The sequence below is a fragment of the Notolabrus celidotus genome, chromosome 2, assembly GCF_009762535.1.
Source record: "Notolabrus celidotus isolate fNotCel1 chromosome 2, fNotCel1.pri, whole genome shotgun sequence".
In the NCBI taxonomy this organism is placed as follows: domain Eukaryota; kingdom Metazoa; phylum Chordata; class Actinopteri; order Labriformes; family Labridae; genus Notolabrus; species Notolabrus celidotus.
The window spans coordinates 10,313,727-10,378,726 of NC_048273.1; the positions used below are offsets into that span (position 1 = coordinate 10,313,727).

The following is a 65,000-nucleotide window of genomic DNA, read 5'->3' on the forward strand; positions in this document are numbered from 1 at the left end:
TGCCATAACGCTCTGCTGCCATAACAACGTTTTGCAGCTCTACTACCTGGATGTAAAGGAGCACAGGTGATGATGTCATCTGGTAGCACAGCGTGGTTTGTCAGTATGTTGATCTAGTAAATGGAGATAAAGTTGTTTGTAGGCTGTGTCTGGTTAAAGTGACAGCATACTGACAATCACCTGTTTAGGAGACACTGGATTTGATACACAGCTGTGATGTTTTATGATCTGAGGTCATGTTGTCAGTGTTGCATCACATGAGGTCTGTTTAACTGTACAAACTAATAGAAACTAATCTCTCTGACATGAACAGTTAGTTGTGCAGCCCTGGTCTGTGGTTTGAGGTAGAGTTGATTGTTTTTGTTTCTTCATCACTTCCTGTAGCCTCTCCCTCTCTGACCCATCAGTCTGACCCTAGCGTCCTGTTTTAGAGTCTTACCTGTTAAACTCTTTCAGGTGTGTCTCATGTTGCTCTCCATGTTTTGATCGCCCTCCCTCCTGTCCTCTCTCTCTTTCTCTCCCTGCAGAAAAAACGCTGCAAGACAAAATCTTTGGACAAAGTTGAGCTTCTGAAGTCCGAGCTGCTTCTCCCGCTCACAAACGGGGGCCCAAAGTGCAACGGCTTCCAGCCCTGCCTCCCTGAACCTCCACCTGCACCTCCCCCTCCTCCTGCTCCTCCTCTTCCTCCCCCTTCTGTGATCCCCCTGCCTCCCCCTCCCTCTGTAGAGGAGGTGCCGTACCTGCCTCTGTCAGAGACCAGCAGCTGCAGCTCGTCCACTCACTCTGAGGAGTCCTTCACGAGCCGCCTCCCCCCTCCCTCCCCCAGCTTCCCCTCCGCCGGCCTCTTCAACGGCCACGCCCTCCCTTTCCCCCTCAACAAGTCCCGTCAGGAGAAGCGTTCGATGAAGAGGAGGAAGTCTCGGCAGACAGAGCTGCAGTTCCCCTTGGTGCCGGGCGGGGGTGTGGGGTCTCTGCCCAGCCTGCAGCAGCTGATGAAGGGAAACAAGGAGATCAACGTGGGGACCATCGGGGTGACCGCCGTCACCGGACACGTTTAGACACAGACTTTCTGTCCACACACACACACTCACAAACTCACACACACTATGGTAGCAGACTTGTGTAGGAAGGAGATGAGGTTTAACTGCATCCCAAAGAACCACATTTCCCATGAGCACCCAGATGCACCCCGGAGCTGCAGCTCAGCCCCGCCCCCCGTCAGAGACCTGTTTACGGTTACGTGCCTTTTAAAGCTGAACTCATGAATCACCTGATGATGAGGAGGTGATGATGACGGACAGAGACTCCAGGTGTTAGTCAGACCCTTACAGTCCATGTTTTTCTACCGGAGAAGCACATTTTCCCCGACAGGTGAGCGTCAGTGAGCATTAGCCCCTCCCCCTCCGAGCACAGAAAGCAGAGGCCCCGCCCTCAGCGCTCCGTTCTGCTCCTGCAGGAACATCATGAAGTATTCTGCTGCTCTGTGGATGATGATGCACAGAGCGTGTTCTCTCTCCTTCATCTCCTCTGTCTGACTCCACTGCAGGCGTTTGTTTGGGACCAGAGTGTTTAACCTTCCTCGTGCTTCAGCCTCTCTCTCTCTCTCTCTCTCTCTGTCAGTCTGAGTCAAACCGAGCGACGAGCTGAATGAAGAATAGTCTGCTTGTGTGTGAACGTGAGTCCTTTAGTTTCCTGTTTAACCTCAAAGCACAAACTCAGACACAGCAGTTTGGAGATCCTCAGAGTTCAGGTCAGTGTGGGCTGGGCCCGCAGAGCTCACACACACACACACACACACACACACACACACACACACACACACACACACACACACACACACACACACACACACGGACGCATTAAGAGAAACTGGTACAGGCGGGAGGGTGACGGTGTGACGAAGGTGAATCAGGCTGCAGGTAAACATCATGTCTCCTATTTTTAATATTTCTTCTTGTTGTCCAGCGTGGAGTCAAAGCTTCCTGATCAGGGTTCTCTGTACTGTAGGGGCATGTTAGTTGGCAGAGCTGAATGTTTACACAGACACACACACACACTCTCACACACTCTCACACACACACACACACACAGTTACACGTAGACTTCTGGGACCCTGCAGCCAGGTGAGACCCGTTTTATTTATCTATTTATTTATTTAAAGCTGACAGATTTTGTATGTGAGGCTCCGGTCCGCCGGCCTGCAGAGTCTTAGTAAGTCAGTGTGTTGCACAGAACATTACAGAGCGTAAGCACATGCTAGAGTCTCCTCTCACTCTCTTGAGCATGAGTTATCCTCGGCCTGACGTCACACGGGGGTTCACCGTCCCTCTTCCTGCAGCAGCACTTTCAAACCAGAGACCTGATCCAGAGGACTCGTGAGGATCCTCTCTCCGCTGTGTTTGAGTCTGTTCAGAGCTGCTAGTGGAAACGCCTCGCTGAGTCTTGTCTCGTTCATGTAAGGTCGCCCTGCTGATGATCACGTGTCTCGCCTGCGTTCAGAGGACTGTTTGAACCCTGCAGGGAGTCTCAGACGTGACATCAGGGCTCAGTTTTAGATTTTAATAGACGTCATGTTTCTGTATGCGGTGTCTGAGCGGCTCCATTCGCTCGGTTTCGGTTTAGTCTGACAGAGACAGAACTCTTCATCCTCACCTCTCTGAGCAGCTCGTCCTCTGACGCCCCCCTCTCTCTCTCTCTCTCTCTCTCTGACTGAACTCTAACACGCTTGCTTCTTTTAACCACTCTCTCACGTGTTCATCTGCAGCCCGAGCTCTCTGTGCACCCCCATGCTCACTCTTTTATCCACGTGTTTTTGCTCTCTGTGCCCCCTCTCTCCCTGACTGATGATTTTAAAGAGAAGGATGTGAACTGTTGATGATGGATAAAGGGAAAGCAGCAGAGACGGATGATTCAAACACTATAAATGTGATTCTGTTTGTTCCACACGCCGAGAGGATCGTCGTTTTTTTACCCTTTGAATGTGTATGATCTCATGTGTGTGTGTACCTGTATGCATGTTGATCTCGTGTGTGTGTGTACCTGTATGCATGTGGATCACGTGTGTGTGTTAATGTGTGTGAGTTGTGAGTAAGACTACTTTGAATCTACTTATCCTGTAACACAGCAAGTAGGGGGAGAAATTCTCAGTGTGCACTTTGTATGACTCCTCATGCCTTTTTGTTTTTCTACCTTATATGTCAAGTGCTTTCTGTTCTCTCTCTCTCTCTCTCTCTCTCTCTCTCTGTTCTCTCTCTCTCTCTCTCTCTCTGTCTCTGTCTCTCTCTCTCTCTCTCTCTCTCTCTCTCTCTCTCTGTTCTCTCTCTCTCTCTCTCTGTCTCTGTTCTCTCTCTCTCTCTCTCTCTCTCTCTCTCTCTCTCTCTGTTCTCTCTCTCTCTCTCTGTTCTCTCTCTCTCTCTCTCTCTCTCTCTCTCTCTCTCTCTCGCTGTTCTCTCTCTCTGTCTGTGGTTACTCTGAAGAGCTGCACAGGACTCTTGAGCAGGAGTGAGTTACTACGATCTGTAGTGCCATTAGAAACTGTGAATTTCTAAATAAAACCTTTTTTTGTTGTCTTTCATTTTGTCTCCTCTTCATCGATGACCTCACACTCGATGGTGAACGTTGTATTAAAGTTTTAATTTATTTTAAAGTTTGGTTGTAATGGTCAGGGTTAGGTATCACCCACAGGAGGTCACTGTCAGCTTTGTTGAGAAGAAAGATCTGTGTTCAGTTCTGGGAATCAGAATCAGAAATACTTTATTTATCCCTGGGAGGTAAATTCGGCCTTTACAGAGCTCTTATAAACAGTATGTAAGAAAGTCAAATATTAATAGAAGACGGAATAAAATAAGATATAAATTTAAATAAAATGAAATAAGATCAAATAAAATAATAAAGTATGTACAAAAGTGCTGGGAATGAAGGTGATCTATACAAGGATGTTAAAGTGGCAGGGATGTTGCAGTGTATTGCACAGTAAAAATAATTAATAATAACTAATTATAATAATTCATTGTTTACATAAAATAATATCAGATGCATTTCATTCACAAGCATATTAAAGGGCTAGGGTTCTCAAAATTATCAGATATTTGGAAATATTAGCCGACTGAAGCTGGTGAAAATATCTGATTCAGTTAAAGTAGGACAAGACTTTAATATTTGTTGTGCAGCTGGTCCAAATAAACGCTCCATCAATAGAAGTGGACTTAAAATAAAACACAACCAACAAGACGAGGAGATATAAACATGTTATAGGATATAAACATATGATCTAAACATGTATCTTTCCACAGATCATGTCTAATGTCATGAGACAGAGGAAGAAAGTATCTTGTTTTAAATTATTATTATTTTTTAAAAATTGTTATTAAATAGATATTTCATATATACATTTTATGATTCCTAAGTCTCAGTAGGAGCCACTGGCCCTGAGGTATTCTGACCACATCATATGTGGCCCTCTCTTTGTAAAAAGTTTGGACACTCCTGCTCTAGAGGAAGCTGACTGGCGTTTGTTTCAGTCATCCTCTCCAGCAGATGTCGCGTCCCCCTCCTTGCACAGCTGATCATTTTCCGTGCAGAGAGAAAGAGGCCAAAAAAACGAGATAAATTGAGCTTTATGCTCGTTTCTTTGGCGAGTCGTGATTTTTATTTCCGTCTCCCTCTTATTGTCGTGGCGGGGGAACCAATGCGCTGGTGTTAGCAAGAATACCACTTCCGGTTTAAAAGGGCGTTTTGTTTAAGAGGATTTTTGAGCCCCGCTGCTCGCCGTACTACCAGGTAACCATAGCAACAGTGGTACGCCGTCAAACCGTCAAACTCGGGGCAACATAAAATGAAGCAGGAGGACGTTTGACCTTACTTTGAGATGGTTTAGTTAAAGAATGACAACTCGAGTTTATGTTAACGTACATGGATGCTTATCAGCGTGTCATTAGCATCGTAACGCTGTTGTAAGAAAGGACAAATGGACTCGTTTATCATGTTTTTGAACTGAAAAATATCTCTAACTGACGTTAAATGATGTTTGCATTTGCCTCTGAAGTCAGAAGTTGAAGACGGAAGTTGCCCAAATTTGTAAATGGCTTCAGGCAGAGGGTTGCACAGAGGAAAGCTGGACACTGCACTCAAACCAAGAGGATCAGAGGTGACCCAGTATAATCAGGTAAATTATTACTTCCTTTCATTGATTTAAGGACGGCGTAGTAGGGTCATTATGAAGAAAAAAAAGTAAAATTTCGAGAAATAAACTTAAAAATTTCGTGTTTATAAAGTCGCAAATCTATGAGAAATCAAACTCAAGCAGCCCTTTGACCATTTCACTGCATCATGGACCTACTTGACAGCCTCATCAAATTGTACTTCCTACTTGGACTCAGCAATAAGGAGATACTTCTGATTCTAGCCCAGAATCATCACATTATTATAAGCATCCGGACTTTGAAAAGACATTGCAGGTGTTGTGCCGAGAAACACCTGCACGCCGAGAATTGCATGCACCTCGCGGGAACGCGCACCGCTCATAGTAGAGCTGTCCACGGCAATGTACAGTTTAAACTCTGTCTCTATACCTGAATACAAGTTGGATGCATATTTCGGCAGACAAGTCAGTATAGCCGAAATATGCATCCACCCTTGAAGTTAGTGACTGATCTTTTGTAGAGTCACAAACTGCTGTCAGCTCATATTTTGGACTTTGTGGATTCATTATTTACAAAATATTGTATATTTATTTTGTTTGTTTTGTTTTATTTCTTGTGTGTTTTTGTGCATTATTCTTATTGTACATGAGGTGTATTGTCTCTGTCATTGTCTTTCTTGTTATTTGGAAAATAAAATAAAATTTAAATATAAAAAAAAATAAAGGTTGAACTGTGAAAATCGGACACAATTTGAAGGCTGTGAAACCCGGCACAGAAGTGGAATAATAATAATAATAAGTAGAAGAGGAAGTAGAAGAACAAAAATAAATGAATAAATAAATAAGAGGATACAACAAAGGTATTTATGTTTATTGATGCTGATTAATCAACCTATTCATCAATCAAACTTTATCTAACTGCAGAGATCATTAAGGAGCAAGCAACCCTCATTAACAATGACTGTTAGAGGCAATTACAGGAAAAAATAGCCAACAAAGTGAGGGGCAGATATATAAAAGATGATAAATAGCCTACGATGTACAATATGAAGTAAGAAAAAGCTTAAGATGTACTAAAATATCCAAGTTTAATGATTACAACTGGGAAAAATAAAATATAATTATGTTGAATAATAACAAATAATGGATGGGAGGTTTAAAATCAAACTTCTGAAATGTCTTAAAGGTAAACGTAGACTGACTTCAGGGAGATGTTGTGTATTATTCCAGGAGTCAAGTCTAAGTTTTTACCTTACTTGAGTTAAAGTCAATCAAAGATGCTTTGCATGGTGTGGTGACAAGTCAAGGAGCTCTAAGGATATAAAGATGGCAGTGAATACCCCATCAGTGAAATACTGTGTGCTTAATGCATAATCTAATCCGTCTATAATCTTAAATTCTTCTCCAACTGAAAAAGAGAAACCTCCTAAAACTGGGTAACTGCTTCAAGACTTGAGACCCCCGGTGGTTTGTAGTAATATGGTTGAAATGAAATACGTTTTGGATCATGAATCAAAAACATTTGACAGTCCTTTATAATTGATATTTACTTTATTGAAATTGTAAATATTTTTTTAAGACACCCTCCATGAATATAAACAAGTCATGTGCAAATTGAGGCTGTTTTTTTAACATGTAAGGGTAGATAACCTGTGCAAAATTTGATACTGCCCCAGTTTCAAGATGATGTAAAATACATTTTTACTTCGTTTAATTATCCTAGACACTGAAACATTAAAGGAATTAAAAGACAGTACAAAAAAGAGTTAAAAGTGTTGGATATTAGAGGGTTAAATGAAAAAGAATAATACATATATAAGGCAGGACATGCTGTGAAGAATGTCTGGATGCTTTCAGAAGGACAGGCTGCTAAGGAGACTCAGAGATGCTGCCATTTATTACTGATGATATGATGCAGGATTTTAATGTCATATCTCTTTCATTTTACATTTCAAATGTAAAGTATTTGTGTTCAAGTCTTTGTCATCATGGAAGAATTATTATAATACAGGAAATAGACTTTGACCTACACTGTCGTTTTTCAACAGGCCTGTGCTAAAAGTCTTGAACTCAGTAAGGTGATTCGTCTCCTTGAAGACCCTTTGACTGTAAGTTCAGCTGGAAGTCAACAGACCTTTAAAGTTGAAAGTTTTGTCATATCTATGAATTCTTTGCGTTGTGTTTTTACTGAAGGCTAACTTGAAGGAGAGGCATCTGTTCGAGCTGAAGAAACTCCTCAAGAGAAGCCAGATTGGTTTTGTATCCTTTCCTCTCTGCTGACGCTAACCTCTGACAAAGCAGAATTTTCTTCCCTGAGTGTCTCCTTTTTCCAAAATTAACTCTCTCAGGTGTCACACACTGCAGCACGTTGTCATTTTTTCCTCATTGTGGTCCCCTGGCACAGTGTTAGAAATAGATTTGCACTCATGCAACCTGCACACAGAGCCAAACCTCAGTCCCAAGGCTCTAATTTTCCACTGCATCTCTGTGTCTGTCAGCATTTCCCCGTTCTGATATAGCCTCAGTTATCACGATGAGTCAGTAACCCATCACTTCAGCCACCTTACAGGTAATTATCTCTGTAAAATCAAACCCCAGCATGTTCAAGCTTCTTAATCTTAATCCAAGCTTTTGAAGGACCTGACAGGTATAACCAAAATATTCAACGTCTGTGCTGAGAAAGCAGAGGATCACCCAGAGTATGTGCCCATGTTGCGTGAGGCGATCAAAATTTGCAGGTGTGAAACTTAAAAGGAAAACTAAGCCCGCACATACTGCTGTTACCATCTCTAACATCACCTGAACATTAACATCTTTCTGTGCTTGAACTCAGTCTTCCCTTCCTGAAAGAGAAAACCTCTGATGAGCTGACCTACGCCCAGGACGTCATAGATTTCCTCTCTCACATGGGTACAGACACTTACACTAATATAAGTCAATACAAGTCAAGTTTACATGATATTGCACATCACAGGCTCTTTGTTACTAAACATTACACCTTCAAACAGCAGTTCACAGTTTTTAAAAGCAAGGGTTAAGCTTTGAGGAAAATTTTGGATCCCGTAGCAGCCACTTATTTTTATTCCTCTAGTACAACTCTAGTTCTGACAAAAAGAGTGTAAGTACAACAGGATTTTGATATGTAAAGATTTGCACATTCATTAACTTACTTATGGCAAAACAAAGACAAGGTACTGAAAGTTAAAACAGAAATGATCTTGGTATCTGATAAATATGCAATTATTCAGAATTCTCTCCACTCCAGCCTTTTTGAGCTTCAAGAACACATCATACAAATGAATTCACAGATACAAAACCTAATAGATAAGACTGTAATTACTCTAAATGTCCTTCTAAGACAGAAAAATATTCAGTTTCTCTAAATTTTACAATTTTCATACCCCATCTGCGCACAAGCCACTGTCCATTGATTCCTTGATAATGTCCAAACATGTAAAAGCAGGTCACAAATAATCTGTTTAATTCCTTTATTTTCAGAAGCCTCAATCATTTTCTAAGACAGCTTGACACTGTAGCTTTGAGCAAGTATAACTTAAATAGGAGTAGACAGTACATTAATAAATGTGTGTAAGAGTATCCCCAGCATTATCCTTTCAAATGGATCATCCATTGCAGTGAACATCTTGTTTTATGTGATGTTCAAAAACTGTGATTAGATTTTCCTTGTGAAACAGTAATTGTTGCATTCACGTGTTGCATTTACAGACTTGGACTGTATTGCATAAGCATCAACCTTTTATAACGCTTGACAAAAAACTCCAGAGTTTTTCTTTGATTTCTGATTTTGCAGTTGAATTACTGATTCACAACCAGGAGTCAGCGATGATGAGTGACTCTGATCGATGTGTTTCTGTTGGCAGGGTGTCTGATGAGAGTGTCAGATGCTAAAGTGAGGCAGCAGATAGTTGAATGTGTGAAGTCCTTCTACGACATTGTGGCTCCCAAACAGCTGCTCGACGGTACGGCCCGTCACACCAAGACAAAGACTCAGACTTTCTCCTCTTCCAACCAATTTTCACTGAGTGAGGCTCTCTCATGGCTTCTGTGGTGGCATGCTCCTGATTAAGCCCTTTTCTTTTTTCCTCTTAGTCTTTCTTTTCTCTTTCTTTCTTTCTGTCTTTTTTCTTTCCTTCTTTCTTATATTTCTACGACTGATATGATGGCATTCATTGGCTTTACGTCATGTTATTTTTTTTCTTTTTTCTTTCCTTTCTTTGTTTCATTGTTTTTCTCAGGAGCTTATATATTTTATGTCCTTATGTTTAATAGTTGTGTTAATGTTGTTTTACTTTTTGTCATTGTTCAAATAATTTCTTAAGATGCACATGTAGATAACAATCTATATTTTTCCTCTTTTATTCCTTCATCCGTTTAATTTTGTCTTGACTTCTTTTTTCCCCCCTTCATGTCCACACCCTGCATCCTTGAATTCATCCTATTGTCATTTTTAACTTCTGCAGGGCTTCAGCCGACCTCTCCAGGCTACAGGCTGCAGCTCCTGGAGCGCAGTGACCTGGCTCAGACGATGCTGCTTTCCATGGCCGCTCTGGAGAACCAGCAATCCATCAAGCTGGAGCTCCTGCACACTCTTCTGATCCTCTCCAGCTACTCTGGTCAGCAACTGGTTTTATTTTAGCATCATTGAACAGGTGGAGGAGGGAATCTGTCAGACATGTCAATCTAACTGATGACCTCCTTCATTACACAAAGTAGCCAGCCCTCAAGAACACAAATCATCTCATTATACCAAAGAAAAATCAGACAATCACTCAAAACTCTGATTTAAGGGTCCTTACGTCAATGTCAGCAGGTCAGTGAGTTGTTTTAACTCTAATCACTTCTCCTTAATCCCTTTTATTCTTATCTAACCACAGATATGAACTGTGCGTCCATGCTAAAAGCACGAGGAGCAGAGATGATGTTTCTCCACATGAACGAACCGGACCCATCCGGTCAGATTTTGTTCTGCTCCTCAGGAATCCTCTGGAACCTTCTGGAGAGAGGCAACAAGGAGGAAGTCGCTGCACAGCTCAGCATGGAGTGTGTCATGTATGTTTATTTCATGTGTTAAAGACTTTCTGATATACGTCTGATGAGGACAGTTTTCTGGGAAATGCCCTGTTTCATTGATACACCATTTTTAAATACATAAGATTTTATATATATATATAGATAGATATATAGATATGCTGAAAGGTAAAGTTATTTTTTATCTATCCTCTAAAACCGTTTCAGGTTTGAGTCCTTCTGTGTGCTTTCTCTGTACTGTTGAATATAAAGTTTTGTTTTGTTGATCTTGTCGTAGATCTCTGAAAGAAGCGTTTATTAACAAGCTGACGAACGCCTCCCGACACTCTGACCTCGAACTCAGAAATGATCTGCTGGTGATCACAACTCTCATTGCCGATAATCCCAACTCCTTTCTTATCGTGAGTACCCGATAGACACTGATACTGATGAAATAACATTAAAGCTGTCAGTTTTAGTCACTTGTATGCCGGCTACATCAAAATGCTGTGTTAAATATGCTGCAACATGTTTCTGACTTTCAGGAGAGTTTATTTGCCAAACAGCTTGTTGCTCTTGCCACCTTTCCAGAGCGTAAGAACATTTCTTTTCTTATGAATTTTCGTATCATCAATGCTTCTGTGTGTAGCTGAACCTTTTATGATGATATACATGCTGTAATTATATTCTAGTACAAAATCAGGACCACTTGGTCCGCAATCTCAAGCTCAAATTCACTTCCGAAGACTTTCAAATGAAGGAGCTGCTGTTGAACCTGCTGGTTCTAATGTCAAAAGACTCTGCTGCCCTGCAGGTCAGTCACGAGCATGACTGTATATGTTTCAATATATAATATGGAACGATAAGTATAAATGTGACACCATAACACCCTCCATGTTTTCCTCTTTCAGCTTTTTAAAGATGCTCAAGTTATGGAGTACCTCCTGATACTCATAAGGCCACCTTCTGCCTCCTCTGAGTGTTCAGGTTCACGTCATTGGTCCTCTGTCCAGCAGGAGGAGCTCCTGCTGCAAGGACTGGCCACGCTGGCCACCATTGCTCGGCTCATGTTGGATGATTTCATGTTCTTTCGGGGGAATGCAAGTCTGCTGCTCCTGCTGGGCTGGTGCCTTACGCAGGATGAGGATACTACAAAGACCAAAAAGAGTGGGAAAGATCGAACATTCGGTCAGGGCCACAGCTTCCACAGCACAGGAGGAAGAGGCAGCAAGAAAGCTCACATGAGACACTGTATCAGAGTGCTGAGATCTGTGACGTCTTTAGGGGAAGAGTCAGTGTACCAGGACCTCAGCGATCAAGGACTCATCAGTCAGCTCCTGGGTAAATCAAACACAATCATGAGCGACTGAAAAATATCTGCAGAAAGATTTAAATGTACTTATAGACATGTGTTGTATGTTTGACAGATATTTTAATGCAGATGAAAGCAAGTCCTGATGAAGAGGATATCATCGATGTGGAGATAAAGACAAATATTCAGCTCATACTGTCAACGCTGTGTGAGAGCGACATGCACAGAAAGGTAAACCTGAGATTATGCACCATGATAAAACTCTCTCTAACCTTCCTTACATTTATATTGGACTGTCAGGAATAATTTCATGCTGGCATCAGAACCTGAAGTTTTTAGTTTCATGATGTATAGTTCATCCACACTGACAGCGCTGTGATGTCACCACAGGAGCTGTTTGGGTCAGAGGGAGTCGAGATGACGGTTCACTTCTTGAAGAAAGGCTCCGACAAGTTCTACAGCGGTTTGGGACACAACAAGCTCATCCTGACCACAGTGGACTCTGTTAGGTCAGTTTAGCTGAGCCTCTTAAAACTTTCATTAACTTATCTGACTAATTGGTTTATTTAACCCTCCTGTTATGTTCAGGGTCAGATTGACCCTTTTCAAAGTTAAAAAAAAATATATACATTTTTTTTTGGTATGAAACTTCTTCTACTTGCATTAATTAGCGTAATCAACATATGAAATAAAAATAGTTCCTTTCACATATTTGCAACCCCCCTGCATGTTTATATTGCATAGATACTGTTCGTGGGTCAATTTGACCCGACAGTAAAAGTGGAGGCTAAAAGGAGTCAGAAGTGTCAAATACTAATTGTTTCTTTGCAACTGTATGACATATTTCATCCCTATCACTCTCTCTCTCACACACACACACACACACACTGTTCCCGTGGGCAAACTCCACGCACATTGAGGGGACTCTCAGCAGGGTAGTGATGTGTCATGATCAAAAGCTGCGGCTCTGAGAGTCGATGCTTTATAGTGAATCAGAAGAGCCGGCTCGTATCGAGAGAGAGCCGGCTCCCTGTTTTTTCCTTTAGCTGCTCAGCTCTCACAGTGCTCAGCCCCAGCTCTGCTCACATCAGAACTTTGTTTTGATTGGTCAGCATGGCGGCCATGCGGCCAATCACATGTGAGGATATAGGATACAGGTGCTGGAGGGGAGGCTGTGTATCCTGGCTTCATCTGTTCCTTCCGAGAGAGTCTTCTCAAAGACCGGGCAAATACTCACTGAGAGGAGAAATCGGATCAGCCCATCCAAGCTGAGACATCTGATTTTTCTCAATGCCAACCTGGACTGAGGAGATTAATAATGTTTGCTCCAGTTTGGTTCTGGTTCTGTTTGCTTGAGTTTGGTTCTGATTCTGTTTGCTTAAGTTGTTTCTGGTTCTGTTTGCTTGAGTTTGGTTCTAATTCTCTTTGCTTAAGTTGGTTCTGGTTCTGTTTGCTTGAGTTTGGTTCTGGTTCTGTTTGCTTGAGTTTGGTTGTGGCTCTGTTTGCTTGAGTTGGTTCTGGTTCTGTTTGCTTGAGTTTGGTTCTGGTTTTGTATGCTTGAGTTTGGTTGTGGTTCTGTTTGCTTGAGTTGGTTGTGGTTCTGTTTGCTTGAGTTTGGTTGTGGTTCTGTTTGCTTGAGTTAGTTCTAGTTCTGTTTCCTTGAGTTGGTTCTGGTTCTGTTTCCTTGAGTTTGGTTCTGGTTCTGTTTGCTTCTGGTTCTACTCTGTGGATATGTTTGCAGTTTTTGTTAATTTGTACAATAAAAAAGTTTGATTAAAATACTAAACAAAAGTAAGAATGGTTTTGTAACAGAATTAATGCACAAAATTGGGCAATTATAAGGCTTCTCATAAAAACAGTGTCTGTAAAAGGGTTTTCAACACAGGAACCATTAGTTTTTGCAAAGTTAAGGTAAAACATACGGCTTCAAAAGATCCTAAATTAAGAGCCGTTCGGGATTCAAAAGAGCCAGCTCTTCTTTGGGAGCCAAGTCAAAAAGAGCCGAACTCCTGGACTCCTGAAAAGAGCCGAACTTCCCATCACTAATTCAGAGGTTCCTTCCAATATACCTTCCAAACCAGCTAGATACAGAATCAACATCTGGGCAGCATGTGACAGAAGAGGTGTCTCCTAACATAATAGGAGGGTTAAGTGATTTAAATTCTTATTGTGGTTTCTATATTTTTCATTTTTTTGGGAACTTTTTTGTGTTTTGTGACCTTCAGGGCCACCATACAAATAAGATGGAAAGCACTTATTTATTACTAAGGGAGTTTGCATGGCTCCCTCTTTAGGTCCTGTATCATCGGCTGCCACACCACAGAGGATTACTTCCTGGCTAAAGAGGGAGTGTTTCTCCTCCTGGACCTTCTAAATGTGAGTAGTTGTTTCATTTTCAGTGTGTCCTCATGAATCTAAATCTAAAGTACTGAGTGGGTTTAACTCTCCAACAGTCTAGCCCAAGATGTGTTCATTGCATTGTCCTGGCCACTCTGCTGGAGCTCTGTGACAACCCAAACACTCTGCCTCACATCCTGAGCTGGAGGGACGGCAGCGGGCAGACAGCTCCTGGACTCCTGCTGCAGCTGTGGATCGAGGAGGAGAAGGAGACCAAAGTAAGCCGGACCAGACACGGAACCATCGCAGGTCAGTCTACAGCCAGAGGTGAAACAAGAATGAGTCAAAGACCAGGCTGTGATGGGGTCACTTCTATTGGAATATGCTATTTAAATACATGTATACCACTTGTATCTAGACTTGTTTGTAAGAGGTCATCAGAAGATCAAGTGTAAAGTTTAGCTGGGACAAACCATTAGCTCTTAGGAAAGTTTCAGAATACTTATGCAGGACAATGTCAGTGTTGCTGTTGATCATGGGGCCCACAAATCCGCCAAAGGCATGAAAGCAACAGCTAAAAAAAGTTATTATGACTGCGGGCAAGTTGTTCTTGTTCCCTCTGGATCAAATGTTGCCTGGGCATGCTGGAGCTAAAGCTACATCTGTCCTTCTTTCAGATCCCCAGAGGCCCATCCTCACATTGAAACAGCAGGAGGACGCCCAGCTGTCATTTCCTGCTAATGGACAGAACGCAGCAGTGCTGGAGATATCAGAAGGCCTGCGGGCCAAGATTTACTTCATCTTCTGCAAACTTGGTAAAGCATTTATCAAAGACATGGACAAGTTATAGCGACAGTAAACACAGGGTCTCTTATTTAACCAAGACATAAACATCATTGTCGTATATAGATGATGATGATTTCATCAGGAATCTTTGAATATGTATTCTAAGACATTTGTAAATATAAGCGCATTTAAGCCAATATTACCGTAAACCTGATGCAAATTATCGTGCAGGAAAAGATTTGCTGAGCTTTTAGTGTTGATGTAAAAACTCATAACTTATAACTTTTGCAGGATTTCAGAACCTTCCTGGATTGTCAACGAAACATCATGTGACCTTATGCATCGTCAGGAATTACCAGGTCTTCAAGGTAGAGCTGCTGCTTACTGAGTAAAGAAACTGTCAGTGCTGGACGTGACCTCTGCAGAAATTAAAATCAGGATTATCAGGATTATTTAAATTTGAGTGAAGGTTTCCAAATGTGTTTAAATAATCGTTTTGTTCAAGGAGTTTAAAGTAGTTTACACTGACCAGTAAGCAGAAAGTCTTTAATAAAATGCTTCCGGTCACACATAAGGTTTTAAAGCTCTCATCAAATCACAATAGAAAATGTTCGAGTCCTATTTTATCACAGAGAGAAAAGATGCCGTAGGATCTCTGTAAACATCAAGGTGTCTGTGTTTCTGCTTCTGTTGCAGGCTGGAGAGATTTGGGACGAGATCATCAGAGAGCTGCGTTTGGAAGGTGTGAGGCCGATCAGCCCAGACCAGGAGGCTCTGAACACGATCTGTAAGATTTCAGAGGACACAGCGAGGAGGGTCATGGCAGAGCAGAACAGCATCCTGGAGCAGCGGGACAAGGAGGAGCTCGGCGAGGAGGAGCTCATGTACTCAGAGGTGATGAGGGTTCAATTCAATATCACAGATAGGAGGAACTTTAAAGCTGTGACTGAGTTCAGAGTCTCCTTGGACTTCAACATCTCACAGTGGACTTTCTTTTTACTGTTTGACAGATTACGTGTCAGCGGGAGCTCACAGCCAAAGCATGGGACAGATATGTTTCCAAGACTTCAAACTATGAGACCATGAAGGTTCTATCTCAGTTTACAGATATATTCAGCAATTTGATTAGAATATCTTTAACATTATTTTACTAGTTACAGATTTTGTGTTCTTCTTTCACAGGAAGTCAAAGCTCAAAGGGAGAAACACATCCAATCAAAGCCTGAAGATGCTGCAGGTCGTCTCAATGAGGTCAGAGTAACAACCTTTATAAAATTCAACAGATTTTAAGTTTCAGTATTGTGCCAATCACTGCAGCTGATTGGATGTCTGGGTTAAATAATACAAGTATTAATGATAATTATTTATCTAGCATTTTTCTGATCTCAAGTTACAAAGTGCAGCATAAACCAAATAAGACAATAAAATGAAACAGTGCTGCCGGAATAACAGAGTAAAATCAGGACTAGCTCTCTCATAAATATTAATCATGCAATTGATTGTGCTGACTAAATTTCTCAAAAACACATCATAAAAACCTGTAGTGTGTTTAGAAAGGTGACTAGCTCATGAGCTCTGATGAGACTTTTTAAGACCTTTACTGGCCTCTACTGGCAGACTGTCAAAACATCAACAATGATCTTCTACAGACCTGCCCATCTCCTTCCTTGAGTAACAAATGGAACCGCATTTCAAGCAGAGATAACATGACATGTAGTAAAACATTTTTTTTGGGTTAAGGTTTGAAAATGAAGGCTTTATTGTCTGGTTCACAATAGAGACAAAAAATGTGTTGAACCACAAACATTTTGACACCTAGTGAAGTAATAAGTGAAGGGGGAATCATTATGAGGGCGGTGCTTATTGTCAATTTACTAATCTTGTCTACTAAGGCTGTAAAAACTGTCCTTTTTACCCCCTTTCATCGTACTGCTGCAGGAGAAATCTGTTATAAATGAATGCAATGACTTGTGTTTAATGATTGTGGATCTGAGAAGTAGGGTGGCCCTGAAGGACAAAACAAATTTACAAAAGATGAAACACTTTTACAAAGTATGAAAAAAAAGCATTTTGGTAAACAAATTTACATTTAAGAAAACAAGTTTACAAAATCAAAACACTTTTACAAGCTGTGAGACAATTTTACAAACGGCGGAACACTTACCATTTCTGAAACAAATTTACATTTATTTTTAAGGGAAAGAGAATGTACCAAATACTGGAAGTGATCCGGGAGGATTGAGTGATTGAGTGAGGGGTCATTTATTTTGTTTGGATGGAGAGAAACCAAACAGAGCAACATTTGGTACTGGTACTCCGTTTGGTACTGGTACTCCGTTTGGTACTGGTACTCAGTTTGGTACCAGATCACTTCTGGTGTTTGGTACATTCCCTTTCCATTAAAAATAAATGTTCATTTGTTTCAGGAATGGTAAAAGTGTTCCATCGTTTGTAAAATTGTCTCACCGCTTGTAAATGTGTTTTTTTAATTTTGTAAATTTGTTTTCTTAAATGAAAATGTGTTTTGGCCTCGGTAAAAGTGTTTTGCTGATGTAATTTTGTTTTATAAAATGTACAAATGTTTTCCAAAATGTAAATTTGTCTCCAACTTTGTAAAAGTGTTTCATCTTTTGTAAATTTGTTTTGTCCTTCAGGGCCAACATAGAGAAGGCCTGACTCAGAAGAAGAGTCAAACATGAGCAAAAACTTCAAACCGTGTCTGTGAAACAAATTAGTTTTCCACCCTGTATCTGAATAATTTAGTAGCACCGCCACTAACAAATGAAATGTGCTCTTATACTGAGCTTTGCTGTGAAACAAGGAGACCTTCCCACTGATGATCACACTCCTCTTTACCCTCCCGTGTGTCTCAGCACTTCATCGAGCGAGTCATGTATGAAGAAACCACGGATGCTGCGGGACCTGCAGGAATAAAAGTGACACTTGCCAGAACTGCCATCAATTCTGCAGGTCAGGACTGCATGAGACCAGCAGGACTGGATCCCGAATAATTCAGCACTGTTTCTGTAACTTGTTCAATACAAAGCTCTTACTTTGAGGGTTGCAGCTTTATTTTTCTCATAGATTTGAATTCAGATACAGAAACATTTCACACACACCGCACACATTTATCATGTTTAGCTGTTTGTTTCTGAGAGCTGATTCAGCCCGTCTGTAAATACTGGAGAGTTTTATTAGAAAATGCAGACATGAGGTCACTAGATGTGCACAATCAGCATCTTGTAGTCTAGTCCATGTCTGACACACAAACACACACAGTACAGTACACGGTGTGGTCTTTGTGGTCTGATGCACTCTGCAGCTGCTATTTTATTAAAGGATAAATACATCCTCACATTGTTTTTCAGATGGAAAATTCACCTCACGACATTTTATAGAGATATTTGTTTGCAAACCTTTCAGTCAGAGCTTTCAGATGCTTAAATATTGACGTATGATGTTTTAAAATGTTTCTATGCATCTATTATTTATTCCTTTACATAACCACAGGGCAGCACGAGAGACCCTGAACAATCAATTTAGCATCATGGAAACGGAGGCCTTATGTAACATCAAACTAACCAATAAACTACTTTAAACATAAAAACATTCTTCTGTTAGGTTTCACTGTCCGAGGTTAACGGCTACTAGCCTTTGCTTCGAGCATCAGTGGTACCCACAAGCCCCACTCAAGACACTTTTTCAGAAGTATTTTCATCTTTCTGGGTTACATAAGTCACTGCAGCGCATTAACACACATGCTTCCTCAAGCGTGCAACATGCTGCACAGAGACGCTTCTTCTACCCTCCCTTCTCTCACACTTTTTACTGGCTGAATGACCAAATCAGCTCTGACAGGCTGAAGCTTTTCATGCAACTCTGTGTGTGTGTGTGAGTTTTTGTGTGTGTGTGTGTGTGTGTGTGTGTGTGTGTGTGTGTGTGTGTGTGTGTGTGTGTGTGTGTGTGTGTGTGTGTGTGTGTGTGTGTGTGTGTGTGTGTGTGTGTGTGTGTGTGTGTGTGTATGTGTGTGTGTTTGTGTGGAACCCATTGGAGTGGGATGTTCATATTGCACAAAAGAGCAGGGTCACACAGGAGCCTCTTCAGTGCGACAGGCTGCCGCTGTTTGTTCAGGCTGCTGAAGGGCTTCACATGCTGACTGACTGTCTGACTGTCTGTGGGTGCTGAGCTGCTGATGAAGGTGAGGGGGAGTGTGGGTGCTGTTTTAGGGATCCCTGTTGGGTGCTGGTCTACTTTCCCAAGGATATATTAACTTCAGACTGTGAGACAGAGTTTTGTTTTCTATGTTTTAACCAAAAATCTAGATTATTAGTCCTTTTAGTTGTTGTTTTTTCACAGAGATTAAAAGTAACAACGGTTTTGTTTTCTGTTGACACTGAAAAATCCTCTAATTTGTTTAATAAGATGATCATTTTAAGATTTATTATTCTAGTTGTCAAAGAAAGTTACCTGCACTTGAATGGAATTAGGGATGGTTTTAGGCTAGATTAAAAAAAAATATATTTTTCTAAAAGTAAATAATGTCTCAATGAAGTAAAAACATAATTAAAGAGTCATTAATATGTGCTTTAAAAAACTATTTTTAGAGTTATAGTTCCTCTGAAAAGACGTGAGATATACAGAGAGGAAACATGAAGAGATATAAAGAGACGATTTCTGTGACATCAAAGTTTCTTGTTCCAATCAGACTCAACTTCTACTTCTAATATGAGTTAATTTTACCTTTTCATACCCGTAGGAAGTATTTAACAGAAATATTATCTTTTGCTTCTGATTATGAAATCATGTAACTTCTGTCAAGAGGATTTTTTCTATCAAAGTCTAATCCTTGACATTTAGGAGCAAAACAAAAAAAACCATTTTAAAGCATTTAAGTTTCTTTAAGAGAAGTAGATCAATTTTTGAATCCCTAATATTTCCCACATGTCTTTCCAACTTAATCAACATGATCTACTGGAGTACTGATGACACTTTTTCCCACACTGCAGGGAGGTTGTTGACTTGTTGTTGAAGCTCCGGCAAGCAGCAGAAATGATCATCAGGCTGGGCAGACTGACACCAGGATACTTCCGTCTCCTGCAGGTGGGTCACACCTCCTCACAGCACAAAAACTATGATCCATGAGTCTCTATGTTTAATTTGACTCGTTATGATACAGCACACATGGGATATTTTTCATTCAAACGACATGAAAGATGCATTTAAAGTTTTTGTAATCCAGAAAGCACAAATAAATCAGTCCAATTAGTGAAACAAACATTTAAAAAGTAAAGAAACTGACAAATGAACTTCTGGTATTTGTGTTAAGAGTTACTTTACATAAAGGGCGGTGACGAAGAACAGGTGAATTAATATTTTACAGGGAGATGACAGCGGCTCGTCTCAGGAGGTTACGTTATATAACCTGTTCAGACTCACAACACCGGTCAGGCACAGTGTCTGCATCAGTGTCTCTTCTTTGTCTACCATCAGGGGGGCTAAAGTCTGAACTCCTCATTTTACCCCTTATTTGGCTTTAACAAACAGTACAAGCTATAATATTGAAGATATCAAGAGGGTAGCATTACTATGAAGAGATGCTCAGATCTCATTGATTTATACTTTAACATCTCCATTCACTATTTAGTGCTAAAATCTCAACTTAAAGCTCCTTTTAGGAGTTTCTAACAAATTATAAAACAGACTGAAGTTATTATTGATGCCACTGTATGTTCTTCAAAAGTAAACAAGACCATCAGCATGAAGATTGACCACATTAATAAATCATTTTTTAATATCTGAAGGCACTACCAGGGGGGTAGGTGTCAGATGTGCCCAAGCGCAAGTGTTTAAAGCTGCAGTTCATCGAGGATCCGCCTGAGGCTGGCTCTGGAAGTACCGGAAGTCACATACACATGAATGGGAAAAGGCCGATCTTTACAGCAGAAATAAACATGTTTACAGTCTGGTACAAAAGACAAGTGTAGTCTGGATAGCTCGTTTCTCCATCGGCTCTCACTGTGAGGGGGGTGAATTTTTTTCTAACGCAACAATTTTGAACATATTGAGATTACAAGTCTTCCAATGAGAGGCACAGCTGCCTGCGGGAATGCTGCAGCTGTTGGCTAGGAGGCTCAAACTCCGCCTCTTTACGTCACACTGGCTCGACAGCAGCAATATGGCTGCCGCTGCCGATTTGCCTCAAACAGCACTTCAGAAACAGATGGGTGACGTCACGGATACTACGTCCATATTTTACACAGTCTACGGATGTGCCTCTTTTATATCATAGCAAAGATAACATGACACAGACACTCGATAGGTGATGCATTTGTTTGTTGAAAGACAGAAGGATGAAGTTTAATTAAAATAAAAACATGTACAGGACAATATAAATAAAAGAAAGAAGATGTATCACTTTGTCCACAGGGGGCACCAAAATCAACACAAAACAGAGGTTCCTAACAGGAGCTTTAATGTTCAGCTGACTGTCACTTCCATATTTAGGAGATGGTGTGTAGTAACACAGTTGAAGACAAGTGCAAATATAAAAAATACTATGTGAAGTGTTTTTTAGATTTTAATTCAAAGCTCAGGAACTTGAACATGTTTAATATTTATACCTCTAGGGTCATGATTGGTGCTCTTTCAGGACAAATAATGGCACATATACTGTCTTAGATATTCTAACAACAGCTTGCTAACATGCTCAAAAAGACAGAGCTAACCTGCTGATGTTTAGTGGGTGTAGCAACTGTTTTTTGGTGAGTTCATTAGTATATTAGCATTTCTAACAAGTGCTTAACATTAAGTAGAGCTGAGACTGTTGTTAAAGTTCAATTAAATCAATTTAGAGTGTTTCAAATTTACCATGTTTGTCACATTCTTCAACAAATACTTCCTCAGGATGATTTTAATGTTATCATTGTCAGATATTCATGAAATTAGACACATCATAGTTACAAAAACTGTGTATAACACCTTTTAACTGCTCTCTAATTGAACTGTTTTGTGCCTTCTTCATCTCTCTCCTCCTGCAGCGTCAGGTCTCAGGTGAGGTCCGGATGCAGCCACAGAGCAGTCTCATTGATCCCATCGCGATGACGATGGCCACACTGGGGATGGGAGTGTCTCTGTACAGCGCTAGGCAGATGGCCGACAGGGTCCATCTGAAGCACCACCACCACCACGGCTGAGCTCAGGGAGAATCACTCGGCCTGTCAGAGCGGCTCAGTGTGTGGTTTGAATGTTTGTGTACGTCTCAGAGGGTTTGTGATGGGGGTCAGAGAGAGTGTCTGTGTTTGTGGTGTTGATAGAAGGAAAATCTAAGTGTGCCAGGAGGAAAAAGTGAAGCACTGATCAGGAAGATTTGTCAATAAGTAAAAAAAAATGTCACTTTTTGTACAGTCATGGCATTTACGAGCAAATATCAGTGAGGCCGTAGTTTGATAGGTCAGAATATTTGATCAACATTTCTATTCAAATCAATAAATGAACATATCAGGGTCCCTGCTTTAAAGTTAAGCATGCAGTCTGTATTGATCCTGTGTGAGGAAGTCCAGAAATCTTATGAAATGATTGCGTAGGAAATTTTATCTAAAAACAAGCTTGTATTTGTTGATTAGTCACGAGCTAGCACTTTTCCTTCAGAATATTTCATTCATTCATTCATAGTTTAGCACCTTCATCTTTTAAATTTAGATTGTTAATCACAAAGCAGCTTCACGCTTTGAGTATTTACTATGAAAAAAGCATGATAGCTTCAAAAAGGTACTTTTATCAAAGTCAGGTTTTTACTGGGAGTAAATACAATATGTCTATAAATGTACAGAGTTACTTAAATTCACTTTGTATAGAAACAATTTTGTTTAATAAATGAAATTCTCAATAAAAAAAGTTCACAGTTTTTGAAACCTGTGTGAGGATGTGTGTATATTCATGTTCGGTATGGCTAAATCAGCGCTGAGGTTCTCAGGCTTCAGCTATGTGGAAAAAGTTTAGTGGGAAACAGAAGTTTTCAGGTGACTGCACAGACTGAAAAGAGCAACTCATGGGGATAAAACTCTGACAGAGGAAGTGATTTAGCAGCCAGGCTCTGTGACAACAATGAGACTGTGAGTTAAAGTCATTTATGGTACATTTTTTGAAAAGCTGAAAAAAAATGTATCCTAACGTATTGACATTAGTATGAAGACCAGCAAGGATCACACCATCAACAGGATGCAATTTGGTTAGGGGAAGCTTATAAGAGGATCCACCGGCACAACCAACATTTAAGGCCCTATGTATGGAAGGAAAGAAGGATAATAGAAAGAAAAGAGGTGGGAAGTAAAGGTGTGGAATGTGAGAACGAAAGGGGATGAGGGGATAGGTTTGTATTTCTAAGAGTGTTGGAGGAGGCGCGATTGAGGTGTGGTCCTGCTCCTGAAACTTTGCTATAAAGCATCACATATGGAGATCAAAGCATTACTTGGTGTTTTAAGAGCTTAAAATGGACATTACATCAATTAACTACAATTAAGTGACCATTAAAACAAATATAAAAGATGAACCACAAAACTAAACTTCAAACTTTTGTGCTGTCCACCAGCTGAGCGTTTTTAGTTCACTCTCATCCCTCCATCATTATTTCCTGCAGCAGCTTGTTAGGCTTCAGCAAAACAGCTCTAATTACATCTCAGTACTCAATCTGCACAGCACCAGCCAGCAGACAGACACGGGTAATAACTTGTTGCCTTAAATGGTGAAGTATCAAACCCTGAAAGAAACATATATCTCTCAGTGGGTTGGTTAAGACCACAGGCTATAACAAATGATCAACGTGATAGCTCACATAAAGTGAAGCCAAAACAAATTGGAGCTCCCCCCAGGCTTTTTATTTAGCCTTAATGTAACAAGGAAAAAAACTCATTGAGATTTAAATTCTCTTTACAAGAGTAGCCTGGCATAGAAAGGCAGCAGCAGTGACGTTAATAATGCCTGCTTCCTCCATTATAACAGATGGTATATGGGTGAAACTTTAAAATCAAAATATACCTCATAAGAAGTTTGTTCCAGTATAATTTATTTCGTGACAGGTAGTTTTAGCATGTTCATTCATATGCTAGTATTTATGTTCCAGAGAAGTTTAGTTTTAATCAGTACCGGGATAGCACCAAGAGTGCTGTGGGCCTCCGAGCTTCAGACCATGTTGTCTGCGCAGGGAGATCTCACATGTCAGACTGGTAGCTATTTACATCCCCCCTCTGCCAACCCGACTGCAGCGTCCAACGTTCTCAACGCTGCCATAGCCAGACTCCAGAAAGACTACCAGAGTGCCCTCTTCCTGATCTCAGGGGACTTCAACCATTTATTTTCTACGTAGCTTATTCTGTTTTCTGGACATACTTTTATTATCATTATTTTCATTGTATTTGTATTTATATCTCATTAATTACTTCTTCTATTAATATTATTTGATATTCTTAATTATTGTGTATAGGAGCAACTTTAATGACTAAATTTCCCCCTGGGATAAATGAAATATTTCTGATTCTGATTCTTATTAATATGGGATTTTTAAAAGAAGGGATGTCATGTCATGATGAAAGAGGATGCATATTGACAGTCATCAAGTTCCTAAACACATAGAAATAAAATAATGCAGGTTAATACTAAAGAATATGGAGATGAGTGATTAGAACATGGGACCTTTTAAAGAAGGGATCATCAGTGTCATTACACAGGCTTTTTTAAACTCTTAATTTCTATATGAAAAACCCAAACAACCTCTAATTTTCTGTTTCCAGCACCCTCCATTGGTCAGATAGAAGCCAGATGAGGATGTCTGACTCTGTGGGAACCAGCTGTGTTGTTGTTTTTACTAATCTCCTCTGATGGAGGCTCACAGACATGAAGAGGACATGTGGTCTGTGAATTATATGTTCATCCTGAGATTTTCTTGAAGTCACTCCAAATAGAAACTTCATTTTCACTTTACTACAATTCTTCAATTTAAAAATAAGATGTGAGTGTTTCCAGTGAGAAGCTGCACAGACTGGTGAAGAAGGCCAGCTCTGTCCTGGGCTGCCCAATGGACCCTGTGGAGGTGGTGGCTGACAGGTCTTTTCTTCCTGCAGTGGTCAGACTCTATAACCAATATATATATATATATATATGTTGTAAGATATGCTTATTTTTTACCTCTTTAATTTTAATTTTAATTGCTGATAACTTTTTAATAATTGTTACTTTATAGGCTCTTGTTTGCTTTATATATATTTTTTGCACTGTCTACTTTGTTACTTTGACACTAGAATTTCCCCGTTGTGGGACGGGTAAAGGACTATCTTATCTTATCATATCTTATCTTATCTTATCTTATCTTATCTAATCTTATCTTATCTTTAGACAGGTAGTCCATATGAAGCATTTTGAGACGTTTCTGGATTGACTTTAGTTTTGTTTGTGCAGTTGAAAGAAACTGCAAATGTACAGATGGTTCAGAAGGTGATTAATTTCTTTGCTATAAATAACACAATTTAAGACGGAAGCTTGGGGCCATGAATAAATGGACCATGGGCTGTGATTGGCCCCCGGGCCATACTTTGGACATTCCTGCTCTAGAGGCACATTGCTGCTGTGAACAGAAACAAGGTACAGCTGCTCTGTGCTTTACTTAAAGTGGTGCTTGTACTTTAGGATTTTTATTCACCACTGCACAATTTGAAACACACCAAAGATACTTGTGTTTTGAAGTCACAGATAAGTGCCCAGTGAGGAAACACTTAACCTTCCTCAGTTAGACTGTACAGTCTGACACATGCTGAGCTTGCGAGTGGGAATATACAGGCGTTTGATGAATCATGATAAGAGGAGCTCACTGCTTGTTTGCCAGAGAGGATCCATCTGCAGCCACAAATATCAATCAAACCGCTCTCTGGTCGTGGGTCATGAGATTTCTTTACAGGAGCAGACTCAAAAACAGACTGTTCAGCTTCTTCCTGTCAGCGGCAGAGATGCTGCTTCCCCAGCAGACCACTCCAAAGAAGATGGCTGATGCCACCACAGAGTCAAAGAAGGACTTCAGAACAGCCCCTTCCACTCCAAAAGACCTGAGTCTCCTGAGCAGAAAGAGTCTGCTTTGTCCCTTCTTGTACAGCGCATTTGAGTTGTCTGACCAGTCCAGTTTGTTGTTCAGGTGAACAGCCAGGTACTTGTAAGATTTCACAATCTCAATGTCTGTTCCCTGGATGTTTAACGGTTTAACCTCCGGCCGCAGGGTGTCGCTGTGAGCAGAGCAGCAGCGTGTTGACGTCATGACGGTGAACCTCCGGCCGCGCGGTGTCGCTGTGCGCTGAGCGGGAAACTCTTTGTTTATCTTAAAAAACAACATGGAGGACGAGCTGGATGTTGATATCGAGGGAGAGGAGTTTGACAGCAATATGAGGTGATTATTTTTAATATTTAGATTTATAAACATGTAGACTGACAGCTGGTCCTCTGAGCCGGGGTCCGGACCGGTTCACCGGGACCTGGGTTCATTTTTCAGCCCGACAGAGGAGAGGGAAGCCGGGGTTAGCTGTCTGTGTGTCTGTGGGCATCTGGAGCTTCACCGCTCTGTTCGTGTTTACATACACTATAATGTTGCTTTTGTTAATTAAAATGTTAATGTGTATTTTAATTAATGTTAGTATTCATTGTCTGTGTGTGTGTGTGTGTGTGTCTGTGTGTCTGTCTGTCTGTCTGTCTGTCTGTCTGTCTCTCTCTGTGTGTGTCTGTCTGTGTCTGTCTCTGTGTGTGTCTGTCTGTGTCTGTGTGTGTGTGTTGTACATCGATGCATGTGTGTCAGTGAGCTGCAGGGAGCAGGTCTGATCCAGGAACAGTTCTTACAGTCGGCATGGAAGAGCAGTGCCGGAGTGCTGGTATGTCTCCATGAAGCATACAGTCACCTGTTCACCTGTGTTTACCTGAGAGACTGTATCTGTGACCCTGTGTCTCTGTGTCTGTCCCTGTCTGTCTCTGTGTCTCTCTGCAGCCGTGGGAGCTGGACTCCTCCATCAGCCCGGAGAACAGAGAGGTGATCGAGAAGATGCTGCTGGAGGAACAGTATCCTTACAAACACAGACGTTTTATTTTTGTTGTTTATTAAATCTTTAAATAGATCTTCATTGTAAAAGAATCAGGAAACACAGTTTAAGTCATTCAGACCTTCATCATCAATCAATCAATCAATCAATCGATCAATCAATCAATCAATCTTTATTTGTATAGCGCCAAATCACAACAAACGTTATCTCAGGACGCTTTTACAAACATAGGAGGTCTAGACCACTCTATATCAAATTATGAATTTTTAAAAATTATATTACCTTCATCACACTATCTTTGAGTGAGCACAAATTCACCTTTACATGATTTAAAAACACTTTTAATGAAACTTTCTTTCATATTACCCAAGCGAGCCCAGAGTGTCAGGGGTCTCTGGTTCAACTTCTGGCCACTGCGTGTCAGTCCCAGCTCTACCCTCCTCATATATATCACATCATATCTAAGAAAGGCAAAATGGCTCAACAAATAACTTAATAGAGACAGAAATCCAGACCTCAAAACACAGTTAGCACCTGAGACAGGATGAGCTTTTACCAGGAGTCTAAGAGACGCTGATGGAGCTGCTTCCAGTCGAGGTTTTAATGATCTTTATATTTAAACAAACACATCCTTAAGACGAGTTAACATGTGATCACTGATCTTCAGCTCTACAGCGCTCCTTTCAAACATCAGTGTGAGTGTGTTTGTTCAGATGACTCTGATCTTCCGTGTGTTAGTCCTGAGCCGTACCTGCAGATACTACCTGACAGGTGAGAAGGTTCAGGATCACATCTGGGAGAGTGGTACAAACAGCAAGTCCAAAGTGAAGAGGTGAGTCCGTTCCTCCTGCATGTCTCAGACGTTCTCTTGTCTGTGTGTTGGTGCTCATGTCTGTTTTTACCGCCTGCACGTTCAGGTCCCCAGCAAAGTCATCGACCTCAGGATTCTCATCCCGCTGGACCAAACAGGAGAGAGAGCTGTTTGAGGAGGGGCTGGTAAGTGCAGCTGATGCTCAGGTTTACAGGTGTGACTCCTGGTGTGTGTGTGTTGGTGTCTGAGCTGTGTTTCTGTGCAGGCTCAGTTTGGTCGAAGATGGACCAAGATCTCAAAGCTGTTGGGGAGCCGCTCCGTCCTTCAGGTCAAGAGTTACGCCCGACAGTACTTCAAACACAAGGTGAGACGTCTTCACCGTCACCTGTCATTCTTTAAAAGTCTTAACTCTTTGCTCTCCATCGTATTCAGACTCAGACCCTTCGTCAGACTGATCCAGCTCTTTCTTTATTTCAGGCTAAGTCTGAGCCGAGAGCTGCCGCGCCCCCTGCTGGTCCTGCCCCGCCCCTGCAGCCTCCTCAGCCCTCCTCCAGTCAGCCTCCCACTCTGACCAACACTGTGAAGATAGAGAGACTGTCAGACGAGGAGAACGAGGAGGTGGACATCACTGACGACCTGAGTGATGAAGGAGACGTAGAGTCCTGTGCACCAGAGCAGTCGACAGAGACCAAGACCCACACAGACCCCCTGAAAGAGGAGCAGACTGAACCAGGTCTGACTGAGACTGAGGACCAGAGCAGCACCTTGTCTCCAAGTCTTGGGTCAAACACTGGGGGGACGGGGGTGAGGAGGGGGACTGATCAGAGAGGGCCAGTCCCTCCGGATCCTCCTCAGATAGGAGCTAAGATGGACTCGGAGCATGAGGACCAGAGATCTGAGTCTGAGGGTCCAGCACAGACCAGTCAGCTGGAGGAGACCTACAGTGACGGATCAGGTGAGTCTGAAGCTGTCCTGTGAATCCACCTCTTGATCTGTCCCTCCAGTCTCCCTCGTGAAGTGTCAGTGTGGTCGTTTCTGTCTCTTAGATCCTGCAGAGCGGAAGGAGCCAGAAGAGGAGGACCAGCATGAGGAAGAGGAGGAGGAGGAAGAGGAGCTGAAGGCCCCTGAGCAGGAGGTGGAGATGGACCTGGAGACCATCAGTGAGGAAGAGAAACAAGCGATCTCTGAGTTCTTTGAGGGCCGACCGTCCAAGACCCCGGAAAGATACCTGAAGATCCGAAACTACATCCTGGACCAGTGGTAAAAACCTGACGTGTGATCATGTTTCTTCATCACTTTGAGCAGGAAGAGGAAGAGGAGCTCATTATTCATTCTGTCCCCCAGGATGAAGAGCAGACCCAGATACCTGAACAAGACCTCAGTCCGGCCCGGTCTGAAGAACTGTGGAGACGTGAACTGCATCGGGAGGATCCACACCTACCTGGAGCTGATCGGAGCCATCAACTACGGCTGTGGTGAGTTCACTGAACCTGGGACAGAACGCTTCTGTCAGAAGAACAGTTAGAAACAGTCTTCAGGCGTCTGAGGGGATCAAAGATTGTTGTTGTGACTCCAGCTCCAGCTCAGGCCTCCTAGAAGTTGTGTGGCCTACAGGGTTAGGGGGTCAGGAGACCTCAAGACCTGTGTATGTAGTTGGGTGCTAAAGTGAAGAGCAGGGACACTGTAGAGGGTCTCCCTTTATGTCCAACTTTCTTTTCCTCTGTGTCCGCTCTCACAGAGCAAGCGGTCTACAACCGTCCCCGGGTGGTGGACCGGTCCCGGCAGAAGATAGGCAGGGATGTGATGGAGGCGTACCAGCTGGCTCAGAGGCTGCAAAGCATGGTGGGTAATCATGTGATGCAAACATTAAACATCTGATATGAGTGTAATGAGTCTGAACTGACTGCTGATTGGCTGCATGTTGTAGCGGACCAGGAAGCGGCGTGTGAGGGACACGTGGGGGAACTGGCGTGACGCTAAAGACCTGGAGGGACAGACGTTTGAGGTATGGACTCCATCAGACATTCATACAGTTCCTCAGTGATCAGCAGGTGAGTTCACACCTGTTCATACTCCTCCTGTGTCTCTATCAGCACCTCAGTGCCGAGGAGCTCGCTCAGAGGAGAGAGGCGATGAAGAACCGACCCAAACCCTGCAGGAGCTCCAGATCCAGAGAGTCAGTGAGAAACCAACTCACAGCACGCAGAAGGAAGCTCTCACACGTTTGAGTAATCACCCTCTCTCTCTGTCTCTCTTCGTCCTCCAGGTCTGTGGACCCGTTCCAGCTGATCCCCTGCAGGACCTTTGGAGAGGATGTTCAGGTCAGCAGCAATCATCACCTCAGCCAGTCTTTAGACCAGCTGTTTGAGTCCAACACTGACACAATCACAAACTGAGAGCATTACACTTTATAAGAACGGAGGAATCAGGCTGAGCTGAAAACAGAAGTTTGATTTTAGATGTTGTAAGAGGAACAGTGCACGCTCACACTGAGATCAGAGTTTGTTGAATGATGTAAATGAGGTGGTAGAGCTGAGCTCATCTGCAGAGGTTCATGGTCTAACTTCTGTTCTGGTTTCTTCATGTTTAACTAACATTGACTCCTTTTATAATACAGCAGCTGAGTACGTTTTAAAGGAGGTGTTCGCTCTTTTTTCAGGAACCGTTCCAGGTGATCGTCTGTGCTGAGACTCTCCTTATCATGGACATGGTATGCCACACACACGCACACACACTCCTCTCTTCCCTGCCTTTGGCCCTGACTCAGTCTCACCGTGTCTCAGTTTCTCAGAGCATCGGGAGGAGAGAGGAGGCTTACAGGTGCAGGGAAGCACTCACGGGTGTTTCCTCTGAGAGGTTAATGAAGTCACCTGAGACGTTTAAAATAACCTTTTTTAAATAACCTTGTGCAATTTTATCCTTGCAATAACTTTATTTTATTCTATTCTATTTTACCTTTATCATTGCTATTATCATCATTATCATTATTATTATTGTTATTATTATTGTTATTATTATTATTATTATTATTATTATTATTATTATATTTTTAACTATTCAAGTACATTGTTGTATTCCCCTACCCCGTGTTGTAAGCTGCTGTAACAAAAGAATTTCCCCCAATGGGGTACCAATAAAGTATATCTTATCTTATTTTAGGTTTGAACACAGCTCAGATGAACAAATCATGAGTTCAAAAATACTGCAACATCTGATAGAGATCATAAAATAGAGCAAGATGCTTTCAAACATATAAAGGTCAGACAAACACCCTTTTACACACTTTATTAAAAACAGATATCACCATGGAGAGAGGCTTCAGAAGACTCAGTTTGTCATAACCTCCCTCTTTGTCGCCCTTCACGCCTCCTTCACTCCTGAGTCAGATGTCAGGGACAGAGGTTCAAACAGAGCAGGTTAAGAAAAGTCCTGAGGATGATAAACTGAGTAATGAGAAGATACTGAAGCCACACACTCTCTGAGTTCTTCCTGTGCTCATGTTCACAGACGTTAGAGCATTCTGAGGATATTTTCTAACTTTAGTTTATCCTCCGCCCTGGCACACAAGTCTGTAAATCACCTGCTCCTGATATCAAAGCTCAGACATCAGTCAGGTTTAATCTGCACCAAGTTTAATGTCAGTCCTTGTGTTTGAACATGCAGAAAACTATAAACTGTGTTTTCTCTGTGTTTGTGTTTGTGTTTGTGTTTGTGTTTGTGTGTGTGTGTGTGTGTGTGTGTGTGTGTGTGTGTGTGTGTGTGTGTGTGTGTGTCAGCACGCTCACGTGTCGCGAGGAGAAGTCATCGGCCTGCTGGGAGGAACCTTCAACGAGGAGGAGAAAGTGTTGAAGGTCAGAGATGAAGATGATGATGAGGAGGAGGAGAGAGAATTATTTACACTGTGATGAAGTTTGTGCTCAGTGACGTGTGTGTGTGTGTGTGTGTGGGTATATGTATGTTTCAGATCCGTGCAGCAGAGCCGTGTAACAGTGTGAGCACAGGTCTGCAGTGTGAGATGGACCCCCTGTCTCAAACTCAGGCCTGTGACGTGCTCTCCTCTCTGGGCCTCAGCGTGGTGGGCTGGTACCACTCTCACCCGTCCTTCCACCCAAACCCGTCAGTGAGAGACATCGACACCCAGGACCAGTTCCAGGTCAGACCCCAAGTCTGAAGTCTCCAGAGAAACATGATAAATAGTTTTACCATCTGCTGAAAAGGCTCGAGGCTCTGAGACATGATGCATTTGTTAGGTTTTTAGTCTCTTTTCATGAATTCTGAGTGTCTCATGTTTTTGGTAGAAGCTCTCTGAACACTTTTCATTTTTCTCCAATCGTCCTCTTGAAGGAAGAGGTCCGTGTTTCACAATAAAACCACAAACATGCTGCAGCTGTTGTTGTTTATAGGAATATACATGTCAGTTTTGAGCCTCAGTCTAAATTGAAATCATGTGACCCGATGATTGTGTTTCAGAGTTATTTCTCTCGTGGTGGAGCGCCCTTCCTCGGGATGATCCTGAGTCCGTATGACCCGGCTAACCGTTCCCCACACTCACAAACCACCTGCCTGTTAGTGAGAGAGAGCACGGAGCCCTCGGGCCCACAGAGTGAGCTCAACACACACACACACACACACACACACACACACACACACACACACACACACACACACACACACACACACACACACGTAAACACACACACATTAACACACACGCATTAACACACACACACTTTAAAACCCTGCAGAGGCCTTGAAATCACAGACACGAGCTGCATGGTCGAGGACCTACAGGCTACATATGATGCATTTAAAAACCAAACAGATAAAGACGCTCATCTTGTATTATCATTTATATTTGAATCTGTTGCAGTGGGATAGTTGAGACCTTTATTTATCTTCCTGATTTTAATTTGTTGTAAGTGAATCAGCATGTAGTTGTACCCCTGAGCCCTAACTTAAACCCAAAAACTAGCCTGGAAATGTCCTGATACTTTCCTGATGAGCTCTGTTTGTGAACATGAAGACCCACATTTTTCCCCCGGCTTTCCTCAGACTAAGTCCTGTAAAGCCGGGTCATCTGATGTGAGAATATAGGAGGAAATATTGCAGTAAATTCACTGAGTGAGTGGGCAGGGTGATCTTTGTGTTAAGCCTGCTGCACTCTGATTTTCTCTTTTGGACTTCGTACAGCTTTCAGCACCAACACTGTGATTATTTCATTTTTAGTTTTTATCCAAATGTGTCTCCGTTGTTGTAAAATTAAGTTTTCTCATACGTCGTTTTATAAATCAAACCTCCATGCTTCCCCAGAGCTGCCGTACAGGTTCGACTTCCTGTCCTCCTCAGACCGTCCGGACTGGGATCAGACGATGAGGAGAGCTCAGTGGATCATTAACAAATACTGTCAGGCACCCGGGTGAGTCCTCGTCCTCTCCTGACCTCCACTCTGATCCTGTCTGCTGACATCTAAAGTTTTCTCTCTGCTCCATGTAGGAGCGTGCAGATGGACAGATTCTTCCGGAAAGACTCCCACCTCACCTGCCTGGAGAAGGTGAGTCCAGCCTTTAAATCACATTAAACTGTCGGCAGCTTCTGTTGTTTGATTTCATCTTCTCATCTACCTCCTTTCCTCTTTTCGTTTCTTTAGATGCTGTCATCTCTGGCAAGGTACCTAGAGCCCCTGCCGGATGAGGAGGGAGACCCCTTCCTCACGCAGATCCAGGCTCTGTTCCTGTCTGACTTTATTTCCAAACAGCAGCAGGAGGAGGAGGAGGAAGAAGAAGAAGAAGAGGAGGAAGATGAAGAAGAAGAGGGAGAACCTTGGAGTACCTTCCAGAGACCGGTGGACTCAGCTGAGCAGGGTTTTGATCAGCTGAGTGCAGAGCGCCCCCTGCAGGGAGGACAAGACTCTGGTGAGGATGCTTCAGTCGGTGAGGTGAAGCCGACGGAGAGCAGCGTGGTGTTACACCTGGGCTCTGTGCTGTCCTCCGAACACGACTATCTACTCTGATCCAGGACCGGTTAGAAGATCGGACTACATACTCTAATCATTACTTTATGTTCATAAGTACTTTATACCAGTGTTACCAGCAAACAGAGTTACTCTCTTTATCACTTTATTTTTTTATTCCTCACCAAAAACTCAGACTGAACCTCTTCATGTTAGAGTGTGCATGTGCGTGTGTATGTGTGTGTATGCATGTGTGTGTGGTAGCGTGTGTGTGAGTGAAAGAGAAAATAAGAACGTCTGTGTTGTCTAGAAAAAATGCTGTTTTGTTTTAAAGAGGAAATAAAAACATATTTTCATACCACATGGTTTGTTTTCAATGTTAATTTTGTGTAAAAGTTTAATATAATTAAAAAAAATGAATCTCTATCCAAATGAAAATAACTAGGACTTGATTTTAAGTGCCAACATGGTAGAAAATGAAAAATATTTAGGTTTTCAAATTACAAAGAGACTTATTAATTATAAATTGGAGTCACAGTTAGTAGAATCGGTTTTAGCATATATCATATCAATCAAAATCATCGGATTAGGTTTAACCTCATATATTAGTAGACTAGTGTATGATTCAATTCTACAATTCTACAACTTCATTTAGCAGACGCTGTCTTGGACGCTTTTGTCCAAAGCGACGTACAACATAAGCAAGAATTTAGACTGGAGGGAAAAACCTTAGTTAGTGTGACACAGTGCTTCAAGTTGATTGGCCACAGGTTCTGCCATCTAGTGCCAGAAGAAGTGCCAGGTTTGTAGCCACAGCTAATCACAACAAATAATCAATATCGTTCAACGTTCAACAGCATTCAATATTCAGTGCTAAATATTCAATAGGAGCTGGGTTTTAGACCTTCTGATTCATTCTACTCCTGAGGACAAAGAGAAGACTGGGTCAGGTTAAGTGCCTAACTGAATCAGAATCAGAATCAGCTTTATTGGCCAGGTATCCTTGAACACACAAGGAATTTGACTTTGGTAAACTGTGCTCTCTTTGTACAAGGCATAAGAATAAGACCTACAAATAAAAATATAATAACAATAACATCAGCTATAAATACAAAAAAACAACAAATAGGCATGACTAATATGTACAGGCTAAAATAATATGATGAGTGAGTAGCAGAGGTAGTTTTTACATTGAAAAAATAGTAGTTGATGTTAACCGTCCTCCCGGAACCAATGTTCTGTGTTGTTGTTTCTACGGGGACCACATTCAAAGCCGGAACGTCAAACTACCTAAACAGCTAAAAGTTCCTTCGTACAGTCCGGAGTCCAAAGTTAATTGTCTTCGTGTAGAAACGATCTGAATGTTTTAAACTCGGTGTGTTTGTTTGGGATATGAAAGCTAACACTCCGGACAGGTGCTAACGTGACACAGCGGTTACCAAGGTTACAGTGAGTGACAGCCCTCCAATGACAGCAGAGAGTCTGACAGGTGAGGACCAGCTGAGGACGTCCTGTGAGTGATTCCCACGGTCTCATGGCCCCCCGCTGGTCCGGGTCGCTGCTCGGTCAGTCTACACAGTGACCCCGGACGAGGTGCGTTCACGTACCAGCACGGAAAATGGTTTTATTGTGTTTCAATCTCCTGAGGGGGGCTCGCTTCTGCTCCCGACCCGCACACCTGCTCCAGAACCTTCACCTGAGGAGACCTCTGTACAGCTGCCACAGAACCACAGCCTCTGTCCACCTCAGGTCTGCCTCACCTGTCTCGCTCTGCGCCAATGAGAGGCCGGTATGTTGCCGGATCAGCTCCGGGGTCACCTCTATGCTGCAACCGGGCCCGGTGCTGACCCAGACCGGACTCCACTTCCACACCTCGGCCCCTGTGAGGGCTCTGCCGGTACCCCTCCTGTGGATGCTCCTCAAACCTCTGCAGAAACTCACCGCCATAATACTGGGCAGGTAGGACACACACACACACACACACACACACAGACACACACACACACACACACACACACACACACACACACACACGCACACACACACACACACACACACACACACACACACACACACGCCTGTACAGTGGCTCATCACACACAGAAAAAACAAGCCCTCACCTGTAATCCAGGTAAACAAAGTTAATTACATGTAATTGTTGTGAATGTGTTTTAAAATGTCTCTATGTGCAAACAACAACACATTCACTTCATTAACATTATATCATGGTTAATACAAATGTAAACAGAGGTGTTAACTTTGTAATTTAAAGTCTAATGAGCTCATGAAAAAATAAACAACATTTCAACATAATTGTGTCATTAAGACAGCTAAAGACCCAGCTCTTTAGGAAGCACTATGCACTGAGCTAGACTGTTCTCCACTGTTGTCCCCAGTGGAAGATCATGTCTTCCAGCTACAGTTGACTCACACTGTCTTGCTCTACTCTGGGAATCTGTGTTCAGCTCTTGAGTGACCCAGCATCTGGTACTTTGCTAATTATTGTGGTGATGACGAGTTAATTGTTGATGATGATAATGGAAGGTCTTAAATAGTTTGGTTGTTGGGGGCGGCAGTAGCTCAGTCCATAGGGACTTGGCTTGGGAACCGAAGGGTCGCTGGTTCGAGTGGACGAAGCTTGGCAAGTGGACTGGTGGGTGGAGAGGTGCTGGTTCACTTGCCCTGGGCACTGCTGAGATGCCCCTGAGCAAGGCACCGAACCCCCAACTGCTCTGGGTGCGCTGGTTGATGGCAGTATCCTCATCTCACATCTCTCCCTAAGCATGTTCACTGCATGTGTGTGCATTTGTATGTATATACAAAAAAAACTGTATGTGTAGCATGTCCAAAATAGCATGAGTGAAAAAATTTAATGTCTTTAATTTAATTAATAAAGTACCTTTCTTCTTCTTCTTCTTCTTGTTTCATTGTAGATGTTCATTATTTTATTAAGAGAAAAAAAAAATCCTATTTACTTTGTGCATTGCCTTTACACTGCTTGGCAGTACCTGCACCCAAATTGACTTGAAGCACTTTGTTACTCTTACTGATCTTGTTTTCTCTTGTTTAGATCTTTGCTTGTGTTGTTCTTGTTCTTGTATGTACATCGCTTTGGATAAAAGCGTCTGCTCAATGACATTGTAACATTAAACAAATAAACAGCCTCACAAAGAGTTCCATATTCATGATAAATAATTAGTTTTTAATTACCTGAAGAAATATCTAAATATAATTACCCCGATATGTGTAACCTGCACATGTGCAGAGTTTTATCCTCTGTATGACTGACTCTCCTCTTTCTGTGAGAGAGTGTTTTCATAAATGTTCATATTTGTAGTTTCTCCCCTCGTAGTCTGGGGTGGATGGTTGGTTCGGTGACTAAGTTTGGTTTGTAACTGTGACTTGAACACAATCGAACAAAGACCAGAGAAGTTTATTAAACAAAAGGTGTCGTGACTATTTGCCTAAAAACTCAGTAACTTCTACATTTTTAAACTCTGTGTATCATCTGATTTATTTACTTGATGGCAAACTAACTAAAGAACAGAGAACATCACAGCTCCTGCTGCCTCTCTAACGCTGATAGATGCTGCCCTTCTACCTACCTATCTACCTGGTCTGGCACCGTCTTATTTATCAGACCTTGTACAGCCTCACAGTACTTCCAGAGCACTTAGGTCATCAAACTAGCTGCTCCTGGCAGTACCTCGGTCCAGACTCTCTACTCGTGGGGACAGAGCCTACCTTTCCAGGTTAGAGCTGCACAGTCTGTTGATCACTTTAAGACACTACTGAAACCCATCTTTTCTCCTTGGCGTTCAGTCCCAGCTAAACAAGAATCCTTGGCTTTTTACTTTTTACTCTTTTTATTTCCTAAATTGAGCTCTTACTATTCTTTTATTGTTATATTTGTGTATGATTATATTGTGTTTTGATAACTGTACAGCACTTTGGTCAACTGAGGTTGTTTAAATGTGCTTTATAAATAAAGCTTGACTTGACTTGACTACCTGAACAACCTGAGGGGCCCACAGTGTCTCCTAATCACCAGCAAACAAAGTAAAGAAGAGGAAAAGAAAGGTTTAGAAAAATCAAACAACTAATTCAATTTATTATTCACAAACTAAATACACACATAAACAAACAGCTCCCACAAAAGGTAAAGAAATAATCAAATCTAAAACACCACTCAGAAACAAAGACGATAGATGATATACAAAAAAAAAAAATTCAATTAAAAAAAATGATAAAAAAATATATATATTTGTCTGAGACTGGACCGAAGAGTTTCGTGTGTAAGAAAAAAATGAAAGGAGGAAGAACTTTAGGTACAGAGTAAAGTCGACCCTCTGAGACTTTATCAAACATGACTGAGTCTCTGAGTCTCTGAAACGCCTCGTGTTGACGAGCCAGAGAAACTCAGAGGTTCCTCTTTCCTGTGCCGTCAGCTGAGTCCGATCAGAAGGAAAACCAGCTCAGGTGATCGAGGCAGCTCAGAGGAGTTCACTTTATTTAAATGTATTAAATATAATAAATCTTATGTTAAAGACAAAGAGCTGTGACCTTTGACCTCCTTAAAAAAGTCTGGATCAGCTCTCCTGATGATTCTGTTTCCTCTGACGTTACTCTATCAAGGTTCAAGGTTCAAGGTTTTCTTTATTATCCCCGGGGGGCAATTTGTCTTCCAGTCAGCGGTGACACAAACAAAACAGTACAACAAGTCACACCAACATCAAAACATTCAAAACGGTAACAACAACAACAGTCACAACTGGAAACAACAGCTTCGCGGCATTGTTAAGCAGACTAGCTGCTGTCGGTACAAAAGAGTTCATCATGCGTCTGATCATGTTTCTGTGACGCAGCCGTACTGAGAGGAGCTCCACGTTATGAACCCTGATTATGACTTCATATTCATGCATGAGTTTGTGTGATCTCTGAACTCAGGCATGTCAGACCTTAAGCCCCTCCCCTTTCCCCCTCTGTGTGCAGGAGTCTCAGGAAGTGGTGGGTGGCTCTTCCAGCTAACCGCCGGCAGCTCATGCGGGAGTGGGCGTGGCAGCGGCGGTGGCACCTCATTGCTGGGACGTGTGTTGCTTTGGTGATGGTACTCCTCCTTCTCGTGACCCACCTGGACGAGTCGCCGCTGACGGGACGGACACGCCTCCTGGTGTTCAGCAAGGATAAGTACATGGAGCTCGCTGCTCTGACCTCAGAAGCGGTGAGAGAACGTGTCATCATGTTTCTAAGATTCTCTGAGATTACTTCATGTGAAGAGAGAAACTCTGAACTCTCTCTCCGTGTGTCTTTAGTACATGGAGTCGTATGCAGAGCTGATGCTCCCGGCCTCTGACGCCCGGCACCAGCTGGTGGAGCAGGTGGTGCATCACCTGGCTCTGAGGAACAAGGACATACCGGAGGTGTCTGATGTCAGCTGGAGCATCCACGTGGTGCAGAGTCCGGAAATCAACGCCTTCGTCCTCCCCGTCAGTCACTGAGACAGATATCTTACATTTCATATCATCATGTTAGAACGTCTTTAAGTCACTGCGAGGGTCGAGACAGAACAAGAAGAGGAAACTGGATGTTAATAATTCAGTTTCAGGGATTTGTGAAGTCAGTGGTGTAAACAGTAGCTGTTTGCGTTTCCTGTCGGTATAAAGTTTGTTTGTTTGTTTGTTTGTTTGTTTGTTTGCAGGACGGGAAGGTGTTCATGTTCACAGGGATGTTGGAGGTCATCACTGATATTCACCAGCTCGCCATCGTCCTGGGACACGAGATGGCTCATGCTTTACTGGGGCACGCTGTAAGTACAGAGATGTTTCTGATGTGATCAACTGTGACGTGCAGCGCAGGCGTGAAAACTTCATGTCAGTGAAACAGAAGAAACCATTCCTCTGGTTCATCTCAGCTAAAGTCAGAGAGATGTTTCCTCTGTAGTTTGAGAACTTGCAGAAGATAAAGTCTTCATGATGCTCACATATCATCATCATGTGACAGCTCAAAGCCCTGGGATGAAGTTTGAGGAGCTGCAGAGGCTCACATGTGAAGGATCATGTAGAGTGAGCAGGACGCTGATGTGAAGCAGAGAGCTCACCTGAAGGGATTCCTCGCTATAACCACACATTCATAAACATTAGAAGGCTTATTACGAGGCTGCCAACAAAGAATCGATCTAAAGATGATTTATTTATACAGTTAAAAAAGAATCCCTCTGGTCGTGAACATTTCCATTGAAGGTGACGTCAGACAAGGTGAACGGGACTTCTGCAGGAACATTGACGTTGACCTGTCTGTCCTCCTTCAGCTCTCCTTCTCGTTGACTTTAAACATAAATGAGTCAGATGTCTCCTCTTTGAACATTGTGTCTGTTATCTCTACCTCTTCTGGTTTAAGTAACTCTGTAGAGATCAGCAGCTTAGAGATGCTCTCTCTAGCTCTGGATCACAGGACAGGATGTTGCTCCACGTCTCCCTCTCAGAGATGGTTGGGGTCCAGTAGCTCCTCAGGCTGCATTCACATGTGTGCCCGCTAACTGTCATTATTTCCCCACGACCAAGACCAGCCTGAGTCCACACTAACGTTTTTACCACAGTGTCAACAGGCAGAGGAGGATTAGACGGACTACTTTCTGTGGCTTGATTTGATATGTGTGATCAGGTCGTCTCTTTATCTAGAATGAATGACTGATCTATTCATCTCTGATCAATCAGGATGAAGTGTTTAACACAGTCAGGCAATAAACAATCTGTACTACGGTCACATGACTTTAACGTCGCATCACCTGACCTCATCATCTACAGAACCTCGCCTGACACCTGACAGTAAAATCACTTTGTTTCAAAGATAAGAGTCGACCTCGATCGACCTTCAGCACCATGAAAACTAACGCTACCTAACAGAGACACAGCACAGATGTGTGTGTGTGTGTGTGTGTGTGTGTGTGTGTGTGTGTGTGCGCGCGCACGCGCATGCAGGAGACATGGACCTGTTTGTTTCTGTGAGGGATGAAGAACGATGTGTGCGTAGAGCTCAGAGCTCTGAGAGCTGCAGGACGATGAGTCACTGAAAACACTCAGAGCAAATAAAGTTTAAGAACAAGGTGTAGTCATTTAGAGGCCACACACACACACACACACACACACACACACACACACACACACACACACACACACACACACACACACACACACACACACACACACACACACACACACACACACACACTGCAGAAGTTTGAGCTGCTAGTGTTCCAGGTCTCTGAGGGTGAAATATGTATGTGGTCCACTTATTTGTGTGATGCACTCCTCTTCCTCCTCTTCCTCACACTGTAGTCCTCTCTGAGGTCGGTCTGTTGCCGTGTTGTTGCATCAGCTGGTTTCTGAGACTCTGAGACACATCCTACTTCCTCCTCCTCTTCCTCCTCCTCCTCTTCTTCCTCCTCTTCTTCTTCCTCTTCCTCTTCTCGTGCGTGTAATGAAGCAGTGGTATTTCAGACTCTAAGTGTCCTCGGAGGAAATGCTTGAAGGATACAGTAATTATCTGTGAGGATGGATGGTTGGGTTGGTGTTCTCTGTTAAACCTTTAAATCTGTTCCTGCGTTGAGTTCCTCCTGAAGCGATGGGAACGATCGATACGTTCCAGCCGACTCACTCACCTCACGCTAACTTTATACCTTCATTCTTCTCTCCTCCCTGCCACCCTCCTCTTCTCCCTCCTCCTCCCTCCCTCCTCCCTCTCTCCAGGCGGAACAGGCCAGTCTGTCCCACGTGGTCGACCTCCTGTCTCTGATTCTTCTGACAGCCATCTGGGCCGTGTGTCCTCGGGACAGCCTGGCTCTGCTGGGACAGTGGGTCCAGGACAAGCTCTCCCAGGTGAGTCCATCACCTGAGTGTCAGCCCGATGAGTCCAGCTTGACTGAAGGAGAATCTACAAACTGTTCCACAGAGTTCAGGGACGACACCTGAGCTGTGTTAGTGTGATCAGGAAACAGAAGTGTGTGTTCACCTCTCTGTCGTCTGTCTCGTCCTCAGCTGATGTTCAGTCGTCCGTACAGCAGGAAGCTGGAGGCCGAGGCCGATGAAGTCGGGCTGCAGTTGGCTGCAAAGGTACAGTCACCTTGAAGTTTTTACTAGTTTAGAGTTTTACAGAAACCTGCAGGTTCAGGTTCGCTAAGACCAGACCATTAGACATGAAGCAGACTTTAATGCAGAGGACGTTCATGCTTTCTTTGTTTCATTTAAAGGATTTATAGACAAACTGATCAAAACATATCAAGCTTTTTGATTTCTGCCTCTGAAAATAGAACTGGGTGCAGAGTACTTCCTGAACCCTCAGGTCCCTTAATATGAGAGCTCCTGTGACTCATGTCTGATCTGAACTCCCCTCCTTGTTTCAGCCTCTCTCTGATATTGTGAACACTCCTGTGCTCACATGTTTCTCTCCCACGATGTGTTGAGCTCTAAGAATCTGCAGAGGAACCTGTCTGTTTCTGTCTCTGTCACAAGTTTTGAGTTTATGCAGAGCACCACAGATTCAAACAGAAACAACAGTATCTTAGTCTGAAGGAGTTTAAACTTTAAGTGGTGCATATTTTTTTATTTAACCAGGATGTCCTTTCAGAATAAAAGCTCTTCTTTGTGTAAGAGCTGACAAAGATAATACACCAGTTACCTTTAAGATTAGACACACGGCAGGACAGAGACATTGAGGAGAGGATGAAATCAGACTATCACACCTTGCATAAACCTGTCTGAAGTCACAGAGTGGTTTCTGAAGAGGTGTCATGAAGCACAAAGATGAAGGTGTCTATATTTGAGTTGCTGATTCAAGCTAACTTCCTGCTATTGTATTAAAAAGCAAAGAGGTGGAGCTGAGGAAGTAGACTTCCTGCGTTTCTCCAGTGGACGCTCAGTGAACTGCACTCTAACGTTGGCTTCATTTGTCAACACTAGAAGCTGTTTCTCAGAGACTAAAAGAAGATGTTTAGTTTTCTGCAGACAAGAGAGGCAGAGAAATAAAAGGCTGCTCAGTGTGAACCCTCGTCACCTGAGGACGAAGCTAACAGGTGTAGTTAGAGAAGTGTTCGCAGCATCGCTCTGTGTAAACATGAGTGTGTCTCCAGGTTATCTCAGCTCTGGCTTTAGTACTCTTCTGAGATCCATGGGGATAACTTGTAGTCAGTCTCTCAGGATGAAGACAGTGTGTGTGAGCACGTCAGTGTTTGCATATTCCCTCTGATTCCTCATTGCTGTATTAAGCAACTTCATCAAAGCTTGCGGTGAGTTTAGATGGTGCAATGAGGAATGTCTGCTCGACTCATATCATGTCATGTCAGCGCTCGCCTGGTGTTACACTGAAACACGTCCTCCAAAGACTGTTACAGCTGCTGGATCAAGAGCTCAGAATCACACTGAGAGGATGAGATGGGTTAGATGTAAGGTTGAGGAAAGGGAATAAAAGAGATGGAAAGAGAGAGAGAGAGAAGGGTGGAGACAAACAGAGCATCAAAGAAAACAGATAATACAGACTGATGAGTACTATGCCAATAACATGAGTACAAATGTGTAAAATATGAGCTATAACAGCACAGTTATGATTATATGTGTATGACTGATTATATAGAGTGTTACATTAGAAGTCAGCAGGTCTGATATCGCTCTATAGGAGAGCTACTTCTCCTTTACATCCTAAAGCAACATGAAACATCATCTGTGGTTCATCAGAGTCATCTAACGTCATTAAAGAGTTTATTTATTTGGTCTTCAGTATCTTGATTTTTTAAAATAAAGCAGCTGAATTAACTCTTTAAATTCCGGCTCTGCTGTTAGAGCCTGTAGTCTGCCTGCAGGACACCAGGGGGCGCTGCTGTCAAAGTAAAGTTCACTCATATGATCAGTCAGGAGGATTTTAGTCTCTGCACAGGACAGAGGGATGCACGCTGTGTCTGTTTGTGTGCCTGTGTGTGTCTGACTCAATGCTGTGTGTGTGTGTGTCTGACTCCATGCTGTGTGTGTGTGTGTCTGACTCCATGCTGTGTGTGTGTTTGTCCAGGCGTGTGCAGATGTGCGAGCAGGCCCCGTCTTCTGGCAGCAAATGGAAATCAGAGACCAGCTGACAGGAGAGCCCGCCCTCCCTGAGTGGCTGTCCACACACCCATCACACAGGAACAGGTTCACTCAGCTGGACCGCCTCATTCCACAGGTACACACACACACACACACACACACACACACACACACACACACACACACACACACACACACACACACACACACACACACACACACACACTCAGTAATCATGATGTTTCGGCTGTCTGGTGTGTTGATGTAAAGTAAAAGCCTCTGTGATCTCTGAGGCAGTGAGCAGCCGTACACCTGCCTGTTGTTCTGCAGAGCGGCTGCAGCTTCAGGAGTCTTAGAGGAACTAATGAAGCATCAGGAGAGATGGAAACAACCTGCAGAAACATGAAGAGGAGGGCAGGGAGGAAGAGGAGAAGAAAAGATGCAAGGTTTTAGGAACACAGGAACAACATCAGGTCTCACAGGAGCCTGAGAGTCTGCTAACAGCTCTAAACTGTGACTGAACGTCCTGACTGAACACAGAGGCTCAGACTCTCAGACTCACTGATAGATAATCAATGCTCTTTTATTGTTTTTAAACCCTGGACCTGTGTATCACATATTAAAGGACTTAAAGGATCAAAGATATAATTCTGTGATACAAATGTTCATTACTGCCATTGTTTCCTCCTGCAGCAGGTGAACAGGCTGTAACGTCTGCAACATCATCCTTGATGGATCAAAGTGAGTCCACTAACAGGTCTTGTTTCTGTCCCTGACAGGCTCAGGTTGTTATTCTAAGAGAACATTACAGAGAGGATCCCTGCCGAGAGAGAGCTTAGTTTTAGCTAGAAGCAGCCTTTACTTTACTCTCTACACACACACACACACACACACACACTACACTGACAGAAACAGTGTTTATACAGAGCAGAATGTGGGAGTTGCTGGTCTACCTCTGCCCTGATCTGTTAGTTTATTTCAGTTATTGCGTAACTTTGGTGTGAAAACTTCTGTTTTTGTTAAAGGGGTTCTGCAAATTTGAAAAGAGCAATTTAGAAACTATTTAAACTTTAAAAATCATCTTCCTCTTCCTCATAAAGCTCACTCTCTCTCTCTGCAGGGATAACAACCTGAGCCTGTCAGGGACAGAAACAAGAACTGTTAGTGGACTCACTTTGATCCATCAGGGATTATGTTGCAGACGTTACAGCGCTGTCCCGTATAAACTAGGGATGGGCAATGATTTTCGAATATTCAAATATTCGTTCACGTTGTAAAAATCGAAGAGTTACTTTGAATATTTCCTTATTTTAAAAGTAACATTTTTTCAAATAATCGTTGAATAGTATTTTGGCTTGAAATGCCCATCCCTAGTATAAACCTGTCTGCAGTCTCAGTGAGGTCAGCCGTAGGTTCCTAAAAGAGGTATTATGAAGCTTAAAGATGGAGGTCGTCATGTTAGAAATTCTGACTCAAGCTAACTCTGCTAATCTATTAAGGCAAAGTTAGGAGGCGCTAAAGGCTAAAGAGGAAGAGCCACCTGGCTAACAGCAACAAGACGCACACACACACCTGTCAAATCAGCTGTGCCCATATTTATTCCCATATATATTCTTGCATACCTCTTAGCTTCAACACGACTAAAGATTATGAGTCATGATAAAAAGTTTCACATCTCTTCAGAGGACGAACAAGAAATCAGCTACAGAGACCAAATATGACTGAACACCGACACAATATGAAGCGCTTACAGCCTCAAGTGGACACAAGAGGAACTGCAGGTTTATACTCCTCCCTGTTTCACTGCTGCAGACTGAGGCAGTCCAAAACTTTAACACCATCCAATCAGAGCGCAGCGTTAAGATCACTGGAGTTTAATATCTAGTTTATAATGTGTGTGTGTGTGTGTGTGTGTGTGTGTGTGTGTGTGTGTGTGTGTGTGTAAACAGCTTAACCTTGAGTGTGAGTTAGACTGTTGTTACACAGTCAGACACTGAGCAGGAAACACGAACAGATGGGGATACCGTTAATTGTCCATCAGGTGTCATTGAGTGTGTGTGTGTGTGTGTGTGTGTGTGTGTGTGTGTGTGTTTGTTACTGTGTGTAATACTGTGTAATACTGTGTGTTACTATGTGTGTGTGTGTGTGTGTGTGTGTGTGTGTGTGTGTGTTGTATATCTGTGCATCATATCCCTGCGTGGTGGATCGTCCTCGGGCAGCAGTTGTTGTCAGATTGAGCTGCAGCCACCGATAATGAAGTGATGAAGACTGTTGTTTTGGGGATTCACCTGTCTGCTTCATGTGTGTGTGTGTGTGTGTGTGTGTGTGTGTGTGTGTGTGTGTGTGTTACTTTGAGTGTGTGTGTGTGCGTGTCTCCCATTTCATACTGTTGGCTGCAGCAGCACATGTGAGGCAGTTCTGGCTCTGCGGGCTGAGATGATGCATAATGTGATGTTTTTAACCTTGTGCAGGGTGACAGCATCGAGCTACTTAACCCGGCTCTTGAGCGGGCGATCCGCCTCCACGAGAGCTCTCATCATTCTCAAGCAGAGCGCATTAAGTCCACTGCTAGCATTAAGCGGGGGGGGGGGGGCTGTTGAGAGTGGAGCCAAGTACATGTGTGTGCTCCGAGTCCTGTGGGTGATTCAAAGTGAGAGATTAATGAGTGTGTGTGTGTGTGTGTGTGTGTGTGTGTGTGTGTGTGTGTGTGTGTGTGTGTGTGTGTGTGTGTGTGTGTGTGTGTGTGTGTGTGTGTGTGTGTGTGTGTGTGTGTGTGTGTGTGTGTGTGTGAAGACTGAATCAGAATTAAAGTCGAGCTGTAGACTCAAATATTTCACAAACAGCAGCATGAATTGAGAGGAAACCTCAAGATCTCTGTTCACCTGAGGACCGAACACCTGGACTGTGGAGGTCCTCTGACTAAGACAGTTTAACGCACACGCTCACTGAAGCTGTGTGTTCTTGCTCCTTGGATGGTCTCATTCTCAGAGTTCAGATTACTTTCTTTTGACTTCTGTTTGTTCGTAAACTTTTTGCTGCACTCACAAAGAAAGAAGAAAGGTACTTTATTGATCCCCAAGGGGGAAATTCAGTTTTTTCACTCATGCTATTTTGGACATGCTACACATACAGTTTTTTTGGTATATGCATACAAATGCACACACATGAAGTGAACATGCCTAGGAAGAGATGTCAGAGTACTGCTGTCAACCAGCGCACCCAGAGCAGTTTGAGGTCCACTTGCCAAACTTCATCCATACTGGGACTCGAACCGGCAACCCTTCAGTTCACAAGCCAAGTCCCTATGGACTGAGCTACTGCCGACCCCATCAAAGACGGACAGATAGATGAGTTGATGACGACAACGTTAGGAACAATTCAGATCTTTGTGCAGATATTCACCTGTATACCTTTCCTTTCTCTCTCTCTGTCTCTCTCTGTCTCTCTCTGTCTCTCTCTCTCTCTCTCTCTCTCTCTCTCTCTCTCTCTCTCCCTCTCCCTCCCTCTCTCTCCAGGCTCTGGAGTTGAGGGAGAGCTGTGTCTGTCCGGCTCTTCCTCCCACTGATCCTCGAGCCGTCTTCTCCCAGAGCGTCCGAGTGCTGCTGGAAAACGCCAAGAACCAGGAGCGTGGAGGGCAAGAGGGGGCACGAAAACCCCGCCTGCCCCTCAGCCCAGCCTCCCCGCTCCCTGCTGGACTGTCTGTAGCTCTGCTCGCACAAACATCTCCCCCTGCTTTATCTAATGAGAGCCAAGAGAGTACCGGCTCAGGGTTAGCTGCTCCTGCTCCTGCTGAGGGGGTCGGACCTCTGCTGGAGGGGCAGAGCACCAGCTGACAGGACCCAGAGACTGAGAGGTGAACTGGTCCGTGGTGAACTCACTGAACTGTTTGTCGCTGCTTAGAGATGATTGTGATTGTCGATCAGGTTTCAAAGCTTCTGCTGTAACTTAAGAGTATCCTCACTGCAGACCATCTCAGGATGGATCAGTGAGTGTTTGATTTCAAAATGCTGTGAAGTGATCTCCGAAACTCACCTTCCCTCCGTGTGTTCATCATCATCATCATCATCGTCATCATCATCATCATCATCAATAAATGATGCAGAGTTTATTTTATCTGAAAGCAACATAGTTCAAACACTGACCATGAAACTGATGTCTGTGCATCACAGCTTTATTCATTTTGAACACTTTACATATCCAGTGTGATCACATATTCAGCCCCTGGTTCACTGAAGGGATGTGCAGCTTTAGTGTCACTAAACCTGAGCAAAGAGACAAAAACACTCTCTGATTCACAGAGCACACTCTAAGGGTTAAATACAGCACAGGTAGTAGAGCGAGTAGTGTCTGTGTGCAACAGTGTTGTTTGTGTTAAAATGAGCCATCATGTTTTTATTTGAGGTAAAATTTCAAATGAGCGTTAATGTAACAAACGTCAAATTCACACACTCTGCTAACAGCCGCACACACAGACAGACAGAATATTTACAGTCTGCTGGAAACTGTCCTGGTATTAGTGAGGTTTATTATGCTCAGACTTTCAAGTGATCATGACAACAATTCCCCTCTGTGTGACCTAAACATGACATGTCTGTTAATACTACTATTATTATTATAATAAGGGGTTAAATCTGACAGTCTGAGGACGTCATGGAGGACAGAGATGAGAGGTTTTTATTTGGACCAGCAGGCGAGCTCCAGGGAGGAAACTTTGTTATGAACAGTTAAATTTGTTTCACATCATCTGATGAACATGATCTCTGTCAGGATGAGATCTCACAGTTCAGCTCTTTGCTGCAGAGATGCTGACAGCTCATCTATGCATGCAGACACAAAACAAGAGCACACTGCACAGAGCTGCAGGACTTTGGGCATTTTTCTGCTTGGATATCATCAGGGCAGCGTGCTTTGTGAATTAGACAAATGATGTGCAATTCACATCCATGTGATCCACTCTTAGTGAACTCCCGGCTCAGAGTTTAGTTTCATAAAATCACTTAAGAGTAAAGACAAAGAAAAACAGGAAATACTTGAATCCGAGCAGCTGGAACCAGAGACTGATTCTCAGTTCTCAAAGATAAGGTTCGAATCGTCGATTATTAAAGTATCTACTCGTTTATTTCTTTTTTGTCAAAACACTGAATAAAATCCACAGCAACACATTTATGCAAAATTGAGATCTGTTTATAAGATTCAATTTGTCTCTTTCTCTGTTCAGTTTCTTGATCAGCTCAAACATCTTCTGTCTTCAGTCTTCGTCTCTGGGATTTTTCATCATATTTTCACAACTTCTTCGTCCCTGAGGGTCAGAATCATTTCGTCCAGCTTCATGTGACTTTGTGCCTCTTCACGTGTAAGCTTGAGGATTTCTATGAGTTGGGCTCCTTTTTTTTTTAAGTTCTGTTGCTTTGAATCAATGCTGTGTGCAGATTCTGGGGAATCTTGTAGCATTAAATCTCCCTCAGAGTCCGACTCACTCAGATTATTCTCTGAATGTTTGTATGTGTGTAGGTTACAGGATTAGCTCTGATCTGAAGCTGTCTCTAGATTATTTTTCCTGTTGTTGAAATAAAAAAGTGGATTAAATACATCTGTTCAATCTTCATCTTTCAGAGGCAGGCAGAGAGTCTGATAATCCAAACAGATTGTTCCCTTTAACTCCAACATGTCCCCTTGTTTTATTTTGTAAACTGCTGTTCACTTTAAAACTAATATTCTGAGGTATTTTCAGACTTGTGAATTCTTCAATCTCTTTATTACCTCAGCTGAAACTTTAGAATATTTATCTGTAAAGGGACACATCTAAAGTAAAAGTCTAAACCAGGTAATCTCATAATATGTGTCAGCATTAATATACCTCATCAATATAGTCTCATCTCATCCTGTCCCCTCAAATGGACTCTCCTCCTCCTCTCTGTTTCTGGTCTGTGATCTTTGCCCTGTCTGTCCTGAGGTCCAGACTGACCCACATTTAGCTGGCTGTGTTTCTAGGAAGCTTTGTTTTACAGCACAGAGACGGTCTGCACCAGAGACCAGAACAAGAGGACGGGGGTGGTGTTTGTCCTGAGCTGTGCAGAGAGAAGACCGAGTAACAGAAACTCAGCAGGAGCAGGAGGAGGAAACCGTAAGAGGCGCTGTGTTTAGACTTCTTTTATCGCTGAATCCTTTCATACTGGAAAGGATGAAAGACATAATGATGGACAGACTGTGTGGTGAGGGAATAATCAGCCTATGACTTTACATGAGAACATCAAAACCCTCCTACTGCTGTCTAAACCAATGAGAAGGAGGGACAGATGAGAGGTGTAGACAGCTGTTGGCAGCGTCCTCTGAAGTTTTGTGCATGTGTCTCTGTGTATGTGTGTGTGTGTGGGTGTGTGAGCCATGTTGACGTGTGTCTCGTGGGGAATCCGTCCTCTGGCCTCTCAGCTGATCACACAGATGTAATGTTTGGAAATCTTTACTTCAGCAAGCGTGTCGTGATCAAATGAAAGTATTCCCCTCCGTCTGCTTCAGCGCCGTTCTACTGAAACTCTGCCAGCCGCTGCAACCTCCTGCTCCTTCAGATCCCAGAGAGACATCTGAGACGAGAGCATCAGAGGAACTTTAAAGATCCTCTGTGAGCCTGGACCTCCAGCTCTCTGCTGCACTCAGCAGTTAGATGGAGACGTTCAGACGTGACGTATTTTACTGTCCAGGATCAGAAACGAGTCTGACTTCAGAATCAGATTATGTGAACACACAAAGAGTCTGAGTCCAGTTCAGACGACACCTCTTCACAATAACACAACAGCACAGTGATTTTACATTCAGACATTAGCCGTCACAAGAGAGGAAGGACTTTGGGTTTGATGCTCACAGTTTGTCAGGAGATTTATTTAAGTCAACACAATCTTTTTATTCTCCTCTAAAGAAAGGGAGAATCATTTTAACTGATCGGAGATTAAAGTCAGAATTCTGACTTAAATCTCAGACTTTCAAAAAATATAGATTGCACCTTAATTTTTTTTCCCAGTGGTCCTAATCCTCTTCCATTAAACCCTTCACATTTTTAGGATTAAAGTTTCCTCATTCTGCTGAAATGTTTTGAACTATGAATGATGAAGGTTTGAGTCATGATAAGAGAAAATGCAGGAGGACTCGTGTGCAGAAAAATAAAGATTTAACTACAGAAGTCACCTCTCTCTCTTACTCCCCTCTATCTGTCTTTCCAGACCCAACTTGGTCGAGGCATGATGGCTGTCTAACATGAGTCTGGTTCTGCCTGAGGTTTCTGCCTGTTAAAAGGAAGTTTTTCCTCTCCACTGTAACTAGCTAAATACTGCGATGTGCAATGCTCATGATGGATTAAGGTGGGGTCATCAGACTGAGTCTTACCCTGTCTTGAAGTTGGGTCTCTGTTCATAATTTGACATAGTGTGGTCTAGACCTCCTATGTTTGTAAAAGCGTCTTGAGATAACGTTTGTTGTGATTTGGCGCTATACAAATAAAGATTGATGATTGATTGATTGATTGATTGATTGATTGAGAAGAACAAAAGGTACAAACAAAACTAAATCCAAAAAGTCCAACAGAGAAGCACAGGAGAAGACAGAGGAGATGTCATGATCCAACACAAGCGAAGGGAAACAGAGAAACTAAACACGCTCAGGGTAACAAGCTACAGGTGTGAACACAGCACACAGGTGAGACTGATGAGCGCAATCAAAGAGGAGGGAAACACACAAGACAGGAAGTAAAACTAAACTGGAAACACAACAGACAAGACTAAAACACAAGAAAACAACACGAGACATGGATCACTGATAACACGAGGAAGACAAGAGATGACTTATAAATGAAACAGAAAACACACAGAGAGGAAATAAGACTGCTGGGTCAGGCGTTGCTAGATTTCCGGTTTCAGAAAGCGGAAGTAAACAACGACCAAGCTGATAGAGAAACTGCTTCTTTAGCATCACTAATGATTTAAAAAGTTAGGAAGTGGTTTATATGGATTTTCCTAATTTTCACAGCACCTAAAAACTGAGTTTCCCCCGTCAAACAAGAAGAGAAAAGAGAAAGTGGAAAGGGCGCTGTGCATTGTGGGAAATTTTCCCGAATCAGTAGACATCCGGGGAGTTTATCATACTGCAGATTTTGCTCTTGTTCACATACTACATACTGAATTTTGGTAAAATCAGTATGTACTGCTAGTATAGTAGGCGGTTTAGAAAACAGCCAAAGGAAGACGTCTTGATTCAACACAGGAGGAAACAGATGACCTGAACACACTATGGGTAACAAGCTACAGGTTTGACAGGACTCAGGTGAGACTGATGAGAGCAATCAAAGAGGGAAACACACAAGGACAGGAAGTTAAACTAAACCAGAGACAGGGAGCAAGACCTACAACATGCATCACTAATAACATGAGGAAGACAAGAGATGACTTATAACTGACAGAATAAACACGGGGAGGAAACACAAGGAGAAATCCAAAACTAAAGATCAACTCAGAGAGTTTGATTCATACGGAGCCCCTAAAGTGACATAGGCAGATAAAAAAATTATTAGATATGTCCTTGTGTGCACCAGAAGTTATCCCGTGCTCAAGAGAAAATTTCTTGAGGTCACAAAATATTATTGCGTGCTCATGACAAACTTTCCCGTGAGCACGTAACAATTTCCTGTGAGCACGAAAAGGTATTACGTGTGAACGTGAAATAAACTGCATATCCCATTGGGCAAAACACACTTCAGTGAGGCAGAATGTACGTTTTAAGAGCCGTTCTGAGACAATCAAGTGTTGACAAAGTGCAAGCAAATTTGTAATATCCTTATAATGAAGCCCAAGGTTGAAATAAAACTCAACTAAATGTAGCTCTAGCGAAAGTTCAGACAGGAAGACTATAAAAGCATCACAGCAGTTGTTTAACTCTCCTCTCCCTCGTTCAATGGCTCACCCTCTTCCAGCCGCATGCTCCGGAGCTGTTATTGGCTAATCAGTAGCGGCGTCATCCAATAGCTCAGTGGCACGCCCTTATCGTCAGCCTATCAACTTTCTGCTGTCTTTTTAAATGTCTCTCTCTCTCTCCTGCTTTTTCCTTCTTGCATTGATGGTGCGCACCCCTCCACCTCCCCATCTCCATCTGGTCTCTGCAAGTCTTCAATTCCTAGGATTCATCAACCACCACCACCTGTGTCTGGACTCTAGGGGGATTTCTTCAGCTGCCAAATTCACGCATCCTACGCTCACAACATTATCCCCATAGAGTCCTGACGCCAAAGATTTCTGTCAAGTTTCATCCTTCATTCAGTTGTAATAAATAACCTTTAATATTCAAATTGTGTCTCTCCTGATTGAACTGCCGTACTGTCATTTTTTAGATTGAAACTGGAAGACAGCGATGCACGGGTTGAACTCCAGTGCACACTTGGTACCTCGTGCACATGGGAAACTTTCTGGTGACCACGGAAAACTTTCACATGAGCACGCAATAATATCTTGTGATGCCAATACATTTTCCGCGTGAGTAAGGGTCTGTTGCGAACGGGAACATATCAAATCATTTTTTTCTGCCCATGTCACTTCAGGGGCTGCATAGATTCAAACCTAACCAAAACTGGACAACCTAATCTAATCTAATATCCCATTTCAGATTTATCTTAATTGTAAACAAACAATAATTTATCCGTAACATGTTAAAGCACTAAAATGCACGTTTTTTGAAGATGCTACATAAATAAAGATATTAAAGTGATAATAACCTGGCTCTGTTTTTACAGAGTTACAGTTCCTGCTGTTCTCTCAGATTTAAACTCTGGTTTGATCCATCAGACTCTGACTCTGCTCGTCACCTCTCTCTCTCTCTCTCTCTCTCTTTCTCTCTCCATGAAGACACAACATGAGCAGCAGCAGTCACACCCAGAGAAAATTGTAATGAGTGTGATATAGATAAACACACACACACCCCCCACACACACACACACCCACACACACACACACACACACACACACACACACACACACACACACCCACACACACACACACAGATGCAGTGTGCTGAGTAATTGTAGCTGCTGCTGGAGTCAGAACAATGGAACGACAGAGAGCTCAATCAGAGGAAACAAAGAGACAGCAGTCAGACGGAGGAGGACAGGAATAGAAAGTAGACAGAGTGGAGCGGAGGGATTGATGGAGGAGAGGTGTGACTCAGGTGATCAGACTTCTTCTTCTTCTTTACATTTAAATGAAGCTGAACGGTGAACAGAGTGTCCTGCTGTAGTCTCTGTGTGTTTACATGTGCAGCCTCGGGCGCTGAAGATCTCCTCCTCACTCTGAGTCAGGAATCAGACTCTCCGTCTGTAACTTCACCTCTAATCTCTCATTCTCTTCTTCTTCTTCTTCTTCTTCTTCCACCCACCAGAGATGCCAGGCTGCTGCTGAGACCTCCGACAAAACGCTTGCAGGTATTTCAAGGTACTGACACGCAGCGCTGAGGAGGAGACAGAGGAAGAGGAGAGGAAGAACACCCACAGAATGAGAGAGAGAGAGAGGGAGAGAGAGAGAGAGAGAGAGAGAGAGAGAGGAGTTTCTGTCTCCCAGAGAGAGTCGGGGCAGCAGGAGAGCAAACCACACATCTGCTGTGTAGGTGGCTCCATGATGTCCCACAATGCATTCTGCCTGACCTTTGACCTCCCCGTGCAGAGCTGCTCCAAGTGGCTCATCCACAACTCAGTTTTTCAGCATCTGGCCAAGCTGTGTGTGTGTGTGTGTGTGTGTGTGTGTGTGTGTGGTAAAAGTTGCGCTGTCCTTCCGCGGTGCATTAATTATACATGTGGCATGTGGGCGTCTGATTGAAATGAATATTTTACTGCTTTTAATCACTGCCATTGCAGAGTGATGGAGCATCTGGCTGAGTTACCTGGGTAATTAAAGATGCTGTCTGTCTCTCTCTCTCCCACACACACACACACACACACACACACACACACACACACACACACACACACACACACACACACACACACACAGAGTCTGTAAGTGTGTCTGCAGGAGGAGACAGACAGACTCTGGAGGATTACTAATGAGTCAGTATTAGATTTGAAATGTTTTAAAGCGATGAGCTCTCAGAGGCATCTTTTGTTGCTCTCCTCTGACTGATTACAATAAAAGCTTTTCAGACTCTTTACCTGCACGCTCAGGAGAGGCAGGTGTGTCGAGGTTGCATGAGTTGTAGAAAAACACACAGCAGCTGATTTTATGAAGAGTCTAAACTGTTCCTGTGTTAGACCTTGAATGGAGCCAAGATTTAAAGGTCAGTTCATGAGTTTGAGAGTCCTGAGTGAGCTCTTACTCTTTCTCATGTTGTTCCTCCTCTCTGGATCCTCGCTTGTATCGTACTTGTATCGTACTTCCTCTCCAACACCGGCCCTGAAAGGTATAACTGATTACGAAAAGCCAGGAGCAACACCAGCAAGCATGCTACATTTTCTGCAATCATTGTTGTGAAGGGAAGTTCAAACTAGGAAAAGCGGTCATATAGAAGTGAAGTCATGACGTGACTCTTCCACGGGCTCGAGAGGGCGGAAAAAACAAACTGGTGCTGAGTTGGTTCACAAGTTCCCCCAGCTCTGAACCAGAGAGAGCACCCGCCCAAAACTACAACCAGGTTTGTGTCGGTCAAAAAGAGGCAAATGAAGACGAGTGAATATTGACATCTAGGTGCCATCCCAAAATCCTGTGCTGTGATTGGCTCTTTGCTTCGTCAGACTTATGGTAAAATGAATTATCTGAGGCGCTGGTGGCCTAGTGGTCTAAGCGCCCCACATACAGAGGCTGCAGTCCTCGTCGCAGGGGTTAGCCGGTTCGATTCCCAGCCTGTCAACCATTTCCTGCATGTCTTCCCCCGCTCTCTACTCCCCACATTTCCTGTCTCTCTTCAGCTGGCCTATACAATAAAGGCAAAAAGACCAAAAATATAACTTTAGAAAATGAACTCTCTGTGCTGTGTTGTGAAACGCAAACAGAAGCTTTCTCTGAATGTAAGTGAAACATGTTTGTTTGTATGTGCCTTCAAATCTGGACAAACATCTTGTTTTTGAGTCTTTAAAGAACTAAACTAATAAAATAGATGTTCTTTAACAGTCCAGACTTTATACTATTAATATCTGTTTGCATGCAGAGATACCCCGGCCATCCTTGTCATGTTGGTGCTCCAGTTTGGCCTCAAAGTCTGGACTCGCCCCTGTGAACAAAGAGTTCAGTCTCGTGCACATTTCTCAGTTTAAATCTAACAGGTTCATTGTTCCAGCATTGTTTCAGAATGTTTCTGCAGCAGTTGAAATCACTGTAGATGTGTACTGACTCTTCAGACAGAAGCTGTCCAATCCAGATGTTCATCTTCATCGGCCTTAAATGACTTCATCAACAGTCTGCCTCTTACGTCGTCTACAGTTGAATCAGCTCCATTGTCTCTTCAGCCTCAGGCGGCATCATCAGCCAACACCTCCACCACCACCATCTGAACTCCACGGGGGGTAGATCAGGACGGACACCCTTCAATCACAAGATCACCCTGTAGAGACGCTGACATGATTTAATACGACGTCATCCTGTAAAAATAAATATCCTAATTCATAAACTGTCCCTCCTGATGAAGTGCAGTCATAATAATAATGTCACCCCTAAATAAAACAACTTATTCCCTGGCTCTCTTCCTGATCCTCCGGTTGTGTAAGATGCTTGATTCTGATTGGTCGAAACCCCTTTACAACGGTTATTAACTTTCACTAACATGAACAACACCAGAGTCAAACTGATCACATGTCATGTCAAATCAATCCACAGAAAAGAGTTCAGACACATTTAGCTTCTGCTTGTTGACACCATAGACCGTAAGGTGAGGTAAAACCGTTAGCTTCCGTTAGCATCACAACAATGTGGCGTGACGTGCAGCTTTAACGGTGCGTTCATTTCAGAGCTGTTGTCTGCAGAAGTCTCACAGAGTCCTGCTTCAGTCTGTAAATCTGAAACAGGTAAAGTAGAGCTCCTTCTTTGAATCAGCTGTTCTCTGCAGGAGGTTGGGTTCATGTTTTCTGTTGTCTGAGCGGACAGACGGGTCATCCAGGCTATCTCTGGATCCTCCTTCAACACACAAAGCAGGTCTTCCTCCTCTAATGGCTCCTCGTGTCCTCAGCCTGTCTTATCACCTCCATCTGTGTTCCCGTGTGTGTGCTCCTGTGTGTGAGAGTGTGTGTTCATGGTTGAACTGGAAGAGGTTTTTATAGTCTGCCTGCTCTGATGCTATTAGAGATTAGGATGTTAACACAGTCCCTCATCTGCCTGCATCGATCGCGGCGCTCGCAGTGGAATCACATTAATACTAACAACGTCAGGTACAAGCTTTGTAGCTCTCTCTCCTCTCTCACCTCTCTCCCCTCTCTCTCCTCTCTTACATCTGCTTCTCTGTCACTGTTGATTTAAATTTGAATAACCAGCTTTCTTTCAACGCGCAGAGAGGGTGCAATCTAATGAAGAGAAAGAGGGGAGGAAGATTTCAGGAGCTGAGGGGGACCAGAGGATGTGGAAATGAGATGAGATGAAATGGTTTAAATCAGTCTTCCTCTGCTGCTGTGACACCGGCAGCTTTCAGCGTCTGAGCTCATACATCAAATCACAGCTCACAGGAAGAGAGAGAGGAGATGGTGAACAGGTTTACATCAAATCACAGCTCACAGGAAGAGAGAGAGGAGATGGTGAACAGGTTTACATCAAATCACAGCTCACAGGAAGAGAGAGAGGAGATGGTGAACAGGTTTACATCAAATCACAGCTCACAAGAAGAGAGAGAGGAGATGGTGAACAGGTTTACATCAGAGGCTAGAGGAGATGGTGAACAGGTTTACATCAAATCACAGCTCACAGGAAGAGAGAGAGGAGATGGTGAACAGGTTTACATCAAATCACAGCTCACAGGAAGAGAGAGAGGAGATGGTGAACAGGTTTACATAGAATCACAGCTCACAGGAAGAGAGAGAGGAGATGGTGAATGAGCTTTTCTTTAAATCAACTGCTGGAAACAGGAGTCAGTTCTTCAGTGAGTGAAATCTAATTTTATGTGATTCATCAGAGACGTTTTATGATATTCGCCCAAGCAGCACAAATATTGAAGCAGATGCTGAAGTGTTAAAAAACTGCAGTTCGTGTCTTGTGTTTCCGGGTTGGTGCTCGCTGCAGTTTGGAGATAGTTGAACTCGCGAACCAACACAGCACCCGTTTGTTTTTCCGCCCTCTCGAGCCCGTGGAAGAGGCACGTCATGACGTCAGATTTACGTGACCGCTTTTCCCAGAAGTGCTAGCGTGAACTTTCCCTCACAATGACATCGATGGCGGACAACGGCAGCTTGTCTCCTCGGCCAACCACTGCTTTGCCTTGGAATCCATTAGTCTCTTTTATTTTTTCGCTGCAGGACAATGGCGGAAACACGTTTGGTTTGCGTTTTTGATCACGGCAACCCCGCCCCTCGCCCCTGATGCAAGCGGTTCGTGGTTCTAGACCAGCAAAGAGTTGCAGCCGCTCTGGAACTGGTTTTCCCGGCCGGGAGCCAGTTCTCTAGCAGTCAAAACACAAAGAACCGGTTCTCAATTTAGCACTGGCTCCAAACCAGCCCTGAAACTGCCTTGGTCGAAAATATTCAAACAGGACACTCTTTACAGCAGAATTAAACATGTTTACAGCCTGGTTCAAAAACTGATAGACCAATCGGAATCAAGCATCTTACAACGGGAAGATCAGTAAGAAAGCAGGGTAACAAATATGAATAAACCATGCAAATGTGCAGCATGTTCTTCGTCCTGAATGTTTGTCTGATGTGTTTCAAACGTGTTTGTACACACTGTGTTGTTTCACTGATTCCCTCTTTAAGGACACGAAAGTTGTTGTAAGTTTAAATCTATCAGATAAACATGCTGAGACTGAGTCTTGAGTCTGAAAGATGCTGCATGCTGTATGCTTTATGCTTAACGTTCTTCATGTGATGTTCTTCATGCTTCAATAAGAGAGCCAGTCTGAATCTTCCTGTTGGTGGAGAGAGACGAGGACTTAGTGTCTGTGTATGTGTGAGCGGTAGACTGATTGTGAGTGTGCGTCTGCATGCTTACAGCTTCTTACGAGGGATATTATGAGGGATTAAGCCAGGAATAAATTAGAATAATTCACATGAATCCTTGTACGTTTGTTTCTGTGACGTTTGTTTTAGATTTGACGTTATAATTCCAGCTTACTGCCGGAGAGACGCAGCAGAACATCTGAGGAAACTTTAATGCCAGACGCTACATGCTGTTAGCTAAGGTTTAGGAGACAGACTCAGTGCCAGAACCTGAGTGTCTGTGAAGAACCGCAGTCTTCCTGTTGGTGTGGATCCAGCTGGATTCTGTGAACACTTCATGTTTAATGAAGAACTCTGATCACTGAGACGTTATAAAGAAAACCCACAGAGCCCTCGAACCAACGCAGCGGCTCATTCTGCCTCAAAGTCCCACAGATCTGCCAAGGAAATGAAGTTCAGTGTGAGTGTGTGTGTGTGTGTGTGTGTGTGTGTGTGTGTGTGCAGGAGAGAGGGTGTAGAAATCTTTTTTTTGTTCTCATATCTTCTCAGCTCACCTCCCCCTCAGTCGTCCTCTCAGAAACCTTCCGTCTACCTGTACCTCCATCCATCCGTCCATCCATCCTCGCCGGGCTTAAGCACTGCTGTCTGTTCGCTGTCTGGTTGCCATGGTTTCCATTATGCTTCCTGACTGCCGGTGTTTGAAGGACAAAGCGCTGATGATGGGTAATATTTAGAGACGGAGAGAGAGAGAGAGAGAGAGAGGGAGACGAAACAATGAAGGGACGTGTAGGAGTGTTTTTCTTTCTCCCCTTTGGTTTTAATGTCGTCACACACACACACACACACACACACACACACACACACACACACACGAACATTGTGGTCTTCGATCGGCATCCCCAGGGGTCCAAGGAAGCTATAAAGGCAGCTCCACGCTGACACTCCCCCAGGACTCGGATGTTTAGCTCCAGAAAGTGTTATCTGTGAGCCGGTCGATGAGCAGGTGGTTCAGCAGTCCTCCTGCTCTCTGCAGTCACACTGAACCTGATCCGCCTGTTATTACAATCAGGGACCAGGCTGCTCGCTGTGAAGCAAACACTGAATATATACACACACCCTTATGTCATGATTAGTTTGTAGTCAGCCTCTCTGAGGTCTTCAGTTTGAGATTTTGACAGCATGGTTTTCATGTGTGGACATTTGGACGAGATGTTGGAGCATAGACTGGACAAAGAGATGGACACCTCACTGCTGCATCCGAAACTTCAGTCACAAATATACTCCTGTGACTTATGTGTTATATGCAATGAGGCTTGTTTGAAAAGGGAATATTTTTCTTCAAATAAATAAATAAAGGCTCATTTCAGTGTTTGCAAACAGAGACGCTATTTGCTCTGCAGAGCAGTTTGTGTGCACTCTCCGATCTCTCTCTGAAGGGACTCCTAGCGGACAGCTAGCAGCTCCCACCTGTCCCTCAAAGAGGCCACGCCACCAGTCGTCCCTCCCTTTAACCGTTGAGGCTGATTTATACTTCTGCGTCGCCCCTACGTAGCAGGGGCTGACACGGACATGAGCACCACACACTTGTGCGTCTATGTGTCTGTGTCGTGCAGCAATTCTCCTCCTAAATGCTTGAGGGCAGTGCGACCCCTCTGATAGCAGGTTGCTGCTTCCGGCTCTGCTACGATCTCTGTTTACTTTTCCTCAGCGATTCAGAGCTACGTGCATAGGCTTGTAGGTACAGGAGCTACAAGGACCTAGGACCTCAACGTAGGCTACACCGTCGATTCGACCCAGAAGTATAAATCAGCCTCCAGACAGCTAGCACCTCCCATCTGTCACTCAAAGAGGCCACGCCCCTAACCCTCCCTTTAACCCTTTACCTGCTGTAAACAGGTGAGTTGTATATACATTCAGCTGTACAGTTGTCATGAAGAGAGAAATGAGCTATAGAGACCCAAACTGTTTTTGTACCAGGCTGTAAACATGTTTATTTCTGCTGTAACATTTGAACATGGGGCTCTATGGGGACTGACTCACTGCAGGAGACACACTCCAGTGGACTCTGGAGGAACTGCAGGTTTATTTATCAGCCCTGTGGTTGCTGTCTTGTAGAGAGTCAGAGATAAAGGTTTTGCTCTGAATGTTGCAGCAGCTCTTGATGACTGTGACTCCGTCAGAAATCAGGCTAAAAGCTGAGACTTTTTTTAGCTGACCTGGTTGGAGCGTGAGGAGGAGTCAGCGGGGTGAGGCGGTTATGGAGCATGTGTGTGCGGGGGAAACAGAAATATGGAGGAGGAGGAGGAGAGGGAAAGAAAAAAAGCTCCATCTTTCCCCACCACACACATCATCCCTACCCTCCCCTTCTCTTGTATTGTAAGGGTCTTAGGGGCTTCCTTAACTTTTAATAAGAGTCTTTAATAAGTCCCCAGATCACGGCTTGGTCGGTCAGGGCTTCTCTTCCAACACGGCTCTGCTTAATCTCTCTCTAAAATAGATCTGCTCCCTCCACTCTCTGTGTGTTTCTGCAGAAGACTGTCAGAGTATTTAATAAACTACGGGGGATCAGGCAAGGTTGGAGTGTCCTCTGTGGTTTTTAGGAGGTCTAGGAAAGAGACGTGTTTCAGTTCTTTTCAGCAGGATCAATATGAAGCTGTTTAAACGGAAATAAAAGACATGTTTGGCATTCCCATTATTTCGTTTTGTTTGTTGTTTTATTTTATTTCATGCACAAAAGGTGCTTGTTTATAAAATCATGACTAAAGCTGCAGAGTTTAAACATTTCATCTCATAACTAGACTTTCATTTTAAGCTCCTTATTAAAAACGATCCCTGCCCTCTCTTTAGCTTTGCAGCTACAACCAACATAGTAAATCTGCTGCTCAAACGCTCCCTCGTGGACGCTTAGCAGAAGTTAAGAAAATCAGCATAAATCCAGGTAATTCTCCCAGATTACTGTCCTCATGTCCTCATAAACAGGAAGAGATGTTTCTGTACAGGAATAAAAACATGTTACAGCCACACAGAGACTTCAGCTTTGTTTTCACCCTCCAGCCAGTGATATTTATTCCACCTGTGACTATCCATTCCCCATAACCATTACACAAACACGCTGAATCGCTAAAGCAGCTCTTGAAATGTGTTATGGGTGCTCGGAGTCCCCGGCCGGCTCAGCCTGCACACCACTGTTATGGTGCGTTTGTGTGTCATACTTTAGTTTCAGTCTCTTTGGCCTACTTAGACGTGTTGTAAGTAGCACACTGAGCAGCTCCTCTCATCCCCGTGGACTCGGGCTGAATAATTGAGCGGTGCTGAGGCTGGGTAATAAGCTACACTGCCGCTGTAATAACCTGCCGGACAATGTGTGTGTGCTGCTCGTGCTGCTTGTGTGCAGTAATGATGACTATTACTCCTGGGCTGGAGCAGCAGACACATCCTGTTCCAGGAGCCAGACATGAGAGAGAGTGTTTCTGTGTTATCTGTATGCAGGCTGTGAGAGACGAACAATCTGTGACATAAGCCTGCAGATCAGGATCCTGTAAAAACAGACTCTTCAGGATGTTTGGACCGAGCATAACGTCATAACAAGGCGTCCATCGATGCTGCTCCCTCAGCGCTCTTTACAGTTAGCTGAAGCAGACAGGTGAGCTGAGAGGAGCAGAGGCTCTGTGAGGTGTGTGTCGCTGTGACTGCACGGCTTCATCCTGTGGGCTTATTTAAATAATGTCACGGTTTGAAATGTGCCCATAATCATGTTGTAGAACATCCTCAGGTAATAATCAGAGACAGGGCAGTGCAGCCAAACTCACGAGCAAAGACCTCCAACAGGAGGCAGATACCATTCATTAATCATGCTGCAATAATGATTTTGAATTTGGTGTGTTTAAAGTTTTGCTGTCATTGATTTAGGGAGCTTGTTACGGGACTTGTTGTAGCTCTTGAGTGTGATTAACCTCATATAGAAGGAATAGACATTAAACAGAGGGAGAGACGGAGGGGTGCACAAGTTACCCTTTCATTCCTGCCTCGTGCATCCCTCCCTATATTCCTATGTGCGTGCTTTGACTCCAAAGTACGTCACCAGAGTGATGGCAGCACACATCTAAGTGCTACTTTGGCTTCATTTTTGTACAGTGGGTGGAGATGGAGCTTCATGCATATTTAAGTCCAGTCAATAGTACAGTTCTCTGACCTGTGACTGCAGGTGGACAGTCTGCTGGTGTCCCTCTGAAGCTGCTGAAGGGTTTCTGGTTTGCAGCTTTAAAGTCTTGAGTGAACCTGAGGAGGGATATAAAGAGCTGTGAATCACTTTCTTTGATTGCATCGTTCACAAACAACCTTCATGCATTAAATAAATGCATGGAAAAACAACATCTCATTTATACACACGTACACACACACACACACACACACACACACACACACACACACACACACACACACACACACACACACACACACACACACACACACACACACACACACACACAGAGCTCTCAGGAGCTCCTTGTGAAGGTAATCAGGAGTTATCGTCCCCGCTGTGATCTTAATTTTTCCCGCTCAGCCTCAGCGCTCTGCTGTGAGCGGCTGATGCAGCTGGAACACTTCTCCTCGGTTATTTGGGTTCTGAAGGAGTTTTTCTTCTAACAGTATTTTGTCCAGCGGCTGCCTCCTCCTGTGTGTAGGTATAACTAAGAAACCCTCCCGCTGTCACATGGTAAACACAGCTCAGCTGCCCTCCCTCCCTGCAGAGCGGCAGTGTGAATGCAGAGCCGAGTGAACCTCTCTCCCCTGCTGTAAACTCAAACCTGCATCACTTAGATCTCATAAATCCTTAATGCACAGAAATACACCTGAAACACTTCAAACCAGCACCCCACAGTTACTCCTCCTATCCTCTGTGTCTGTCAGCGCTGCGCTCTGATTGGCTGCTGCTCTGATTGGCTGCTGCTCTGATTGGCTGTTGCTCTTATTGACTGCTGCTCTGATTGGTTTGTTGTTCTGTTTAATACTTCAACAGGAGAGTAAGAATAAATGTTGTTCCTGATGCCGCCATCTCTCCCAGCAGAGTTCTCCTCCTTGTTACAGAAACACGACGAATCAGAGGCAGAGAAAGAAAAGACATTCATCAAAGATTCGGAGCTGACAACTTGTTTCTGCTCGCTTTCACACACAGGTGAGTGTGTTCTTCTCTGTGTACACTTTGAACAGCACGCCACTTCTTCTGGTACTCTCTGCAGTCCTCCTCCACCTTGCTGTGTGTGAATGCAACAGAGAGCTCTCTCTCTCTCTCTCTCTCTCTCTCTCTCTCTCTCTCTCTCTCTCTCACACACACACACACTCACACACACACACAAACACACCCATACACACACAGACTGACAGGAGGAGGAGGAGACGTCTGCATTCAGCTTGTGACGTTCATCCTCCACCTTGTTCTGACAGATAACCTTACGCTCTGTCGTTCCATCACTCTGCTGCTCAGCTCGTGGTTAACTAAACCAACGAGCTACTCAAAGTAACTTCTGAAAACACACACACACACACACACACACACACACACACACACACACACAGCTGTCTGTGTGATGGATGCTCCCTCTCAGACTGATCTGCTGCGTGCTGCATCTCAACCTTCAGCTTGCAGAAACCAATCTGATGAATTACAGGAAGTTAGCGAGCCGCCATTACTGCTGCAACGTCTTGTTGCAACACCATCTTCTTTTAATGCAGAAAGTCAATCATTTCATAATTTTGATAACTAAGTGAAGGACATCAGGAAGAACCAGTGGAGTTTTAACAGCTGTGACAAACTGAGATTTATCAGTTCGGAGAGGATCAGGAAAGTTAAAATCATAAGCTAGCAAACTTACCAACTGAGGGCTGCATGCGATCATCACAGTTCAGTTATGTTAGCTAAATACAAACTTTATGAATAGGTAAAGGTGAGCTGATGCAGCTCGTCTGAGATTATTAAATGTGTTGTTTGATTAGAGGCAACAGCATCAGAGGATGAAGGTATATCACAGCTCTTCATCACAAACACAGTGTGCAGAGTGCGGTGGAGTCTTCCTCTAAGTGAAGTGTGATCAGGTTAACAAAGCTCAGTAAATAAATCTAAACAACATCAAGAATACTACTAAAGTCTGATCAGAGTGCCGCCATCAGCCACTGTCACCATCAGCAGACGCTGAGAAGCCACTCCAGTAACTGCCACCACACAAGATGGCGCCTAGCACAGAATGCTCACCAGGTTCATCTGTACCCACTCTCAGTGTATGTGTGTGTGTGTGTGTATGTGTGTATGTGTGTTTGTGTGCAATTTTCTGGTCTCTGCTTGCGAGTGTGCAGGGTGTGTGATCATAAATAATATTTCTGTAAAGACAAAACGCATGACATCTCTCACACA

The 65,000-nt window shown here is 43.3% G+C and overlaps 4 protein-coding genes and 1 long non-coding RNA gene across 9 annotated transcripts in view; all 5 read left to right on the forward strand.

The window, feature by feature from the left end:
* suco (SUN domain containing ossification factor) overlaps positions 1–2,945 on the forward strand; it is a 60,539-nt gene extending 57,594 nt beyond the window's left edge. Inside the window, 1 exon segment of the mRNA XM_034705143.1 lies at positions 528–2,945. Coding sequence (XP_034561034.1) covers positions 528–1,058 — 531 coding nt within the window. The 3' untranslated portion in view covers positions 1,059–2,945.
* A 1,461-nt stretch (positions 2,946–4,406) lies between these two features.
* On the forward strand, positions 4,407–17,661 carry LOC117807192 (cilia- and flagella-associated protein 69-like). Of its 2 annotated transcripts, none has more exons than XM_034676313.1 (23): positions 4,407–4,779; positions 5,045–5,164; positions 7,189–7,248; positions 7,334–7,399; positions 7,769–7,878; positions 7,974–8,050; positions 9,022–9,120; positions 9,622–9,774; positions 10,036–10,210; positions 10,467–10,590; positions 10,714–10,762; positions 10,861–10,982; positions 11,080–11,509; positions 11,596–11,711; positions 11,871–11,989; positions 13,775–13,856; positions 13,934–14,126; positions 14,495–14,632; positions 14,895–14,971; positions 15,300–15,497; positions 15,614–15,691; positions 15,786–15,854; positions 17,477–17,661. In XM_034676313.1, exons 2-23 carry the CDS (start codon positions 5,081–5,083, stop codon positions 17,612–17,614), a joined length of 2,757 nt encoding a protein of 918 aa, XP_034532204.1. In that variant the 5' UTR covers positions 4,407–4,779; positions 5,045–5,080; the 3' UTR covers positions 17,615–17,661. The 2 variants fall into 2 exon arrangements, with proteins under 2 accessions (XP_034532204.1, XP_034532195.1); XM_034676304.1 differs by lacking the exon at positions 4,407–4,779 and adding an exon at positions 4,786–4,952.
* Positions 17,662–18,590: 929 nt separating this feature from the next.
* On the forward strand, positions 18,591–22,433 carry LOC117807201. Its single transcript, XR_004629926.1, has 3 exons — positions 18,591–18,801; positions 19,610–19,703; positions 21,641–22,433. It is a non-coding gene; the product is annotated as an uncharacterized LOC117807201 (long non-coding RNA).
* Positions 22,434–25,901: 3,468 nt separating this feature from the next.
* On the forward strand, positions 25,902–33,789 carry mysm1 (Myb-like, SWIRM and MPN domains 1). Its single transcript, XM_034674020.1, has 20 exons — positions 25,902–26,028; positions 26,431–26,503; positions 26,617–26,687; positions 27,426–27,500; positions 27,586–27,664; positions 27,745–27,843; positions 27,957–28,434; positions 28,526–28,739; positions 28,824–28,954; positions 29,218–29,321; positions 29,407–29,484; positions 29,573–29,655; positions 29,746–29,800; positions 30,139–30,189; positions 31,256–31,330; positions 31,444–31,632; positions 31,950–32,082; positions 32,790–32,895; positions 32,973–33,030; positions 33,127–33,789. The coding sequence occupies exons 1-20, from the start codon at positions 25,973–25,975 to the stop codon at positions 33,487–33,489; spliced, it is 2,571 nt and encodes an 856-aa protein (XP_034529911.1). The 5' UTR covers positions 25,902–25,972; the 3' UTR covers positions 33,490–33,789.
* Positions 33,790–34,680: 891 nt separating this feature from the next.
* On the forward strand, positions 34,681–49,086 carry oma1 (OMA1 zinc metallopeptidase). Of its 4 annotated transcripts, none has more exons than XM_034673280.1 (9): positions 34,681–35,388; positions 38,422–38,650; positions 38,742–38,915; positions 39,128–39,235; positions 41,175–41,303; positions 41,463–41,537; positions 43,483–43,632; positions 47,012–47,349; positions 48,715–49,086. In XM_034673280.1, exons 1-8 carry the CDS (start codon positions 35,048–35,050, stop codon positions 47,327–47,329), a joined length of 1,524 nt encoding a protein of 507 aa, XP_034529171.1. In that variant the 5' UTR covers positions 34,681–35,047; the 3' UTR covers positions 47,330–47,349; positions 48,715–49,086. The 4 variants fall into 4 exon arrangements, with proteins under 4 accessions (XP_034529171.1, XP_034529179.1, XP_034529163.1 ...); XM_034673288.1 differs by having other exon boundaries at positions 48,722–49,086; XM_034673272.1 differs by having other exon boundaries at positions 47,012–49,084.
* Positions 49,087–65,000: the final 15,914 nt, after the last annotated feature.

What these genes read in the sequence shown, in the direction of transcription:
- mysm1 (XM_034674020.1), top strand. Translation starts at nt 25,973, where the DNA reads ATGGAGGACGAGCTGGATGTTGATATCGAGGGAGAGGAGTTTGACAGC. An exon ending in GAGTTTGACAGCAATATGAG is followed by an intron (nt 26,029 to 26,430) that starts GTGATTATTTTT and finishes CATGTGTGTCAG; the next exon opens with TGAGCTGCAGGGAGCAGGTC. An exon ending in GGAGCCCTCGGGCCCACAGA is followed by an intron (nt 32,083 to 32,789) that starts GTGAGCTCAACA and finishes ATGCTTCCCCAG; the next exon opens with AGCTGCCGTACAGGTTCGAC.
- oma1 (XM_034673280.1), top strand. Translation starts at nt 35,048, where the DNA reads ATGGTTTTATTGTGTTTCAATCTCCTGAGGGGGGCTCGCTTCTGCTCC. An exon ending in ATGCTTTACTGGGGCACGCT is followed by an intron (nt 39,236 to 41,174) that starts GTAAGTACAGAG and finishes CCCTCTCTCCAG; the next exon opens with GCGGAACAGGCCAGTCTGTC. An exon ending in TGGACCGCCTCATTCCACAG is followed by an intron (nt 43,633 to 47,011) that starts GTACACACACAC and finishes CTCTCTCTCCAG; the next exon opens with GCTCTGGAGTTGAGGGAGAG.
- LOC117807192 (XM_034676313.1), top strand. Translation starts at nt 5,081, where the DNA reads ATGGCTTCAGGCAGAGGGTTGCACAGAGGAAAGCTGGACACTGCACTC. An exon ending in GATCCTCTCCAGCTACTCTG is followed by an intron (nt 9,775 to 10,035) that starts GTCAGCAACTGG and finishes ATCTAACCACAG; the next exon opens with ATATGAACTGTGCGTCCATG. An exon ending in TCCTCCTGGACCTTCTAAAT is followed by an intron (nt 13,857 to 13,933) that starts GTGAGTAGTTGT and finishes ACTCTCCAACAG; the next exon opens with TCTAGCCCAAGATGTGTTCA.